Raw genomic sequence first — 56,034 nt, 5'->3', positions numbered from 1 at the left:
GGCACGAGCTGGGATGCCAGGCCAGGTCCTGCCTGGTCCTGAGCCCTAAGCTGGAGTGATGCTGAGCACAGCCTGCCTCGAGCTGCCTCTCCCTCACTCAGCCAGGCAGGGGAGGAGGACAGGCAGAGTCCATGGAGCAGCCCTGTCCCAACCTCAGGAGAAAAGGCTGGCAGGGGAAGCCAGAGGATGGCTCTGGGGTGATGGGTCAGCCCAGCAGCCCCAGCACAGCACCCAGCCCAGAAGTTTCTGCTGCTGCCCAGCACCTGTGGCACACAAGGAACGTTCTGCTGCTGCCAGCTCAGCCTGCCCTGCTCTGGGATGGACACCAAGATCTGCTATGGGGAAGGGGAAGTCACTGCAGGAATGCTCAGGGGATTATGACAGATCCTCACACTTGTGACAGGCACTGCTGGATTCAGCCCAGGTCAGTTCCAGATCCTCCGTGGGTTTTGCCCGGACTGGCCCGAGCCGTGCCAGGGCAGAGCACCGTGCTTAACCCAGACCCTGCAAGAAGCAACAGGCAAGGAGACCAGTTCAACCAGTTCTCCACCACAGCCTCCCACACAGCTGCACTTGGCACTGGGACCAGGGCCCAAAATGCAGGACCTGCCTGCCCCTGTGCAGCTGGAAACCCGAGCACAGGTCAGGGAGACCAGGAGACAACCCCAACAGCATCACCAAGGGTCCCCCAGCTCCAGACTGCTCCACCCCAGCTCCATCTCCAACAGGATCACTGCTGCAATGGGCACCAAGCTGCCTCCTGCCACAGCTGGCAGAGCCCACAGGACATGGCTCAGGGGTGGGCAGCCTTCTTCTCATCCCAGTTGTTCCAGCCTGGAAATGCTGCCCCTGATCCAGGGCACAGCCAATCCCAGGGCAGGTTGTGCCTTGCCCAGGCACATTCCCAGCTGGGCTCCAGCTCTGTTTGGGGGCTGAGACATCTCCTGGGGGGATAGGCCTGGGGCTGGCTGCTCCTGCAGGGCTCCAGACACAACAGGAGGTGTATGGGAAGTCACTCCACAATCACTTCATTCGTTTTCCAGAGCAGGATTTATCCCCGTGGCCGGGAGCCGTGCCAGGTGCAGATGCCTGGTTCTGCAGGGCAGTCACACAGCCAGCAGCTGCCTCTTGTGCTCACACAGCTGAGCAGTTGCCTGCAGGGACAGATAGCAGGCACAGCTGCCTGGAGGAGCTCAGTGAGCACAGAACATTTCAGGGCAGGAAGATTTCAGGAACCATCCCTGGCTAACCTTTCCTAAGAGATTGGCAGAGGCTGGAGGAGGCCGTGCTGTCCTTATCAGCTTGTTGGGTTTTATAGAGGGGATGGCAGGCAACACAGCCCATAAATGATTTACTGTTACCTCTGAAGACCATTTGCTTTCTTGGATAACAAGGAACTTGACACTCCTGTGCCTCTCCCCTCCTGAATACCCTCTGCACACCATTCCTTCTTTCCATTTCACCTTCTTGTTTTTGAACTTCTTCATTCTTGAACTCATCCCCTGGGATGTGATGCAACAAAATCAAAGCACTGCACAAACCTCCAATGTCATCACAGCACCCAGACACTGCAGGGGAAACTCCACTTTCAAGGTCCTAAATAACTCTATAAAGCAGTGGGTGCCACAGCAGAGCAAGGGAAGGACCTTTACATCAAATTTAACCATTGGGAAGTAGGAGGAAAAACACAGGAACAACCAGTGAGCACACATGCAGACAGTGGTTGGGTTTTGGTCTCCAATTGTTTGGCACCTGGAAAGAGCCTGGAGCTGTTTATGAAATAGTTGTGGAAAAGCAGTTTGTGCATCTCCTCACCCTGTAAGGTCCCTGCTCATGGTGACCCACATTTACACCAAATAAAACCGAGGGGCCAGCTCAGCAGCAGCACCCACCACCACATCCCAGGGAGCCTTCTGCATCCATGAGGAGATGCTGCTTGTTTAACAACAGGACCAGCAGGTACAGGCAGCCCAGGCCAAGACTTACCTGGTCTTTGCAGCTGGAGACTGAGCCTATAACACTTGAGCTGAGCTCAGACACAGAGAAACCCTTCTGAGTGTCTCCAGAACCAGGGAAACAGTGGAACATGGAATCAGGGCCCAGGACACCACCTTGGGAGGAATCAGAGCCTGGTTTCACACACTCATCAGCCTGTTTGCCTTGCAGACACCAAGGATGGCACCTTTTCATACCATTCCCATTCCAGCCCTTTTCCCTCCTTGTGGAGCAGTTTTCATACTCCACAAGCCAAAGTGAATTGTCAGAGCCTCAGAACAGCCTAGTTGAAAAAACTGCCTCACCACTGGGATAATAGGACACTTCATTTTCTGGAGTCTAAAATTACTGGGTCCTCAAACCTTGTTTTGCTTTGCCTTATCTTTGCCAACTGATAAGCAGAGGGGAAGTGCAAAGGCCCCAGGATTCCTCCCTGTAGGTGGAATTAAGACCCATTAAAAATCTCCCCAGGCTGGGGCAGGCTCAGCATCCTGCCAGGGTCTGCAGAGGTCAGGGGGCTCTGGATGCAGAACCACTCAGCTCCAAGAGAACTTTCCCCAGAAACCAGGGGTGGCCCAATCCAGCACAGACAAATGGGCAGCTCTTGTCCTGCTCCTTTGGATCTCCCTAAATACAGAGGACATCCCCACCACGCCATCTCCTTAACAGCCCAGTCCCAGGGCTGTTGTGAACTACTCATCCTCAGACCCTTCAGACATCAAAAGGCCCTGCCTGCTTCCCACCCCATGGCCTCTCCAGGCTCATTCCAGCATCCTGCAGCTCCCTCTGAGTTCAAGCCCCAGAGCTAAGGAGCAGGACATCAGGGCAATTCCCTGCAGCAGTTAATGTGTTAGCCTCATTTTCCTCTCCCCAGAGGATTAGCAAGGCTGTAATAGCACTGAATCAATTCACTAATGGCAGATTCTCAGGACACTTTGTCTGGAAAACTTGCTTATAACTTACAGGATGAAGCCTGCAAATTTGGCTTTATTATCTGGTGACAGGGCTGAAGGGAGCTGCTCCCAAACAGAGTGATTGGATCTGAACAAGATGTGTCCTAGATCATTAACGAGGCAATGAGGTAATTAAACACCTGCCTGGAGAGGCAGCCTTCACACACAGGGCACAGCTGGAGAAGGAACCCATGGAATCAGGGTGGGAGATCAGAGCTTTTGGAGTGTTTCTTTCCAAGCTGTTTGCCCAAACAGGAGTGCCCTGGAGAAGGGACCATCCCCTGTAAATGCTGGGATAAAGCACCAGGCAGCCAGCCCGTGTTGGGATGATGGAAAATTAAACACGAGGGCAGGTTTGCTCTCCACACTCATGTTCAAGGCAAAGGCCCTGCAATGTGCAGAACAGCTGCAGGATGGTGTATGGCAGGGGAAACGTGCTTGGAACAGCTCACAGATGTCCCTGCTTGGGAGACGTCTCAACACAAAGAGCTGACTGAAGCAGGCATTCAAAGCAGAGGGGCCCAGGCTGGAGCATCCCATCTGGCCCTTAGAAAGGAGTGTGCTCACACCAGCTAGGAAGGATCATGCATTCAGACACCCTCCAAACCAAACCAAGCTCCTGGAAAGGCTCTGCTTGCACCACAGGGCTGTCAGGGAGAGCAGACAAACCCTTCCAGGGTGACTAAGGCAGGGGACAGAACAGTGACAGCCCCTACAAAACACCTCCCAACCCATCTGTGAGAGCAGAGGGTGCAGCAGCCAAGAACATTTGAGCCAAGGGACTCATTCCCCAAACTGCAGCTTCCAGCCCCGAGCCCCAAATGATTTTCAATCACCATAAACCTCCTGCAAGGCTCCAATTGTGAGCTGCTGTTGCCTGACTCAGCAGCAAGTGCTTCTGTGTCACAGGCAGGGACCAGAGCAGGATGAATGTGTCTGCCACAGCTAATTCTGCTAATTCTTCCCCGACTTAATTTGATGCTCTGAGAAAATTAGATGTTCTCCTGCTTCTGTGGAAAAAGGCAAGCACTGAAGGTAATTCAGAGCTTTGATGGTGCTCTTTAGTCATTCGGGCACCACAGCCCAGCATTGCTCCCTAGACTGACCACGGGCAGGGATGGGAGTCACTAATCCTCATGAGCAGCGTGTGAGCCTGGGGCAAAGCCTGGCTCTGTGCTGTGCACGGCCAGCACCGTCCTGCAGCCCAGCCAGGCAGGCACAGATCATTTCCAGAGCAAGAATTCAGACTTTAATAACCACAGCACCTCGGGTGCTCAGCAGTGGAGGAGTGACTGAGATCCCAGTGTGGCAGTGCCTGGAAATGCCAAGTGCATGCCTGGACCTGGGTCTGGATTGGGATGGATGGCACTGGGGAACATGAAAGCTGCGCCCAGGGCCACCTGCACAACAGACACATAAATGACACCCTTTGAAAGTGGTGTTAAACCTCCCCCTCTGAGCCATGACTGCTTTTTAGGCCAGAGGTGGGAAGGTTTTCACCCAGGGAAGGGCTGGGGATGGACACAGCCTCCTCCCTCCCACACGGGCTTTGTGCTTGGGCTCAGCTCTAACTAGAACTCAGCACTGAGCAGGGTGCTGCTGGTCACAGAGTAAATCCCCAAAGCAAACAGAGTGAGCACACTCCAGGGTGGATGCTCCCAAACAAGGACTTTCCTGCTTTGCACCACCCAAATCCCACCGAGATCTGCTTCTCCAGGAGCTAAGTGACAGCAGCTGTCACACCTGGCTTTGCAGCACCGAGCCTCTGCTCAGGCACAAAGCAGCACAGCCAGGCCCAGGAAACCTCACCCAAAGGCAGAGGGGCAGAGAGGGGCTGCATTTCTCAAACCTGCTCACCCTCGGTGTGCTTTGGGTGAGCCCCAGACGCCAGAGCCCAGCACGAAGCTCGGCTGTGGGTGCCTGTCCCTGGAGCCCTGTGAGTGCCAGGGCTGAAGGGCAGGTCCAGGGAGGAGAGGGGCTCGGGCTCAGGCACAGAGCCCGGGCTCTCAGCTGCAGCCCCAGCACTTCCTCAGGGAGCAGGGAGGGAGGACAGGGCAGAGCAGGCAGGAGAGAGGTGCTGCTCCTGGGACAGCCCCAGCACAGCGGCTGCTCCCAGCCCTCCTCTGCCAGGATCCCACCCGGCTCACAAAGGGTTTTTCCTTGGCAGGAAAACCGACCTGCAGCTGCTCTTGTTTGTAAACAATTCCATCCTGAAGAAAGAGGAGCAGCCACAGAGTCAGTATCGCATCAAATCACTCCTTAAGCAAGCAAAAACCTCAATGTCACCCCGGCTGCAGCCCACAGGGTACCTGTGCTGACAGGGCAGCTCACAAGAGCTGTGAGGGACCACAGAAATCCCTCAGCAGATGCATCTTCTCTCAAGGATGAATTCTACTCCCACTCCTCAATTCAGCACCTGCCAGCCAAACCTGCTGCTCCAGAGACACAGCCACAAAGGCCCCAGAGAACTCCTGGCAGTGCCCACCTGGGATGTCCCACAGCTGGAGCAGTTTGGATTAGGAAACAATTTTCCAGTGACACAATTCCTTGTTTAAAATACCCCAAACCCTTTTTCCAAAGGAGGCAGACACTGTTATCTAGGAGCCCCCAGGCCATTCTGTTACAATCCCACATGCCACTTTTCAGTTCTTTCACTGCCCAGTTTGCCTCATGCTCCTCACTTCTGTCCCCCAGAGTCTCTCGAGACCCATCCACAGTCCCCAGACCTCTGAGGGTGCACAACCAGAAATAAACACTGCTCAGACACAGGTCTGGCACTGGTGGTGGAGTGAGGGCCATGATGAACATCTCATTCCTATTTTAATGGATGCAGTGGTACCAGGCACAGCTAGCTCAGCCTGTAATTAAAATTCCAGAGCTAATCCCAAAGATACTCCATAGGAAAAGTTGATTGAAAGCAATCCTCTTGACCATTCTGCTGGAGTTTCCTGTTTTGAGGGCAATCACATGGCCTCCTTGCCAATTAATTCATGGAAAGAGCACAAGCACTTTAAAGGAACAGCAATGAAAGGGCAGAGCAATAAGGAAGTTTCCAAGTCCCACAAGCCAGTGCTCTGCACCTGGCCCTGGCTGCTCCAGGCCCAGCACCCAGGCAGGCTCAGGGGAATTGGTTTGTTCTGCACTTCAGACACTTCACCTGCCTGCCCCGGCCCCACTGCAGGGCTAAAAGCCTCAGTTCTGTCAGTCTGGTCTGGTCTGCATCGTACAGGTGGCTTCAGTAACAAATTTTTTCCCTTCTTTACATTTTTAGGTTTCTTTTCCCAAGCCTCATCAGCACCTTCCATGATTTAAGCCACACCACTGCTCACAAACCCCACTCCATTCACCTTCCACTAACACTACACCAAAACAAACAAGCCAAGTCACCTCAGAGTGGCGTTATCTGAGCCTTGGGGCAGAAGATCCTCCTCCAGAGCTAAGTGGCCATTCCCCAGGGGTTCAGTAGCCCCAGGTGATGCTGTGACCTCAATCCTCTGAATGCTTGGGAGGCAAAGAGTGCTCAGTGTTCCTAATACAAACTACACGCCTCAGAGGTCAGGAATAAAACTTTATTGTTTTCAAACTTCTTATCTGCGTTCAACTCATCAGTTAGCTGTCAAAAGAGGGTTGGCAGAAAGAGGCCAATTGCTCTTAGGTTTTTCTAACTGTAACTAGAAAGTGGCCACAGTAGGAGTTTCCCTGGAATCAGTCCAGGCACAACACAGACCCGTGGAAGGAAAGCAGAGTTTGGTGCAAACCAAAGGAGAATATTCTGTGATTTGATCCAAAAGTTGAGAAGAGCAGCTCAGCTGGACACAGCACCAGATGAGCCTGGTCATTGTGGGCCTTCCCTTGCCTAAAAGGAAATGGGCATTATGGGGAAGAGAAAGCTGCCAGTCAAGACCAAGTTTTCTAGAAACTGCCATCTGATGAATGAAGTCTTTCACATTTCTGTACACCTCCCTTTCTTCTACAAAATGCCCCTGCAATCCAAAGGCAAAGGGGATTGGCCACGACACCAGAAATTCCCATTTTGTTTCCATGTTGCAAAAATTAAACACAAACAAGAAGTTCCTCCTCCCACCTCTTTCTTAACACACAATCCTTCTGTACTTAGAGAACTCACAAATCAGATCAACTTGGAACAAAGCAAACATTCATATTAAAATAATGGGAATTGTTCATTCCCCCCCACCATTCATCTGACATGCACCTTGCAAGGAAAATTCCCATTACAACAAAAACCCAATAATTCAAACCAGTCCTGTTACCAACCTTAATTCCAATGCCTAAAAAGGGAGAAAAAACATGAAGTCTAGACAACCAGAACAAACCTGCCAGCTACAGGCCGAGTGAAAACCCACACAGTGCTGGTGGAATCTTCCAAATGTTTTATTTAGGAACATTTCTGCCCATGTGCTGTGGGATTTTTTCCTGTTGAAGTGATCACAATTATGAAATTACCTGCACTTTCAAAGTGCCCATCCCCGTGGCACCTGGGTGCTTTATAAAAAATGCTGTCTGGCACGACAGAGATGAATTATCACTCACAAACCTACTGGTCTCCTGTTCCTCATCCCTTATTTCAGGAGTAGCTACTGACCAGGGACAAGAAACAAAGCAATAGATGAACTCCAGAAAAAGATCATCTTGTTTTCAGACAAGGTTTAGATCAGAGACAAAACGAACACCAAGAGACCCAACTTCCCAAGAAGAGCAAGTAGCTATTTCTAAAGCCACCCATGAAGCTGTTTTCCCAGGAAAATACTTTCAGGAATAGGTTCTATACTGTATTTAGGTATTTAACAAAGTGTGTGGATGAATAAAGAAGGGTGCTATTGGCCCAGAGTACAAATTCACCACCCACCACAGCAGAAATAACCATCAACATTTGACATTTGCCATCCTTACTGATAAGGAAAGAGGCTCTATTTTGTCATTTCTGAATGTTACATTCTTAAAAAATATAGAGACTTCTGGGTTGGAAGGGAAGGAGAAGTTGCCCCCTTGGCTACTGTTCCACAGCCATTGTGTGAGAGCCTCACCTTGCTGGTTTAGTTCTGCATCTACTTCTGCCTCTGTTTCCCAATTACACCCCAATTTCTTGATCAAAAAAAACCAAATTATAGTGCCAAATAATGGGGCAGAGGCAGGAATCAAATTATTTCTATGCCCTGATCCATGGTAAGTAGATGTGTTCCAGCACTGGACAGGCCACTGATCACAAACTTCTCCAAGCAGAAAGGAATTTCTCTGTGCTCCAGGTTATTTTCAGCTATTTATAGTGTATGTTTGTTTCTGAGTAATTGTTTGTCTTTAATACACTGGGAAAGAATGTGTGGGGCACAGACAAACACAGGACACAGGGGAGAAGATGGCAAAACTTCCCTCTGTTGGTTTCTGGTGCAGATATTTGTGTCCTAGAACCTCCTGGAGCTTTTCCTTCAATACAGAATAAAACCTCTGTTCCTCTGGGGTTCCTGGTTAACTTTTGAATCCAAAAATGCCCTTTATATATCCTGTGAGGCCACTCTTGGCCTTCTGCTCCACCTTGTCCTCCAGAGGTGGGAAAGCAACATGGTTAAGGGCCAGGTCAAAGAACAAGGGTTTGCATGGAATGGGCTGGAATCCTGGTGGGAAGTGCACGAGGTTGACTTGCTTGCTGACCAGGGAAGGATCCAGGCAGAAAGTCTCAAACCGTTCTGAGAGTGGCTGCAAGAGACCAAGGCAGGGACACAAATTAAACTCCAGCCACACCAAAAGGGTCAAACATCAAACAGGACTGAGCAGCAACTGAGACAAGAGAAGTTCAAGCTCCCTTGTGAGGCCTCTGGGGATTTGGAAAATGATTCAACTTCCTGTCAAACCATAGCTGCAGATCTCTGGAAAACCCTTCCCAGGTTCAGAGACAAAGCTAAATAAAGCAAGCTGCCACACTAGAAGCTGCAACCCCACTGTGTCAGGTACCTTCAGCACCAAGCCAAATAAAATCTCCTTAATTCACCAGTCACAACCAAATCCTGATCAATGTGACATTTCCTGTGTTCTGAGAGACACTCAGGTAACAGGAAAAAGGTGATGGTCATTAAGAGCACAGAATTTGGGATTTGCCTGAGCTCCTGGCTCTTACCTTGCCATCCTTGACCTGAGATGGAGACTCAGTCTCATGAGGATCATTTGCATCTGCAAAATTGAACAAAAGGGGGTAAGAATAACAGGCTTGGCCTTGGTGTAGAGTAAGATTGTCTCAGGAAGCAGCTGTGCTCCAAGCTTAGCCATGACCCTTAGTCTCTGGGATGCACAGCAGTATTTTCAGCAGAATCAATTTGATTTCTAGAGTAAGCACCACACACACTCATCTACAGCCAACACAGCCCTGCAGTGGTGGAGCTTCTCCTTCACACTGTCATGAGGTCTGGAAAGCAGCACAGACTCTGAGTGAAGCACACAGCAGAAAATGATGAGAACACCCTAAAGGGGATCTGCTAAAGCAACATTCAGGCAATAAAGGAGGCAACACACTCCTTGTCCTGGATCTCCAGCAGCAGGCACAACAAAAACAGCAGCCCAAGAAATCAAAATGAAAAGCACTTTTCCAGAGCCCACATGAATGGTGATGGAAAAACATTTAGAAAATTCAGAAATTAAATAAAAGGAATTAAATAGTTGCAGGGGCTTTAGTCAAGACACCTTACAGCAAAGTTCTAGTATAGCTGTGTTACTCACCTAAAATAGCTGCTGCTTGCAAGGAATACTTCTCTGCATTGACTTGAGTGATGAGATCCTGAACATCAGGCAGCTCCTAGAGGATTAAAGAAAATTATTTGAGAGCCTGAAATGTGCTAGTCTAAGAGTCAGAGCAAAGGTAAAATCAGACAGAGTAGGAACCAAGAAATTAATTCCTATTTTTGATAAACTTCCCCAGAAGGGGAAAAGCTACAGCATTGTGCTTCAGGCACTACAGAAGTTGTAGAAGAGAAAATGTTAAATTGTTCTGGAGTTGGTGCAAGTCTGTCCCTCCTCCAAGCAAGTGGCCAGGTGAAGTGTTCCCATGCCACCAGAAAGTCTCTGCTGTAATGAACATTATCCTTCTCCCTACCTAAAGATCAGTCTTGAATTCTAATGGCCTGGCACCTCATTAACAATAAACAGTGGGACAGAGCTGCTTCATAAAGCTTCAGCTTCAGGACTGGGTTCCTACCTTCAGGCTGTTCCTGTGAGCTCCAGCTCCCGACTGAACCTCACGGGCGTATTTCAGCACCCTCTCGTACAACACAAGGGCTTCACTCCATTTCTTTACCAGGACATAGGACTGGGCAATGAAGAAACACCTGCAACAGTCAAGAGAGCATTCCTGACATGTTTGTTATCCACACCTTTTGCCAACTGAAATATCCTTAAGTAGCAGTGGATAGTTTCCCTTTAGGAACCAGTGTCAAAGGACAGAGGAAGCTGCATCAAAGGCCTGCACAGCACACAGAGCTGTGGAGTTACAGCTTCCAAAGGTGTCATGTGTGCTAAAGAAAACCTGGCTGTTTCTCAGTCACCTGTAAGCTTTGTACACGAGTGTCTTCAATCCAATCTCCTTCTGGAAGTTCTTGTCCTCTTCCAGGCCAGGAAGTTGTGTCAGTTCCACAAGGTTCTGTGCAAAACAGAGCCAGAATAACAAACGCAGGCATTGCCTTCCTCTGGAATCTGCTGGTCTAAGAGAAAGCTGCCCCTTCTGACAAGTCAACAGAACACTCCCAGGGAAATAGTTTCCAGTTTTCTAATTATCAGTTTTCTACGCTTGTGAAGGACTCTCATTGAAACTTGGGCAAGTTGCCCTCAGGACAGACTTCCTGACACAAACAGGAATTGAGACAAAGACTCCTTAGATTTCACATGAACTGTTTTTTTCATAAGACATTTCTCTCTCTATTCACAACTCCCTCAGTTAACTGCAAAATTATGGGAGAAACTGAGAACCTGCTTATAAAGAACAAGTATTTTTAGCTGCTTTTTTCCCTGCCCAGCAGAATCTAAGGCAGCTTTAAGGGTGCTGCACAAGAGTCAGAAAGACTATTTTAAAACTGTATTAGAGTGCAGAACAAAGGACACCCACTCAAGCAGCAGGTCCTGCTCATAACTTAAAGAAGTTTTTTGTGTTTCATGCAGATGTTGAACATCTTTGAAGTACTTGAAGGTACTCAGCCACGCTTCAGACCTCATGGCAGCTCACTTGCAGTGCTGTATTTCTACAAGAACCTTTTGCAGCACAGTGCTCTGGTTTGCTGAAGAGTTGGATGTTTTCTCAGCACTACCTGCAGGATGATGTCGTAGAGGCGGATGAGGTCCTGCGGCCGCGGCGAGCGCTTGCCGTCCTCGTCCGAGCGCTGCTGCTGCAGCAGGGCCTTCTGCAGGGACTTGGCCATGCTCTCGTTGCGCTTGATGGCTGTGGACAGCTTGATGTAGGTCAAATAACTGCCAAAAAAACCAGAAATCCCATCAAACATTACTCTGTGCTCTGAGCTGGTGGTGGAAAAACATCTGGAAGGTCAACGTGAGAGTCTGGAGTAAAGCGTTTACAAAGCTCCCGAATCAGATCCTTATCTGTACAGTCATCCTTTGGGATCCCAGAGGCCCAGAACAAAAACCCCATAAAACAAAACCAAACAAAAATAAAATCTTGACATATGAACACAGCTTCTTTGCACCAGCACTGGCAGCAATGTTTGCCTATTACCTGTGTAAGTATTGGATGTTGGACACTTTCCCAGAATCATTTTCCAGAGAGTGTTCTCGCTGCTTCTGTGGGCAATGGAGACAAAACACTGCATGATTTACTTACAACTGGCAGCCAAGGGATGAAAAAACACAGAATAACTCAAGGTTTGGGTAAACCATGGAAGCTGTAACAAACTTCTAAGCAAAAGAGGGAGGGCTTCTTCATTGCTATTCCCACTCCAGTTCTGAAGAGAATAAATTCAAATTTTGCAGGTCTTTATAAAAGAAATCCCAGCAAGTTTAACAGTAAATCAGCCCCAAGGAAGCACATTGGAAGTAGAAACTGATGTTTGCTGCTTACCTGGTCTGGTTTCAATTCTTCCCGAACAGCCTGAATGGCATCTCTGCACTCACTGAGTAAAGACTCAAACAAACGTTCTTTTGTCTCCTCATTTTCTGCCTAAGAGCAAAGGAGATTCAAGACAGGTCAGAAATCAGAATTTTTTATATGATGCATGAATTAACTAAGGAGATTTAAAAAATTTTCTCCCAAATGATGTCTTTAAGATCCATGAGCAGTTAGAACTCCAAACTGTGCCTGTCTGCAACATATTCTTAGGGCAAATCTGCCAGAAATTGTGGGGAATGGGGTTGGTGCTGAGAACTGCACAGCAGTGAAGGCCTAGCAGACACAGCTCATGGCTCATTCCTTCCCTTCCTGGATGGCACCTGCACTGCTCCCTGAACTGAGGCTGGGCTTCACTGTGGGAAAGGCTCAGCAGCAGCAGAGCTGAGCAGCCTGAACTGGCAAACTCCCAATGCAGACAGCTCTTGTTATGCTGATTTAATTTTTCCCATGTGGTAAGAACATGCAGATGATTATCTTTCCTCCACTCCCACTCCAGCAATGCTCACAGTGGCAATAACTTGCTTGTTTGAAGCATTTTTCACAGCAACCATATATTTTAGCAGTAGGAGTGACTGAGTGCTTTTTTGCTGTCGCCAGAAGTTTTGTTAAAAATAAGTGAAGCAGCTTTTGGCCTTCTGCCCCAAAAGCAGAACTTGAAAACAACTTCTGAAAAACAAGTTGAAGCCTGATCTCTGCCTAATTTATTGGCCTATCGTGTACTAAATTAAGCAAGCTCCCAAACCCAAAGTCAGCCTTGATTCAGATGCTGAGAAGGAAACCAGGTGGAGATTGCAAGACTCACTGATTCAGTAAGAAAAAACTACTCTCAGTGATTGAAGGAGAATTCAAGAGCACCAGCACCATGCTCTGCCACTCCCATGTCATGTAACAATGTAAGACAAGCTTTGCTGCAATAAATTTGCAATAGTCAAAATGAATAAAAAACTGTCTAAAACATGCTCACTTTTTTATCTGTACAGCTGTACAGTCTCTGCCTCTCCACTTCCCACATTCACAAACCCAATCAGGAATGTTATTTTTACTCCCTCACAAAGCCTCAGGTATCCTGTGATGGAGGTGGTTTTTTGGGTTTGGTTTTTTTTTTTTGTTTTTAATTTAAGATTTGCTGTGAGAATTTTTAAGGTGGGACTGACTCCTGAGAGTAACCAGAGACGAGTCTGACTGCATTCTCAACCTCACCCAGAGCAGCACAGCAATTTCACTGCAAGCACAAAAATGAAAACAGACATAGCCAGATCATCACTCAGGCACAAAGAGGGCAAGGGTTGGGCCCTGCAACGAAACAAAGGTTTTCCTTTCCAAGCAAAAACTCCTTCAGCTGATTCTATGCATAAATACACCATTCTGATTTGGAAATAGGACTGAGACACAAGTGCTACAGCTGGTGATCCAACTGTCCTGACAGAACTGCACAGGTTCATCTCACAGGGTCCATGGAAACCAATCCCACAGAACCCAATTCCAAAAGTGGGGAGTGCTCAGCTGTCAGGTTTCCTTTGGTTTAAACTACTGTGAAACATCTCTGACAGTTATTGCCACCCATTTTTGCTGCAATCTAGAGATGAGCACAGAATCCTTGAGGCAATGCCAGGCAGGAGCACATCTGTGTCATGCTGCCCCTGCAGCCTTGTCACTTGTACCTGGTGAGAGCCAATGGGCCCCCAAAGTCATGCCTTCAAATCTACAAAAGGACTGACACAAGCAATTTTAAACCTGGATTCCTGTTTCAGCTTGGCTTATTTATTCTCTTCATCCCATTACCAATAAGGCACCAAAGCCAACAGTGTAATTGCATTGGGAAATTCCATTTTTACACAAAACAGACTGGTTTCACTTCTAATTAAACCCTGCAGAGCACTGCTGTTATGTCAGGGTTTCAGCTCAGTGAAGATGAGCAAAAAGGTGCCAAAGATCCCAGGAAGCACAATTCATTCACCTGAAGCTGGACTGCCCATCACAGCTGACACAATTCCAGAACTCCTGCCAAAATGGCAAGTTTTAGCCCTCTGGGAATGTAAATAGTGCTGCTGCATGCTCAGCTCTCACCAGTCCACTTAACTCCCCTGTTTAGTCAGACCTTCCCAGGAATGCAAAGCAAGATGAGAACAAATTCAGGCTGTTCTGCCACTACTTCAGAGAGCAACCAAACTGAAAAAGTCCAACTGTCAGCTGCCAGGATGGAAGTTCAATGAGGGAACTCTGAGCTGTACTTCCACCTGCTGGCCACACTGATGTGCTTCCTGAAACCAAATCCATTCAGCAATGTCCAATTCCTAACATTATTAAACACTCAGGTTTCCCACCCAGTCACATCCTGTCTATCCTACTCACACTCTTCTTACCACTATCTCCTGCTCTGCTCTTACCCCTCTGTAGGGTTTTTGTTTTATTATTGTTCTCCTGGTGATAAGAAGTTATTAATGCTGCAAAAATCCCATTTTTAGTGGCAAGAGTTGTTACTGAAGATCCTTTCATTGCCTTTTCAAACTCTTGAGTGTGTATGCAGCCACTGAAAAGCAGGATACCCCATCTGGTCACCACTTCCAAGGAAAACCTGAATGAGGTACATACTAAAGACATGCACAGTATGTACCACTGCAAATTCCAGCAAGCTGGACTTCAATGATCCTTCTGAGTACTTTCCAACTCAGGATATTATTCCATGACTGAATTAAGTGTTTCAGAACTATTACATGCGAAATTGATGTACATCCTGACATTTATTAATCCACTTCCTGAAGTTGAAAATTTCCATTAGTCAGTAAGAGAATTGAATAGATCTCATAGCACCTGCTACACCTGGCAAATGGCTATTTTTTGCTGAAAAAACCCCATGGCCAATATGCATCTTTTTTGTTTTGGCTACTCTGAAGTTGGAGCATTTGAACAAGATGCTTAAAGAAATTAGAAGAGCAATTCAAAACCAGTTATTCTTAAAAATGTAACCTTCATTTCCAAGTGATGTAATAATAATAATAATAATGGTTATCACCCTGCTGCTGGAAGGCAGCACAGAATGTTCCAAGGAGCAGAAATACTCAGAACAGATCTCCCAGAATACCTCACCCAGCTGACACTGCACCTTTGGGTTATAATCAGTATTCCTCCACTTACACCTTCAGCCTTCCAGCCCCAAGCTTGAAATAAAATGAGATTACTCAAGAGCTTTTAGTTCAGGTACCAGGCAGTGCACAGAAGGAAGGAGGATGGTGAGAAGGGCAGGATGGAGAGGGCTGCTGGGTTACCTGAGCAATTGCTGCCTCGTTGTCAGCCAGCCCCAGCAGGAAGATCCTCACTTTGTCAATCTTCACTGGGACAGTTCTCCCTCTCCACTCCACCTCACTCATCGTGGCTGCCTGCTTTGCCCGAGTCTGGGTGATCAGTGCCTGCAAAGAACACACCCAGCTTAGCAGCTTGAACTTACAGGGATGCAAAACTGAACCTCCTCAATTCATGTTAGACTTGACTATTTTGAAATCAAAGGGTTTTTGGGAAAGTGTTGTTTCCCACAGAGCCTAGGCTTGTTTGCTCACTTTTGTTCTATTCTGGCTCTTGAATGGTTTGCTGCATCAATATTCATGCTTAGCACAGTAATAATGAATACTTCAAGCTGAGGCATGCAAATAAATTACCTCCAGTTTTTCTGCAAGAAGACCTTCAGTGCCACCAGACCTCAGTCTCATCTGCATCAACTCATTCATGGCAGACTGGTCACCTGAAAGAATCAACAAATTGAGATCACACTTCCATTTGACTTCAAAATTACTTTCATATACAAAACCTAATCATTTATACAGATTTTATACTGGCAGTTTAGGGACAAGCCTGCAATTTCATTCTGACTTCATAGGCAAGCTACCACAAACTGTTATTCTGTCTTTCTACACACAACCACAGGTGCTGTTGCAAAATGACACCCTTTCTGCATTGCTAAATTGTCCCAGAACACGAGCAGAATTTGCCCAAAATATTATGGCCCCAATGTCACTTAGACCAGGGTTTAACTAAATCAATATTGCTTTCCTGTGCACAGATGAGGCCCCCCCATCCTTACCAATGTTGTAGGCACAGTAGCGGATGTTGGGCGAGATCTCCTCCACACGCTGGTTGTACAGCACAGCTTGTTCTTCTGTGAAAGCATTGGCCAGCTTTTCATAGATGGTCCTACAGCAAAAGGCAAATATTAACACTGCAGTGTGTGCCACTTGGGAGGTGCTATCCTAAGGGAACAGTTTGTGCCTGTGCTCTGGAGGATGCTATTTCAGTACCACCTGCCAGTTAACAGTAATTTCATGATTATAAGCCGCACATTACAATACAGAGTGTGATAAAAGGTATCTGTTCTATCACCATCTATTGAGGGTGGGGGCAGTGATCCTTATCTCCACAGGAGATATTCTGCTAATGGGCCATCCATTGAAACCAGGCAGGGCATTGTTCTTTATCTTTTCACAACCCATCCTTCCTCCAGCCAGTCATTTTCTGCTCATGGCCATTGAGTCCCACTGTGGCACTGATAAAATTACTGCATCCCATTGGAAGTTGCCCCAGCCAGGGGGAAGAGCCCAACATTTCTTACCAAGATAAAAACAGAGGTTTTGGGACACTAAGGGAGCCCCTTTCTCCACTGGACTCCAGAGGAAAACCGGATTTCTCCACATCACCACTGGAGCTCCGGAGGGAAACTGCACCTTGTACAGGAGCACTGCTCCAACTGAGCCACATCTGTCACTGCAGGAGGATGCAGCCACCATGGAATGGGACTGCTGCCAACACCCTGCCTGATGGGTGTCAGGTTGTACTCTGACTGTGTCAGGGTTTGGGGTTTGTTCTTTGTAGTGCTGTATTTCTATTTTAATTTCCCTAGTAAAGAACTGTTATTCCTAATTCCCATAATGTTGCCTGAAAACCCCTTGATTTCAAAATTATAATAATTTGGAGGGAGGGGGTTTACATTCTCCATTTCAAAGAGAAGCTCCTGCCTTTCTCAGCAGACATCTGTCCTCCAAACCAAAACAGCAACTTTTAGTTCTTTGTCCATATATAAGCCACACCTGATTATAAGCCGCACTTCGGGTTCAGACCAAAATTTTAGTCAAAATGGTGCGGCTTATAATCATGAAATTACGGTAACTAAACAACTCAGAGTTGTTGTACGTAACTGAAGTGATCCAACACTGTTGACTGAATGAAGTGAGGGACTCACTTGCACTTGTTGAAAGCCTCCATTGCTGCCTTCCACTCCTGGTGCTCGAAGCGAAGCATCCCGGTGAGATAAGCCATGTATGCCTGCACAGAGTGAGGGCAAGGTCACCTCCCACCTTTAGCACAAAGGCTGCTATGACTCCTATAGTCAGTGACTAAGCTTTGCCCTTTTTCTTGGAGCTTCCCACAGAAGATAAATTATTTGGATGACAGGTTACAGTTACCTACCTCTCCTCCTTTAACTGACTCTGCTACATTTCTAAGGAACCACTGAATCATAAAATGGAATCACAGAATGGAACAGGCTGGAAAGGAGCTTCAAGATCCTCTAGTTCCAACCCCCCTGCCATGGACAGGGACCTTCCATTATACAAGGCTGACCAGAAATTAAAGCAAAGATATTTCTTGTTTGTTATGCAATGGCCCACTGATGTCACAAAACTTTTTTCCCCAGAAATAAGCTATACAATGGCAGTTTAATTAATTGAGCACAGCACTGCAGCCCCTTGCTCAAAGAGCTCACAGTATTTGTTTCCTGTTTTCCAGAAAGTGAACCCCCAAATTTTGCATTCTAGGTGGTTAGTTCAGCACATTTAACAAAAAGGTAACTCAGTAGATAAGCAGTTTCTTAGGCTGTGTTGCAGCACCTTAGCTGCCCTCAATTCTTTGTATTTTTATTATCTATTGAGAGAAATTATTTCTTCACCCCAGATTCCAAAGGTTTCTCATTCAGCCTTTGGTGTACAAGAAGATGAAAGTATCAGTGGTTACCTGAGCTTCCAGTTTTGTCTTGGCATCCACCCTGTTGCTCTCACAGAGCCTCTCCAGCTCCTCAGCGTGTTTCACAGCCTTGCGCAGCCGCGAGAGCAAATGGAAGCGCTTGCGAGGCTCCGTGTTGGCCTCCTGCTTCAGCTGCATGGCGTAGCTCCAGGCCCTCTCTGCATCCATCAGGATCAGCAGCAAATACCTGCAGGGTACAGGAGGGTCCATGGGACAACAGTGACAATCAGACAAGAGTTGCATGTCCACCAGCTCTTTGCCATTTGGTCTGCCAAGTTCAATAGCAGAAGTTCAGCTTGGTTAGTAAGAGGCAGATGCTTTTACTTTTTAAAGAACTGAGCATACAAAGTCTTGTTATTCCTGACTGGTTTCTGCTGTGTTTCTCACTCAGAAGTGTAATTACCCCACTGAGGAAGAGAACTAGGTATCATTCTGTACAAATACAAGAGAATTCACATTTTAGGCCACTCTACAACCTGGTTTACTATGTTCTTAACAACAGAGGTGAATGCAGCAGCATCATGTGTTGTCTTCCCACAAGAAAAAATGGGAAATATTTCAAGTATTCCTAAAAGATGGGAAGTGAGCCCAAAATCCTGGCTTATACTCTCTGTCAGATGAGCATTCTGTCAAATTTAAAAGATTTAAGTAAAACTTGCAGTGCAATACTGCTGTTCAAATGGAAGGGACTGCATCTCCAACCACAACCTTGCTGGCTACACCATTTACATTGCCAGCATTTCCACAGCTACCTTGCAACAAACCTGAATAAGCATTTCCTCTTCAATGTCACAGAATTTACTGATTATGAAAAGAATCCATTTGCAACTATGAGTGAAGAGAAGGAACAGGCTGTTTCTATGCCTTTTTCTACTGGTTGAAGCTGGATCTGAGCAGTGTCTCTTGCACCTGCACTTTTATCAATATTACCAACACATCTCTGAAAAGAAATGTTTTGGATGATATTGCACTGAATAGTTTTCCACCTGAAACAGAAATTACTGAAAGGAAACTCTCCAGTAACACACTGAATTCTCAATTCCACCCAGTCCCTGTACCTGTTGTCTGAGAGAATCTCTTCAGTCACTTTCTTCCCAGTGAACTTGTGCCTGTTGCCCATCTTGAAGTTGAGAGTTTTGCGGAGCCGCCTCAGCCTGCGGGAGCAATAACCCCTAAAAAAAGACAACCACAGTCAGTTTGGCCAAAGAGGACAACTTTGTTTCTGTTTATTGCCCTATCCAAACAGAAAAAATAAAACAAAAGAAGAATAAAGGTTGTACCATGCAATGTTTTAACAATTAAAACTCCATGTGTGACATATGGTAGCTCAAAAACTACCTGTAAAGTAGTAATTAATAGAAAAAAAGGTGAGAAGACATGCAGTTATTAATAACCTTGACAAATCAGGGTGATGTGCTCATTACTAACTGCTTTATGTGTGTTTATTGAACACTGAGTTCTGGAGGAGCACAGTGCCTACCAGGGAGGTGTGAACACAAACTCCTATGGGCAGTGGAGATGCAAGAGCCAGCCTGGACAGACACAGCACAGTGTTCACCTGGTAGATGGGTTCTGCTGCCTGCTATGGGGGGTTACATTTGAAATGAAGTGAAGCCAAGCCCCAGGAGCAGCTCCCAACACTAACCTGTATCTCTGGAAGTCCCCATGCCTCAGGCCGTGCTGCTGCTGTGACTCCTTCACGATCTGCAGGACTGCAGCTCGCGTTAAGGCACACTCAAAATAACAGCAGGGAACCCCACAGATCCCATGGACAAATGCACTTCCAACAGTGGGGCACCCCAAAACCTCCTAAAAGCAGAGCTGAGGGAGTTGATGGTTCTAAGCCACGTCACGAGTCCATGGTTCCCTGCAGAGCTCCTGAGTGAGCGACAAATCTCAAGCACCAACTCCTCCAGACATCCACGGGAGTGCTGCTGTCACCACAGATCATTTTGGGATAAGCAGCTGTGCCAAAAGATGCATCCAGAATACACCTGACAGCCCCAGCCTGGCTATAGGACTTCCCCAGCCACACTTCTGACCCAGTTTTGGAGGAAAAACTGAGGTAGAGAAGCTTTCCTGCCCTGGAGTGTCCCCTTGCTCAGGAAAAGGATAAAAACACCCTGATCAGAATCACTGCTGCCTCCCCAGCACAGTTTCCACAAACAAAGTGCCTTCTGAGCACAGAACCTCATAAAAAGAGCTTTTGGAAATAACTCCAGGGCTGATTGTCTCCATTTTTCAGCATATTTCTTGCTGCACATTGCTGTAACAAGGGTCTGTGACACAAAGCACTGCCCTGTGACCTGGGACACCATCACTCCATCATTTCCATCCAGTCTCCACATCCTTCAGTGTATTTGCACAGTTCCTGCACTCCCTTTATTCCCTCAGTTATTCCTACCAAATAAAACCATGCCACATTCTAGTAAACCTGATGTTTCCCATTCAGTTTACAATGCAGGTTACTTTGTGAAAAAAAGTCTGCACCATACACAAGAAATGTCTATTCTATATGTATTCATATCCTAAAATTTCCCTTTCAAGCTTTATCAAGAACTCTCTAAAGAAAACCCACAACCAGACTGTACAACAGCCCCAACAAAAGAAACACTATTACTATATAACTAAAAAACCACCAAACATTTAAAGTTTAAAATGCCAGATGTCTATCAAAGTGTTTTCTTGGGACTACACCTAAAAGAAAGTCTCTGATGTACTAAAACCTGAACCAATAATTATTCTATATTTGCAGAACAACCAAGTCAAACTGCAATGTCTCAACACAGCCCTCCTCATCCTTGCCGTCTACCCAAGTTTTTTTTCAGACTATCTTTTATCCTGTACAGTTACTTGCTGAATTCATATTCCATTATTTTTTTTCATTGACTTAGACACTTCCAGCATTCACAGGGCAACTGCTATGCTTTCATCTTACTCAACACTTACTGACTACATAACACCTGCCATATGCCACGTGGAAAACTGCAACCTGATTTCCCTTGGGTCTCCCTCTGACCCAGCTCTATCACAGCTGTGCAGCTGGACTGGTTTCACATCGAAGTTTCACCTACAAAAACTCCACGAGCTTTACATGCTGAGATTTCAGAAGCACTAAATCTGCAGGAGCCAGTCTGCCACCTCAGCGCACCTATTACGATTTTTTTATATATTACTGCTCACTTCAAGCTGCAATATCCCCACGAGTAGCTCACGTGTAACCTGCTCTTATCCTAAAGCACAGGGCCCAGCACACAGCGCTGCTGTGGAGACTGACGCCAGCTATCACGCGGTTCGGAAGGAGACGTAGCACAGGTAGAGCGCAATTCCACAAATCAGGAAAGCCAGGTTTTAGCCAAACCAAACCCTCACGCAGGCCCAGGCCAGCACTGCCTGCATGCCCGGGGTGTCTCTGCACGGGGCCCGAGGCTGGACCAGGGGAGCCCCCGCCGTCCCTGCCCGCCCGAGCCCCGCGAGCCCCGCGCTGCCGCCACGTCCCCCCGCCGCCCACGGGGCCGGGCCTGCCACGTCCCCCCGCCGCCGCTGCGCAGGATGCTCTCCAGGCCCAGGCTGTCGCCGAGGCCGCCGGGCTGCGGCCCCGCCGGCCGCTCGTTTTCCTTGTTGTCCTTGCCGTCCTTGTGGTCCTTGTTCTCCTCCGCTCCGGCCCCGCGGCCGCCGCCGCCTCCCTGACGCTCCGCCGCCATCTTGCGCCGGGGCCGCGGTGCATCACGGGCCGGGGAGCGGCGCGAGCGGCCGCGCGGGGGCCGCCGGGAACGGGGAGGACCCGGGGGGAGCCCGGGATGGGGATCGGGGGAGGCCAGGCTGGCCCTCACGCAGCGCTCGGACACATCCCGCTGGCCCTTCTGCCCCTGTCCCGCTCATCCATCCCGGACTGAGCTCCCCCCCGCTCCGTCACAGTGCTCTGCCCAATGCTGACCCCAAAATCAGCCCCCAGGGTCACCCACCCAAGCCTGTCCCTCTCCCCCACCCCAGCACTGACCCTCAAATCAGCCCTTTGGGAGAGGGGATTTAAATTCCCCAGGACCAGCACTAAAAACAAAACCTCCCACCTCTAGCTACCTTAACCCCTCCGGGCTGTGCACCTGGTAAAAGAAGAGACTGCAGTTATCTCACTTAATCCTGGAGCTATTTCACGGTGTAAGCACTTAGGACCAGGCCCTTTTGCACACGGGGTTGAACACCTCATTTGGGACAAACACCAAACTTGAGCACCTAATGGTAATATTTACACAAACCCTTGTAAGTACAAACTGCTCGTGTCCCCAGACCCATCTCTGCCAGCCCTGGGCTCTGCCTGCCTGGCTGCACTTTGCTGTCGCCCTACAAGAAGCAATTTGGCTCCTCTCCCCTTCCAAGGGCTCAGCTATGTCCTGTTATTCCTGCTTTAAAACTTCTCCTTTCCTCTCACAGACAGCAAAGCTGAAAGGGAAAAAAAAAAAAAGAAATAAAAATCAACCCAAGTCCTCAAGTTGCAGCTTTCTGTGCAAATCTTTTGAACTGTCTGCTCCAGGCTCCAAATGCATCTCCCAGGAATTCATTCCCTATGTGAACCAAACCGTGCTCCAGGATGATGCTGAACTAAGCAGGCATAGTAATTAAAGCCTATTTTACAAACAACAGCTCCTCTCTTGCAGCTGTGGTAGTTCAGACAGACTTGGGTTAGGCTGGCACAGCAGCACCCACCCTCAGGTGCCCAAAAAACCACCCCAAAGGACCTATTCCAGTCAGGACAGCCACCAGCTGTGGCACAGGCACATTTCTACCACACCACCTTCCTTGTACGCTGGCACAAAGCTTTGCTGCTCCTCTGGATTCTGGAAATGGGAGGATAAAACGAGAATTCCTCCTGCAGAGCTGGCTCTGCTCTCCCCCAGGGCAGGGGGACAGGAGGGTCACACAGCAGCCCCTCATGGAGCAGAGCCTTGAGAGGAGCCTTGCAGCAAGGCTGAGCTGCCTTTGGTGTCACAGGAATTGCTGCAGAGAATAAATCCACAGAGTTACAGGCTCCAGGCACTCACATGCCTCTGCCAGCCCAGCCCTGCAGCCTGCAAGGGCTAAGAGGCCCACAACCTGCCTTTTCCTGTTGATTTTGGCCAGAGGATCTTGCTTTTGGGGATCTAGATCATTCTCCTGCACCCCTGCCCAAATAACCATCTGTGTCTCAGGACAAGAATCTACTTTTCTTCTATTTAGTTTTATACTGCTACTCGTGAGTTTTACTGATATTTGGGAAGAAACTGAGTGTTTTCCCGTGTTGGATTTTTTTTTTAAATATTCTGCAGCATAAGGGTACACCCGGCCTTTCTGCAGGCTGACCAAAGACACCACCAGTACCATCATCCACACACCTTGTGGTACCTGAGGACACAGGTGAGGACACAGGACAGGTCCCACAGGGTGAAACCTCCCTGGGACTGGGGCACCTGGGGCCAGGCTTTCCCCACGGTTTCCAGCAACGTCCATGGTCGTGGCTGGGGATGTGGACAGGAGCGGCTCCCTGAGGGCATGAGGACAGTCTGGGATCAGGAGAGGAAGGCAGAATTGTGCCCTGTGTCCCAGCAGCTCCTTGAACCCTGTGGTGTGGCCGATTTTCCGCTGTGCTGCTCCTAATTACCTGCTTTTCCCTGCGGGATGTCATCAGGAGCATCCTCACACCGAAGGGTCTGTTCACTTCCCCACGCACCTCCTCCAAACGGGAGCTGGTTTTTGGGAGCTCCCTGTGGGCAGCCGAGGGCTCTGTGTGCTGTGGTGGCAATGTCACAGGGCTGTGAGTGTCCCCAGAGCTCTCAGCACGGCAGGCTCAGCTCTGAACGCCCACTGAGAAGCTGCGGAGTGAGTTAGTTAGAGGAGTAATTGATGCATTAAATATTTCTCTCTCCACAGGAGCAAAACACGGCAGGCTGAGGTGGGGTCAGACCAAGAGTCCTTGGAGAGCTGATTGCACCGGCCGGTCCCCAGACTTCCATCAGTGCAGGACCAAAAAAGCAGTTTTGCAGGAAGAAGACACGGCATGAAAAAGATTTGTTCTCGCTGCAACGTATCACGCTGCTCTCCAGCCGTGGGGAGAAATACAGTTTCTCCTGAAAACCTGGGCTCACCTCGGCTGTTTTGGTGCGAGGATTTAGCTGGACAGTTCGGACACATTGGCAGTCAGAGGACCCCTATTCCTAAAAACCAGCCCTGCAGCCCCTGGGGTTGAACAAACCCTCCTCCAGCGACTGCTTAGAGGGGGGCGATAATAAATCCCCGCTGACGCCTCGCTTTGGGTGCCCAGCTCCCTTTGGGGTGCCCAGCTCGGCTGCTCCAGCCCCGCCTGACACTCCCCGAGGGGAGCGGGGCCGGGATCCCCTCCCCGGGGCCGGGCGGGAGCCGCGCCCCGGAGCCCCCCGGGCCCCCCCGCTCCGCCGGCGGAGCACCGAGAGCGCCGGAGCCGCCCCGAGCGCCCGCGGGCTCCCGCACACCCGGAGGAGGTGAAGGGCGCCCGGCTCCCCCGCACACCCGGAGGAGGTGAAGGGCGCCCGGCTCCCCCGCACACCCGGAGGAGGTGAAGGGCGCCCGGCTCCCCCGCACACCCGGAGGAGGTGAAGGGTGCCCGGCTCCCCCGCACCCCCGCCGGCTCCCCGTGCAGCCCGGCGGGACCCCCGCACGCTCCCCACGCTCCCCCTTTCCCGTGCATCTCCCGTGCGCTCTCCGTGCACGCCTTTTACCGTTCTCCCCCTTCCCGTGCATCCCTGTGTGCTCCCCGCTGTAGGTCTCCTTGCATCCCCTTTTTCCGTGCAATCCCTGCTGACCTCTCCGTGCACCCCCTTTTCCTTTTCATCCCTACTCCACTCCCCACTGCACGTCTCTTCCTGTCCACCCCTTTCCTGTGCATCCCTGGTGTGCTCCTCACTGACCTTCCCCTGCACCCCCTTTTCCCTTTTCCTCCCTTCTGTGCTCCCCAGCGTGCTCTCCCCGCACTCCCCTTCCCCTGGTACTCCCCACACTGATCTCTCTGTGCACCCCCTCACCCTGTGTGACCCTCGGTGCCTTCTCCACGCACACTCTCCGCTCCAGCCCTGTCCGTGCACTCCCGGCCATGAACGGCTCGCTGGCGGGCTCCGGGGCGGGCTGGCAGCCCGAGTCCGTGATCATCCCACTCGTGTACTTCGTCATCTTCCTCGTGGGCACGGTGGGCAACAGCCTGGTCCTGGCCGTGCTGCTGCGCAATGGGCAGGTGAAGAACACAACCAACCTCTTCATCCTCAACCTGGGGGTGGCTGACCTCTGCTTCATCCTCTTCTGCGTCCCTTTCCAAGCCACCATCTACACCCTGGAGGGATGGGTCTTCGGGCCCTTCATGTGCAAGGCCGTCCACTTCTTCATCTACCTCACCATGTATGCCAGCAGCTTCACCCTGGCCACCGTCTCCCTCGACAGGTAGGAAAAGGAACAGGGGGGTACGGGGCTCCCTGCACCCTGAGGCTCCCCTTTCTCTGGATACCAACAGGGCAGGGAGGGGACAAAATCCCCTGGAGCTAAATCCTGAGTGCTGTGATCTCCCCGGGCTCCTGGGGGAATCAAGGAGCGTGTCCCTTGCTGTGTTCAAGCAAGTGCAACCACCCAGTGTGAGGTCCTGCAGAAGGCTGGGTGGGGATCCCTGGCCCCAGTGCCCAGCTGGAGGAAGCTTTCCGACTCTGAGGCTCTAGGACTGGGATTTATCCACAGGCCCTGGCAGTGAAATGAGGATGAAAAATGAGAAGGAAGCAAAGCTCAGTCCCTGTGCGGTTCTGGCTCTTCCTGGGATGTAGGAGACAGTCCCTATGCTCCTAACAGCCCCAGCAAAGCAGGCAGACCTCAAGGAGAAAACAAAGACTGGGATGTTTGAGCTGATTTTCCCACTCTCCTCTTCTTTTAGCAAAAAGCCCCTTTCTGTCCCAGTGATTATCCCAGCCATTCCAGGGGGGGTTTGACTGGGAAGCCTGTTGCTCCTGCCTGTGCTTTACCTCAGTCCCTGCCTCTGCAAGGGCTGGTGACCCTGCACTAAGTGAGAGGCTGGGAGCTCCTGGTGCTGCTCCCCTCAGCCCAAAACCTGCGAGATGGGATGTGAAAGTCCATAGGCCAGTTCCCTGGGGGGCCCTGCAGCCCAGCTGGATGTGTCCTGCCATCCCAGCACAGCACAGCACTGGCTGCTGACAGCATCCCCAGGAGCTAAAACACATCCAGGGGCTGCCTCTCCCCCTGTATCCCACGGAGCAGAGGGAACAGATGTGTTGAGCAAGGGAGGGCTTGCAAAAGCCTCAGATCTGGGTGCTCTTAAGGGATCAGCTAATTACAGAATTGAGGAGGTGTGATATGCTCTCACATATGCCAGTGTAAGGAATTCTGTACCTGGGAATCCTGGGCACTTGCTCCTGCCTTTGTATCCTCACTGTTCCAAGCACTTGTGCCACACAGTGATGGGCAAGTGAGGGCTTGCTGGATTAGGGGAGGGACAGGATGGGACCATCCCTATTGCCCCACAACCACTGCTAAGAGCAGAGGGTGATGGGACAGGGTCAGGGAGAGGATCTTCCTCAATCCTTTGTGCTGCACAGGGAACTTAAGAAGCACCAGGGAATCAGTTTTGTGACTAACTGCCCTGGAAAGTTGAAATCCACAATTTCTGCCCTCTCCAATCTGCTCCTGGTGATGCTCTCTCTGTGCAGGACTGCAGCCACCTCCCTCTCCCTTTCCCCTGCAGGTACTTGGCCATACGATACCCTCTGCACTCCAGGGAGCTGAGGACACCCAGGAACGCCCTCCTGGCCATTTGTCTCATCTGGGGGCTCTCCTTTATCTTCTCGGGCCCTTACCTCACCTACTACCAGGAGTTCCAGCTGGCCAACCTGACCGTGTGCCACCCCATCTGGGAGATCTCCCAGCGCAAGATCATGGACATCTGCACCTTCATCTTCAGCTACATCATCCCGGTGCTCATCCTGAGCCTCACTTACGTGCGGACTATTCGCTACCTCTGGCGCTCTGTGGACCCTCTCCAAGACATGTCAGAATCCAAGAAGGCCAAGAGGAAGGTTACCATGATGATCATCATTGTTGCTGTCCTGTTCTGCCTCTGCTGGCTGCCCCATCACCTGGTCATCCTCTGCATGTGGTTTGGGTACTTCCCCCTGAACCACTCCACGTACGTGCTCCGCATCCTCTCGCACGTCATCTCCTACGCCAACTCCTGCGTGAACCCCATCGTCTACGCCCTGGTCTCCAAACACTTTCGCAAGGGTTTCAAGAAGATCTTCAGCTGCCTCCTGCACAAGAAGGCAGCACACAAGGTGCACGTGGCCCAGGCTGCCAACACGGTCAGCACGCTGGAGGCAGAGCTCAGTGAGGTGACCCAGCTGAGCGAAGCGCTGCCCGGCCACTCCGCTGTGCGCTGCAGGGTCTCCGCACAGCCCTGGGGGGAGGCAGAGCTGGTGGGACAGCAGCAGAGAGCAGATGGCTCCTCTGTCACCTTCAATATCAGCTAGCACAGCTTTCTGCCACCCCACGGCTTTGCAGTCTCCTGCAGCATCACTGGGGCCAAGCTACATTCTGGATTGAAATGGATCCAGTTGAACCCTTTTCATTCAAATGCATCCAGATACCATAACCGTGATGCTGCTGATACAAACTCAGCCAAGAACCAACCAAGGACAGAATTTGCTTCCACCAAGCACTTGCTGAGCAGAGAGATCAAACTCAAGAATCCACTGCCATGTGTAAACACCTGTTCCTCTGTCAGGGACAGACTTACTCCCTGTTGCATCTACACCGAGAGCCTGTGAAAAGCTCTGTCCCCTCCAACCAATACAGCATCTGGAGTTAGTGTCTGCACTTTTAGGGACATTTGGAAAGTCTTGGTTTGTGTCCTGGTTTAGGAGCTGCATCCCAGGGCAGCGCTGGGCACAAGCCCAGCTCAGGTAGGAAAATTCAGGAGCAAAGAACAGAAGGTCACCAAGGGGATGGAGGTTGTTTGCCAGGAATGCACAGCCATGGACCCATGGTGGGGGAAGGATTTTAATGCCTTTGGACAGCTTGGGGACTGCTCAGCATCTCAAGCAGGTGAGATGCTCATGGAGACAAGCAGGGCACTGATGCTGCTTCCCTGAGACAGAACAGCCAAGGCTGTGTGAGAGCTGGGGGTGCCCAGCAAGCCCAGGAAGCCTCAATAAAGCCCCTCCATCCCACCTGCCGTGTTCAGATCCTTTGAGAAGCACCACAGCTGCAGTGGAGGTGAGGCAGGGGGGTGGTGGGACCTGCTGGATGCAGGGGAGCTGAGGGAGGATGGAGGATGTGGGTGATGCCCCAGCACATCCCTGGAGGGGTGCACTGCAGCATAAGAATGTCACTGAGCCCGCTGAGTGCAGCTGCCCACAAGAGGCTGCTGTGATTCACACTCCCACCTCTTAACCCTGCAAAGGCTCCACGGGTGCCTGAGCTCTGTGACTGCCACCAACCAAGGGCTTTAAGTGAAGCCCTTCCTCTTCTTTACCAAAAGAGCAACACTGGGCTAGGATCAAGTCATCCTTTTGAAAACCCCATGGCAGAGCACAGCCAGAGGTGGTGGCTAAAGTACAGGGGAGCTGGGATGAGCTGTGCATCCCTACAATTCCCAGGTGTATACCCCAACAACCCCCGTGAAGATCATGTCTCTATAAACTGCCATTACAAGGGCTCTGTCTGCACAGATTTCACTGTTGTGAATCCTCACAGCAGAGCTCCCCAGGACTGGGATGGGTATTTCTGTCCAGGACTCTGGCTCTCCCTGGGGTTCTGGTCCTGACACAGCCCTCTTCCACCCAGCCCCAGTGCTTGGCCTTCCTTTCTTGAGCAGCTTTTGACTGTAAAATATTTCTTTTCCCCTGCTGAGTGTTATTATAACCAGATCTTCCTCTCCCCACAGAGAGGGCCATAAATTGGCCAACCTCCTCCTATCAGCAATGGTGATATTTAGTCTAGTCCTGTTCTCAGCATAAGTCACAGAGAGCAGTGTATAAGCAGCTCCATTAATTACATCTGCATTTATCTCCCTGCTCAGCCCTTCACAGCCAGGGAAAACATTGAAGCAGCTGCACAAACACAGTTAAAAGCCTTACTTTTCTCGTGCCCTCATCTACCTCTGCTCAGAGAGCCTCAGGATCTGACTCTAATGATCCCACACACACTGAGGGGTTCAGTCCACTCTCCTGGACAGTTATCAGCTCACCTTGGGGATGGAGATGTTGGCCCATCACCTCTGCACTGCCCAGGGGCACAGGTTGCTGTGCTGGCATGACAGGGGTGCAATACACCCCATGTCCCCTGTCAGAGACACAATTCTGCTCCCCCATCCATCCCACCCCAAGAGTCTCCCAAGCCCATGGCTGAGCCTGCCAACTGCTCTAGGGCTGCCCAGCCATGCCATGACCACTTTGAAGACACATCCCAGGACACCCCTAACTCAGCTCCCAGCCCAAAGCATCACTGTGGCTCCTCTCCCAGTCTGTGGGCACCACTGGCACCTGCTTATTTCTGGTCACTGTTCAGCAACGAAGTCCCAAAGGGTGACAGTGGGCTGGGGGGCTGCACCTCACTGCTCCAGCACCCCCAAATCCCCTCTGACATGCACCATGGCTCACTTGGCAGCTCTCACCCTCTCCAGGAGCAGGGAGAGCCCGGGTGATGGTCAGACAGCAAGAGCAAGGATTTCACAAGGTCGGGGCTTTGTGTTGTGACACATGCAACACCCCTCCTCATTTTATGGATCCTCACTCATCAGTTGGCTCTCACTTATCTGCAGGCTGTAAGAGTGAAGCCAGATCATTACACTGTTTAGAGCAAACACAGAATTAGAGAAAAAAGCCCCCTCCAGCTTATCTGACACTGCCCCTGCTCATCTGAGGAGGAAATCATTGCACTCACACCCAGCCTGTGCCTCTACGAGCCCTCCAAGGGCAAACACAAGGTTTTGCTGCCAACAAAACCACATTGGGAAGCTACTTTCTCCCTCAGATAACAGAGCACATCAGGCCCAGATGGAAAAGACAAGAGCATCAGGATCTGCTGACACTCAACATGCTCTCAGCTGAGAGAAATGGGCTCCTGGTCCATTCCCTTGGGAGGTCTTATGTTAAGAGCACTGCAAGTCCCTATGTTCCAGTTAAAATTTAATAAAAGCATATTTAACTGGAAGTGAAAAATGAATAGGCTAAACTGAGCTCCCATCAAGCCCAGGAATGGGCAGGGAGATGAGGGACACTTGGCTGAAACCTCAGTTAGTGTGAACTTTCCAGTGAGCTTTCCACACAGATTTATCATTAGGGTTAGATAAGTCATTTTGGTTTGTGGGGTTGTTTTCAAATACTTACTCTGCCAAATTTGCTCCCCAATCTGAGGCAGCAGGCAGCACCCCCAGACCCTGGCACAGCCCCCAGCATGAGCTACTGGGCAGCTAAAAAAACAAACAATGCAGAAATAGGGCTCTGGCCCCAAAACCTTGGAAATTAGAGACACCTTCCCTGTGTCAGGGCAGAATGGGAGGCGAGGGAAGGGTATCAAACCTTGAGCCTTGGGGGAGGCAGAGGGGGTTCAGCCCCATCTGTGGCCCCTTGCCATGGTCTCAGCACAACTCCAGGCTCCACTCTCAGCTCTTAGGGGGGCATGAAGGGCTCAGTTGTGAGAGGGTCAGACTGTGCTGGCTGCCATGGTCGCTCTTAATTAACGTGTTGCAAACACATTCCTTACCATAAAAAGCCAAGGAGCACACGGAGCCCTCCCCTGGTGCTGCACAGTGCTGGGCATAGCTCAGCCTGGAGGCTCCCCTGCTCCCACCCTGAGGAAGGGTTGGCTCAGAAAGAAGGTGCTGCTGCTCCCAAAGCAGGTCTGGCTCCCCACATTCATCCCCTGTGCAAGGGAGAGGCAGACAGTGAGGGAATGCTTAGAGCCAGGCTGAGTGGGAGGCTGGATTTAGGGACCAGGTGGCTCAGCTTTCCCTTTAACTCAGGGAAATGAGGGTCTTGATTTCCACCTGGGAGCAACAGAAGTTACCTGTTCTCCCAGGGAATCACCTCCTCACTGCACAGATATCACCAAGCCCAGCTCTCAGCCCCCAGCAGCCTCTTACCCCCATTCCTTCTTCCAGATGCAGATGGGGCATCCCTGGGGTAGAAACAGTGCAGTCAGCTACCGGTGCTGGTAATGGAGTGACCAGGAGGGAGCAGGATATTTTGCATCCCATATCTGGCTGCATCTACCCCCCACAGCCCTGGTCTGGTACAGCTTTTCTGGGGCAACAGGCTGACAGCAAAGCAAAGCCCAGAAAGGCCTCTTTTGGTGGGGGCATGCAGAGACATTCCCAGAGCCTCTGGAGAACGGGATGTGGCCCCATCCCAGACCCTTGAATGATCTCATGCATTTTCTTTGGGCTCTAGTTGGCACAAAAGCATCAGCTCAGGCAGGATTTCAGCACGTTGGAGCTGCAGGCAAAGCTCCCCCTCCCCTCTCCCTGCATTCCCTGTGACTGTTCCAGGTGAATTGCCTTGCCCTGAGATCAGATGCAATAAAACATGTTTTACGGCTCAGCATGAATTCCACACACTCTCCTCGAGAAAGAAATTCATATCAGATTGCTGCAGTGTCAGAAACAGATCCAGAAAGATGGAATCCAGCTCCTTCTGGTGAATGTCAGGGTGTGTATCCAGCAGACTCAACACTGCATGAAACACAAGTCAGCAGAGCTTTGCTTATGTATAAAAACATTGTCCGGCGCCTGCCGGCCTCCGGAGGCTCTTGGATCTGGCAGAAGTTAAAAAACACCAAGCACAAGATCTCAGATTTCCACAGACATTTGGGATTTGACAGCAGGGGGAAGGTTTCTGCAGGGAAGGCTCTTGTGTTGGCAGTGTGAGCCTGCATGGTCACACACATAAAAGCAGGTGCAGTGGTCAAGGCTTGAACTCACACCATGGTCCAGCTCTGGGCTGGACAAGCCTAACAAAACTGCTGTTCTTCAGGCATTTGCTACACCAGGCTGAGGAAGAGAAGGCCAGGGGTTCAGAAAGGGCAGGAGCTACCTGAATAATATCTGTCTGAGGAGGCACAGCCTAGGCAGGCTGGGTCTGCCACAGCACAACCTGTGCTCTCATCCACCCATCTTCAAACATCAAACAGCTCTTCCACTGCTGGGCTAATCAGACACCAGCAAACACTGCTGTAAACACTGCTCAGGTGAATAATGGATCTGCTCCAAACTGCAAAGCAGCAGCTATTGAATGCTCCTCGCTCTATGGAAACCCAATTGTATTTCAATTGTTACAGGCAAACAATGGAGCAGGCAGCAGGAGAGAGGGAGAGGAGAGCAGGAAGTGCCTGGCCAGAGACCACAGGTACAACACAGGTGCTCTAACACTCTGAAAAGCCTTGGTGCAAAGTGTCAGAGTCCAGCTCCCATATCAAAGCCTGCCAGGATTGCTCCAAGGCACGTGGGAGAGCAGCACCTGCTCTCCATGTCATGCCCATGGGTTAAACAAAGAGAATGGCCTTGGCTGCTTGCAGGGAAGAGATGCATCAGATTTAGGAAGGCAGGAGACAAAGAAGAACAGGGATGGGAGGAAGGTGCTGAGTGGAAATCACAGCAGGAACACTTGCTCTGCCTCAGGTCAATAAAGAGCAGCTCCCAGCCAGGCACCATGGAGTTCCCTCTGCTTCAAACACTCTGTCACAGCTCCAGGCCCTGCCATCACCCCACTGCCACTGCCCCACCTGGAACAGAGCACTGATGCAGGTCCAGTTTTGGGGTAAAACATCCCTGTACATGACTGGACTGCAGCCCAGCCAGGCACCCCTAAACCCCAGAACCAGCATCAACCCCATCACTAAATAACAGTTGAGATGAACAATGTGAAAATAATTTCACAGAACTCAGATTCCTAAAACCCATCAGGGAAGCAGGTGGCACCATTTAGAGCTCACAGTCTCCTGCCCTTAACAGAAGGGCTGTAGCCATACAGGATTTTTTTTTTTTTTAAATGTATTTTTCTTTTTGTTTTTAAGCACACTCCCCCTGTCTGCTGCACATCAAGACAATAACACAAACCCAGGTGAGGTGGATGTGCCAACCTAGGAGCCCACAGGGCAGACTTTGCCTTATCCCATGGATCCAGAGCAAAGACAGCCAGGAGTGTTAGTGTTTCCACAGGTTTATAAATCTGATAAATACAAGTATAACACCCTGCCCACCACAATGGGGCAGGGGAGAAGGGAAGGGAGTCCCAAGGGTTGCTGAGAGAGCACTGGCTTGTACTTGGCATCTGAAGAGTTCAAGACAGCTGGAAATTTATGCTGATGTGTCAAACAGCTTCTCAATCATCTCCCCCACCTGGTCCACCTGGTATTTGATGTATTTCTCAGGGTTCTTGGTGAAGGGCACATTGCCATATCTGCAGAAGAAAGCAGGTGACAAACAACTGGATCACAGCAAAGAGACCTGACCTGCCCATACTCTGTCAAAAATCAGCTCCAGTCCAGCACACCCCACTCAAATGTGACAGAGTATCCTGTGTAGAGCAAGTGACCTGGTTACAACTGGCCTCACAAGTTTTACATGAACAGCCCAGGGTGGCTCAGGACTTTGTGAGCTGACCAAGGAATCAGGGTCACAGCAGATGTCCACAAATACTCAAGGCCAGCTTGGGGATGTCTGAGTGTGCAAAGTAGAGAAGCTGAGACAGGACAATAGAAAAGTGGCTTGCTCAGGCTATACAAGGCCCTAAAGACCTCAGTAACCCCAAAGAGGAGAGGACAGTGCTACAGGAGGTCTCACCTGTTCAAGAAGGCACCATAGGTCTCTTTGACAATAGTTTTCTGTGCCCGGCGGATTTTGTCCCGTTGCTCCATGTCTGGGATTGCCCAGGCCTTCTGGATCTTACACAGCTCCTCCAGCCCATCATTGAAACCCTGTTCACAGAGAAACTCGGTGAGCATCCTATCTGCAATCACATCTCCACACTGATACTCCTTCCCTGCCCTGCTGATGACCAAGAGGTCAGATCTGTGTGTCCCAATCACCATCCAATACCTCCTTACCTTAAAGCGCTCCTTTATCATCTGCCTCTCCTTGTCCTTGAGCTGCAACAAGGAGGGAAAGGATTTTATTTCATCTCCAGAAATAAATACCCAACACCAGTGTTTGCCCACAACTCCCCATCCAACCTAAGCAATATCCAGTACTTGGTCTGGATTCTCTCTCCTGCAGTGAGGAAAGGGATGCAGACAGCAGCACACCCTACACTCAGCTGAAGTAAGCTTAACAAGGATAATTTTCAGCCAGAACAGACATAAAATAAAACTTCATGCTTCCAGTCCTTTCCAAGGGAAGGTCTCAGGGTTTTGAAAATCCAAAATAAAGGCATCTGCTCAGGTGAAGATGTAAGAATGGAGGCAGAGATTAAAAGACTTGGATGAATCTGGGGCAGGGGGGATCAGAAAGCACTGCTGCTGTCTGCTTGTGCCAGCCACAGTGTTCACTCTGCAGAGTGATACTGGCATGAGATAGAAAGAAGGTTGCTGAGAATTTTTATGACAAAGGAGATGATGTTTCTGGCAATTTCTGTCATGTCAAGCCCATCCTTGCCCATGCTCTCACCTTCACTCCTGGCTGAAAGACAGGCAGGTTTCTCTCTGAGATGTAATCTGTCACCTTCAACCAGCTGCACATGCAATGAGATGGGAGAGAAGCAGAGTTACTCACACCTCTACCAGAGCACCTCTGTCTTCACCCATGACCCCAGGGCCAACTCAGACAATACAAGCACCAGAAGTCCCCACAGTGAACCTTTCCTGAGTAGGATTAATCACTTGGAAACCAAAAATACTCTGTTTTGGTTTAGGTGAATCTCTCACTGCTGCAGCAGCACTGGCTCCCAAAGTGACAAAAGCAAGGGAGAGGCAGAGGATGGCACTGACCTGCGCTGGTAGGTCTGGATCTGCTGCTCAATGAGCTCCCTGTAGGACCTCTCAGCTGTTTTCTGTGTCACAGCCACCAGCTGGATCAGCTCAGACCTGGAAGAGCAGGAAAGCTGAGGAAGCACCTGAGCCAGCTGCTCTCCTGGTTGCTCTCAGGATGGCAGCATTTCAACCCCCCATCAACAAGTTCCTTTCAGCCCTTCACAATTAAATGTTCCTTGAAATGTGCAAACTGGGAGACAGAAGCAACTCTGAGTTATTTTCCAAAGCCACATTCATAATCTTTCCAAGATCAAAGGATTCTCTAAAACCCAAGGCATTTCCTAATGCTTTTATCTTCCATTCTCAGGTAATGTGATGTTTATAATACTGCAAAACCTTCAAAGAGACCGTTTCAAGGACAGAAGAAAAAGCAGATATGAGACAGGCTGGCAAGTAAATGCTCTCCATGCAGAGCTCTGCTCCAAAACCATCCAATCAGCCTTGGACTTGAGGGAAATTCACTCAAGACACACTTACTTCTCCAGAGATTTCAGAATGTAGTTGTAGTTGTTATGCAGAAAAATGGCACTCAAAGCTGGGTCTTCATAAACCTTGGATTTGCTAAGCAGATTAAGCTGCAAGTTGCCCAGAACTTTGCCTTAAAGATGGAAAAACACAGAACAAAAAGTTTTGCACTGAAACTTATTATTAACAAAGCAAGCTGTGGGCCCACAGCAAAGTGAACAGCACAGGCCTGACTGCCTGTACAAAGGCTACAGTCACATGTACTTAACAGTCCTTACACAGATTTTTATTCAGCAAGTCACCAAAGCCTCTCTGCAAACTACTGCCTTCCATGGCTTGGAAATGGAGCTGCACTTTGGGTTCAGAGGAACTCCCAGAACCAGCCACAATGCAAACTCAGCTCTCAGAAGCTGAAGGACCTGATCACTGACTTCACTTTCTTAAACTTCCCTTTGGCAGCTGGGAGCCTTCATGGGGCTGAAGGTGACAATGATTTAAGGGAACAGCTCTGCAGCACAGAGAGCTGCTGTACTGTGCTTTGTCCTGTTCTACTCTAAAAGTCAAACTCCCAGTCTGACCCTTTTTTCATCCCTCCCATCAGACTCCAGCTCAAATGTGGAAAGATCACATGGAGAAGAGACACAGCCTGTGCTCTTCACCCAGGAATGAACCCAGTGAAGGCGTGTCCATGGACCAGAAGCAGGAAGGTGATGCCTTCTAGGGGCTACCTAAAAACAGAGGCTAGGCAAAATTAAAAGAATAAAAAGCAGTTATATTTATTGAAGGGGCTTCAGGTGCATTTTGGGCAGACAAAGCCCCACATCAGGGGCGATACCCAAAAATGGATGAAAGGTTGTGGGTTTTCATACTTTTTAAAGTTTGGTCCATTTACAAACTGGGGGTTAATCTTCTAATCACAGCTTCAGGTAATGAAGTAATTTACCCTAAGTTTGTTCCCCCCAGCTTACTTTTATTTACATTTCTCAGGGCCTGAGACAGTGAAATGTCCTTGATTCCCAGGCCTGGAAAGGGATTGTTGTGTCTGACCAAAATGGGAAAGCAGTAGCTAACACTTTATGTGGAGTTTAGAGTTATACACTACAGAACTGCAGGATTACAAATATGTGAAAAATAAAAAAGCTGAAATCCTAAGGCATCAAAGGTGTGCAGGGTACTTACAGATGTAGGTGCTCAGCAGCCGCCTGCTGAACTCTGAGCTGTAGCTGCTGGCAGAGGAGCTGGTCTCTGAAAAGGAAGTCTTAGGCCAGTTAACATGTCCTGGGAAGAGGGGGGTTGTGTGGTCAGCCTGCCTCTACTCCAACAAGCCTCATCCCTGTTGCTATGGAATTAGCTCCCATGAACAGTGAAATCAGCTCCTGTTTCAGAGCCCACTGTCAGCAGCTCACCCAGGGTGAGGGGACAAGAGCTCTGCACCCTCAGTCCCTGTGTCAGCATCAAGTGCAGAGCACCCTGCAGAAATCTCTCCTTTCCTTCCAGGTGCTCAGGGAACATCCTTTCAGCAAGAGTCATTAAACTCCTCCTCCCCATCCTTTCCCCCAGCCAGAAAAGGGTTGGTAAGCACTAGAAATTGGCAATCAGAGAACAATGAGCTGGAGCTGTTAACAGCAAGCACACAACAGTAATTGAAACAAGCAGAAGGGCTCTGGAAAGCTTCAGCCATCGCCATGGTTGCTGACAGGGCCTGCCTGGCTCTAGGAAGGACTGCCAGCATGGGAGGCTGCCCCTACAGGCAGCAGTGACTCCAGGCTGGCACATCCTCCTCTGCCTGGAGATGCATTTCTGCCCTTGAGAGCTTGTGCGCACGGGGCCCACAAGACACGTGGGGTGGTCACCTCCTCCTGCCCCCTCCAGAGAGTTTGGCAGCCAGAGCTAGCTCGGGTGGTCCCAGCACCCCATGGGAAAGGCCTCGAGGCTCCTGTTGCTGGGAGCTGGACAATGAGGAGCTGAGTGCACATGGGATAAAGCATGACAGCAGCTGGGCCAAGCTGCTACCTGTGCCAAAGAGATTCAGTGCCATCAGAGTGTCTTGAGCCTGTTTCAGCTCTAGTGGCATCCCTCATTGTTTGCTGTTGACAAGACCTCCTTATCCTCTCCAGCCCACTGGCAAGGATTATTTACCCTCCCCTTTTCCCCCTTTTCAATTATGCGTTAATTTATTTACAACTGCTGGGGGATAAAGAATCAACATACATCACCAGAGTCCGAGGCAATGTGAACAGGTAGGTGGGGGTAAGTTTGCTTACCTCTGGGATCTAAAGGAATATTGTATGTGTCCCCAAGAACTACAGAGATTAGGCAGAGCAGAGAGAAAAGGGGAGGGATGAGAGAGAAAAAGAAATGCAAAAGTGCAAAAAGACAGGTTAGAGACCACCATTCCTTTGAGAACAAAGCAGATATTAACACAGAGCAGCCACAGGCAGGTGCACAGGAGACCAGGCAGGAATCCCTCCAAGGCCACAAATGGAATGGAGATCACAGAGGAAAGGCAGAGTCCAACCTCCTTCCCCTGCTGGAGACATTGTTTGCATTGTCATTGGTTGTATTTAGCACAATACCTCATTCCAAATCAGTCCAAACCCACTTTCAAGACAAAGCTACCTCAAATCTCTGCTGACTTTTCAATCAGCTAAGACAGGTCTTACTGCAACACAACATGTCAAGACTTCCAATCAGTGCTGACATCACCAATCAGGGGACAGCATGGGAAACAGTTGATTGTCCCAGGAAAAATTTCAGACCACTTCTTTGGCCAAGGAAAGAGAGAGCCAAGGCCCAGAAGAGCACACTGGGCTTGTAAGTGGAAAAGGCACAAGGCAGGGGCTAGAGCAGATGGGGAAAAGTAGAGACATTTTAATTTGAGTTGATTTCGAATTAGCAAAAATTTCCAAACGGGACTTTGCACTTAACAGCCTGGAGGCAGCTCTAAGTTTCCTCCTATCTCTGCTTCTAATGGGCTCTTTAGCCCTCTCCAGCCTGTGCCTCCTTAGGGCCCTATGCCCCCTGAATCTCCAGTCTGCTCTATTCCAACCTCCTTGAAAGCACAAGCTCTGCCAAGGCCAAGAGCTCACTGCAGTGCCTGGAGCTGCTGCTCTGCACAGAACCAAGAATCCCACTCCAGCTGGCAAGCAGCACCACCCTGCTACACCAGCAGCTCTCAGCTGCATGTATTTCTGCAGTGAGTCTCTTCAGCAGCCTGGAGAGCAGAACTAAAACTTTTCTCTCTGACAGGATGCACAAATGGGTCAGAGTCCAGCTTGCCCATGTCTTGAGGCTGAGGAGATTCTTGCTGCTGCTGGTGTACTCTGAGCAGGGGATGGTGCTGATCACCACACAGAGCCCAGGTGGAGCAGCCACCCTCACTCCAGTACAGTCACACAGCACCAGGCCAGGGCCACACTTGGAGCTAAATGACCCAGGCATCCTCTCAGAGCACACCAGCAGTAAACACCATCCTCATTGTACCTGCCAGGAGCAAGTGTGGAAGGCCAGCAGGGAACTCTGCATCCCTTGGAGTTCTCCAGACAATCAACTATGTGGTCAAGGCAGATGGGAGGACAAGACAAACCACAGGGTGAAGGACAGGAGGAGAACAAGCTCATAGTGCATGTTGAGGTTTGATCACTTCAGGGAAGATGTCCAGGGAATCTGAGAAAGGAACTGCATGCCCAAGCAAGGCCCATGCATGTACATACCTTGTGATGCCAGCATGGCACCTGCTGTCTCCTGGAAATCCAGTAATTGCTGCAGGAAAAGGATGGCCTGGAAGCAAGGGAGGGAGTTTAGGAGCAATCAAAATTACATCTCCTGCACTCTGCTATTAAGGATCATGAAGAACCACTTGTCCCCCCACACTTACAGGCATTCAAGAAACAAATCACTACTCTGAACTGCTGGGTCCTCCCCACACAGTCCCACACCATGGCTGAGCAAGGGTCACCACCCATCCTGCCATGGAAACCAGGCACTTGTGTAATTGTTAATGCCAAGACACCTTAATTTAGGAAGTTTCCCTATTGCTCTTTTTAAAACTCCTTCAGAAGCTGTTTTCCACAAAGCATGGTTCAACTCATCATCACGTACATTGCTGGTGAGTTCATGAACTGTCCCATCTTTTGGCATGTTGTATTCCTTGTCTGGATCATTCTGAAAAGGGAACAGAGAGACAAAAGGTGAGCATGCAAGGGGAGACACCTACAGTACAACTACTGCTACAAGTCAGCTGAAGGCTTCTTCATCCAGCCACTCCCAACACCCCCAGGCCCAGCTGTTGCAGTGCCATCTCCTGGTGCTCAGAGACCAGAGCTGCCAGACACCAGCAGCTCAGAACCCAGGGCTCTGTTCAGCATGTGACCATCACACCTCCAGCTCACCTACCAGTCACCAAGCCCACCTTGCACAGGAACACCTTAACATGAGTCCTCCAAAAGTTTAAGACAGCAAATTTCCTTTCTTTTAAAATAGGATTAATTCCAAGATAGACTTGGTATCTGTAGAGGCCTGGATGCTCATGTCAATTTATTTGTAGTATGCCTGTTAAGGATTTGACTGTCTCAAGCAATCCAGCAAGTTCCTGCCTCAGTCAGAAACTACATGGTCTCATGGGAAGCTGAAAGCTAAACTAGGGGTTTTGCTCCAAAAAACTCTCTTCCAAGCCTGATCAGAGACTACTGAGGAGGATCCTACCTTAATGTTGTCTGCAAACTCTTCCAGTGCCTTTGCACCAGTGGTCTCCATAGAAGTGATCAGCCCTGGCAGTTTGTTCTTAGTGCCTGCTGCAGTTCCCTGGAATAGTTCCACAATAGATTAGAAAAGGAAAACAAATAGCATCTGAACTTCTACCCAGTACTTACCCTCCCTCATGCCCCACCCCAGCATCTCATTCTCAGTTCCCCATATGCCAGAATATTTACAGCACCATCAACACCACATGAAATCCCATATTCTCCAGGCAGAAAGGGAAGATGTTGTGGTGTCCATCGAGATCAGGACTTGAACTGAAAAGAGCTGCTGCTGAGAGATGCTGTGCTGCTGGTTCACCAGCTCAGAAAGGAGCAAGGTGCATTTGTGTAACTGCAGTCCATGCTGGGGGACAGAAGCAGCATGGTTTTGATCAAAGCCACTGTTCTCCAGATAATACAAGCCACAGGACCCTCTCCAATCCCATCACATTTACCTGCAAGACCTGGTCAAATTCTGGCTTCATCTGCTTGAGGTGCTTCAGGATGGGGAAGATTGTGAGCACAGCTGAATAGTCATGTCGGATGATGGCTTTCCTGGCAGCTGAGACAATGTTATCACCCTCCATGATCAAGTTATCCAATGACTCCTGCAACAGAGCCAGAGACTCATGAGGAAGGAACAGGACTTGTGCCTAGGCAGCACAAATGGCTCAATGCAGGACACCCATTCCAGATGATCATTTGGCTGATGGTTCATTTGTGGTACCACTGAGAGACTGAGCAGATGTTCTTCAAGTTCCATCAACAGGTCCTGGAGGACAAGCCAGCATCCTTTACAAGCAGAGGCTCAACTGACCTGGATGAGAGAATCAAAGGTCTTCTTCTGGTGGTGCTCTGGGACAATTTCTGTCAGGAGCTGGTATTCACTCTGGGCCAGTTTGACAAAGGCACTGACGCAGTGGATGTACGCGTCGATCTCGATGTCGAAGACGTCGTCCCTCCCTGCAAGGACAAGATGCCTTTGGTTTACACAAGGAGCATGAGGTTCCTCTGGGAAATTTGGTTCTGGCTTTGCACCCATCCATGTGTGGGAACAAGTAATCTTCTCACCACTCTTGCCCTGGGTTTGTGTGTGGGAATCTCTGAGTACCCTGCAGGAGGCAGGAAAAGTCACCTGCAGTTCAGGAAATGCACATCAGGGCACCACTTCTTTCCAGCCTCGTGACAGAAGGGAAGTTTGGAGCTCTCCTGGGATACAGACTAAATTTAATCAAGGGCTTGAACATGAAGTACTAAACTCAGGAAGGTCTGAGGTGAATTATTCACTATCTCTGCTTGTATTTTTAGAATTCCTTATCTCCATCCATCATGCAGATGAAGAACTGCCATTTGGCATCAACATTTCTGGGAAATGAAGGCTGTCCTGGAAGGCAGCTCCTTCCCACTTGCAGGAACAAGATAAAAACCAGGCTGATGAACATTTACATCCTATGAAGCAGGAATATCAGCACAGCTAGGTGAGTTATCTGCCACACAGTGCTGCATACAAATATCTGAATAGATTAGAATATGAATGTCTCAGTCAAAGATCCATCAAAGATCCTAATGGTAGGCATGAGAAGTGATACAAGGGCCAGCACCAACTCATGCCAACCACTGCTGGATGTGTCTGCAGGACAGACACAGCCAGACCCCATCCTGCAAGACAGTAAGATGACACAGAGAGGCCTTCTCTAAGCTATAGGCTGCTGCTTCTCTCTTCCCAGAGACTTTTGATGGAAAAAGAACCAATTCTTCCCTATGCTGACAGGTCCCTCAGGTTGGCATTTCAAAAATTTTGGTCAGCAGAGGACACACACACTGCCTGCAATGCAGTGCAGTGGTGCACTGTAGTGTGTGCTGCACTGATGCCTTTTCTGCTTGCTTTGCTTCAGCACCCAGCAGTCACCTACAGGAAAATGTTCCTCAGCATGGTGACCTTTGGTTGGACAAAGCTGGGCTCCTTGTCTGAGGGCTTGGAGTGGGGGTGTGATTAGTAAGAGGGAATTCTACAGAGAAGAGCCACAGCTTCTTAGTCAGAGGAGGCTCATGCTTCAGGATTGCCCATGGACAAGAACAGCCCTGGCTACAACACAACATGGAACAGGCTGGGAAGCAGGAGGGACCAGCTGGTTCCCAGTGCCAACCAGTACTTACCCACAGCCGGCCCGTGCTTGTCGCTCAGGGCATCGGAAAGGTGCTTAACGCGTAAGTCATGCTCATGACCTAGTGAGATGGCAGCCGGCACAAACAGAAGGTGCAATTTATCCAGGGTGGTCACAGCAAGGATGCTCACTCTGGCTGGAAGTTGCTTCAAGCCTAGCTTATTTGATCTGGTGGAAATCTTTTTCCCTACAGTCCCAGGAATGCTTCCTGACCAAATCCTTTTGTTGGGCTATGCAGCAGTAGCAACCCTTTGAAACCTGATGAGAAGTGTGAGTGAAGTTGTTTCTTGGACCACAGGAGTCCCTTGAACCTCCTGCGACATCTTCTGAATGGGATTGCAGGTATCAGAGTCCAATTTTTACCCACAACCATTAAAAATCCAAACTCAAAGTCCCTCTCCTGCTCAGCATGAGGATTTTCCCCCATCTGGGGTTTAGCAGGTTACAGCAGAGGTGCTGAAGACCTGCTTAGGATGGATTCATAGCAGGAGGCAGGAATGTCTTAGGGATGCTTTCAAGCATCTCTCCCTTGTCTGGCACAACCTCCAGGAGCAGAGGAGGTCAGAAAACAGGAGACAACTATTCAGGCAGGTATGCATAGAGAAGATGCACAGGTACAATGCACTGAGCTACCTGTGGTCCAACACTTCAGCACCAGGTTTGGAAAGGTCACTAGGAAATAAATGTCTCAAGTCCAGGCAAAAAGAAAGGAGAACAGGAACACCACAAACAGATGTCAGCAGAGCTTCCATTACCCAGGTGGCTGTGGTGGGTCAGTGTTAAGGTAACATTCCTCTCCACCTCTACTCATGCTTATTGAAACTTTGAAATTCAGACAGTAAATTCTAAATAAATAGAATAAATAAAACAAAAATAATTTGGCCCTCCAGCATCTCCTTGGTTCCCCAATCCAATGCTGTCCACCAAGCACTGAACTAATGGAAGCCCCAGCTGGGAAAGCAAGGCTGATACACAGAGAAAGTCGAGGGTGAAGTAGCTGGAGCTGTGATTACCTTCCATAGGAATGAGGTTAGAGGCCCCCTTTTTCCCATCTAGACCATGCTGAGAGTACTGTTTCAGAAGGTTCTGAGCCTTACGGATCGTGCCTGTCACCAGGACCAGAAAGAAGAGACAAGAAGACCTAGAAAATGAGTGAAAGAAAACAAACCCAGAACACCAGCCCTCCACCAGCAAGTCACCTGGCCCAGCAAGAGGATGCTGGGCAGCAATGAGGATGCTCAGCACGGCAGTGTGAACCCCAAACTCATGTCCAAGTGTGCAGATACAGTGGCATTTCCAGAATGCTTCCCTGCTTTGAGGCTGGGGGCATAGATTCCAGCCAGGGATACAGAATCAGTTTGGAGACACAGCATGGTATGGCTGGCTGATATACAAAACCAGAGAAGGGAAGGCATGAAGCTCCCTTCTCTGTAATGAGTTTACTGAAGTTAGTGCTCTGCATCCAAGCACAGAAGTTTTGCTGCTTTTCCTTTTCAGGGCTTTGCATATGGACAATTCCTGTCTGGCAACATGTTGCCTGCTCCTTAGAGCCACAACTGCAGTCACTTAGTAATAAGTGCCTTTCTGAGGGGTATTTTCTGAGCATAATCAATAAAGAGCCATCAGGAGCCCCAGAGCCAAGACAAGGAATGGTACAGGAAGCAGTAAAAGGGTGATAACCTCTGGGCTTTTTTTTTTGCAGCAGTAATTCCCATCACAGGAATCCCAGAATAATGGATGCTGCCCACCCATGTGTAACTTGCACTAAGCCACCCTAATCCCCAAGACACTTCTCTTCTAAAGAACTGCAAATCAATTAAAACCATGAAAAAAAAAATAACACTGGGTTAAAAGATTTATACTTTAAACATTCAAAAACCAGACAGAACTGAACAAAAGGCAGTGCTGGATATACAGCTGGAAAGCACAAAACAAAGCATTAATGTGACAACTGAAGCCTAGGCATTGTTTCCACATTAAAAGGTTAGTTGTCATGCAACAAGCTACAATTATCACAAGCACACCGACAACCCTCTCATAGCAGAGCTTTGCTGTTGCCTGCACAACAGGGAACTGGAAGTTTTGGGAAGGTGGAAGGGGTTTCTATAGGAGACCCAAATGAAACAGAACTGGGCTGAGTAAATGAAGAAGCCAAAACCATGAAAATGCTGCTGCCAAAATTAGAATTGTTCTTCTGCTATGAAGTAATAAATGCTTCAAACATGCAGAAGATCACAGCTTCAACCACTAACTGTGAGCCACAGTGCAGCCTGGAAATGAGTGCTGGCTGCTCAAATGCTGAGGGGAGCCCAAGTACACACTGCTGCAGAACAACAATCCAGGGTGCAGGACAGCTTCATCCCATAAAGGGATTTATGGCAAGGGAAAGGAAGCTTCAGGTCCCCAAGACAGTGGGGAACAATACGAGAGAGAAGTTCCCCCTGAATTACCAAACTGCCTTAACCTGGTGTACTTAATAAATGACAGAACATGGTTCCCAAAATGTAGTATTTCACTGGAAATATTGTCCTTCTACCACTTCAGAGTGTTCTCAACTATTTTGTAAAGAAACAAAAAAAAAAATCATATCCATGAAACACTTTCTCCTTGCAGAAAATTTCTCCCCTGTCGACCCACACTAGGGAAATGGGAAGTCTGACACCCTTGCTGGCTGATGCATTGCTCCCATATGATCAAATGAGGGCTATGCCTCTTCCAAGCTTCCTGATGCTCTTCACACCCCAGATCTCCACTTTATTCCTAGCTACTTCCAGAAACCTCAAGAGTTTGGGCACACCAGCAAGCTCTTCTGATCAAGGAGGGCTCTTCCTTTTTGCTGCTCCCATGGCCCAGCAGCTGCAGAGCAGCTCAACTCAGGTACTGTTCTTCCACCTGTTCTTTCATCTTTCCCATTTTCAAGCATTTAGGGGGAGGAGGAAATACAAGGGAATAAAAATAGAGTGTGAATTGATGTGAAAACCAAGCAGACAGTACAACTGCTGCTGCTGTCAGCAGGCTCTCACTCCATAGCTACGTAGCAGATGTTTCCACAGCCCACCCTTGATGGTTTCTTCTCTTTTTCAATTTTTTTCCTCTGTTTCTCAACTTCAAGAGCTGATTATGCTGCATTTTATTTGCATAAGCACAATTACCTGTGTTTATTGACACACACTGAGTGCTCAGTGTCCAGGGGCATCACTTCAGTGCAGCTGGATCCCTCTGACTTGGCTTCACAATTAGGCTTTAATGGATTCTGGTGGAAGCCAAATGATTTTGTTCCAGGATTGTTTTCTCCTATTAAGCAGTTCCCTAACCAAATGGGACTGAGTTTCAGCTACTAATGAAAACATCACATTCAAGCCAGGTAGTGATCAGTCTGGGAAACAGGAACAGGCTCTTTATTCTGCCCCTCAACCTGCCTTTAGGTACCACCTCTGGAGCACTAAGGAAACTGGAAAAGAGCTCCCCTGTAGTCTGAAAAGAGCCTCCAAAGGTCAAAAAACAGCTGAAACATTTGGTTCTGCAGCCCAGTTGTTCTACAGAGTGGGGTTTGGGCATGCATGAGATGTTTTTCCAAATGCAACTCATTCTCTTGTTTCTCTCTTCCATCAGGCAGTTTCCCATCCAAGCAGGAAGGCAACATATCCTCTTTCCTCAAGCACCAGCTGCAGGAATCCACATGAAACCAGACAATTCCCTCTAGCTTTTCTAGGCAGCCAGGTCAGGTGGCTTCAATCCTTCCCCAAAAGTGCAGAGCTGCTGAGCTGCCTGCAGCTCTTGAGCTAAAAGACAGCACAGGGTCCACAGGCATCACAAAGAAACTCTATTTTATGCACATATGTTTGCAGCAGGATGATTTGGGAACATGAATACACCTGCTCTCCAAGAAGGAGTGCTGACATTCCAAAGAGCAAATTAAAACCAGAAAAAGCCCACAAATCATCAATTCAACTTGACCAGTCAACTGTCGCTTGAGAGGAGACAACTCTGATTTAGAAGCATCTCCAGCATGATGTAACAACAGGAGACAGCACAGGGTACATCAACAGACAAACCAGGAACACAGAGATGAAGACCCTCTGAAAAAACACATGGATATGGAGCATGTTCTCTAGAATTCAATACAGTCCCTGGGGCTAGCTCTGCCTTGTTACCCTGCCCCTAATACCTCACCTTCCCTTTAGTCTCTCTTGTGCTTTGTTTTGTGGTTAAAAAAAGCTACAGCACATCAGATTTAGTTTGTTATTTACCCCTTGCAACAGGTTAAAGTGTGCATTGGGGTGTGCACTGGGATACTCTTCCTCAAGGACCAAGGAAATCAAGTCACTTTTTGGAACTGTCAGAAAAACCCCTTGTCTGAAACCCAGACTGGCAGAACTTGGCTTTACTTACTGAAATAAAGAAGCAGAACAGAATAAAAACCTTTGTCCAAACTGAACAAAGGCTAAACCCAGTGGATTCAAACACCACCAGATAATGCTGCTCTGCAGAGAGCCACTGTGCCAGTGTGAAGATGGTGTGAGACCTCCATCTCAAAAGCTGTACTTGGAAGCTAATGCAACTGCAGAAAAACCAATGCATCTCTGCCCAAAGACCAGTTTTCTCCATTTGTAATTTCACTTAAGTACAATTCAGCAGCCATAAGAGATGGCTGGTGCATGAGGTTCAACATCCACTGTCCTTCAAGAGCTACAGTCTGGTTCTCTGTCTGCTTCATGGAAGATTGGAAACAAATGAGCCACTATTTTCTCTTGACATTACAATAACCCAGTGGATCACTTGAGACACTCTTTCCTTCATGCACCATCTGCTCCACAGTGCATTCAGACCATGCTCTACCTGCTCCATCTCACAAAATCCAATTGAACTGGGTATAAAGACATGAAAATCTTCTGGCACATCTACAGCTAAGACTTTCCTCAAGTCATTTTGGATGCCCAAATGCATCCACTTTGGAGGAGTGCTGTTTTGTAGGAACTTGTGCTCTTCAACATGTGGGCTCCCCTCAATGGGAACATTCAAGATCTGAGACTCAAAAAATCCCCAGGATTTTTCAATAATCTGCCCATGAAAACAAAGTATCTCCCCCATCCCTGACTCTTTACCTAAGAGCACAGGAGAGATACTATCACTTGTCAGGCTGCTCAGAAATGTTTGCTGACCATGCTGAATTCACAGCAGTAAATAAATACACAGGAACCTTTTGCAGAATCAGGTGATAACTGAGAAACTTTGACCAAATCTGAAGCATCTGCAACCTGAGCTTCCCATAGCTCAACTACAGATCCCCACTGGCACCTTTAGAGCCTCTGAGCCTCATCAGGTGATTCTCTGCTGCCAGAGGAAAATTGACTGAAATTCACAGACCAATTCCATCAGCTTTCAGGCACAGCTCCAGGGCACAGTGGCAATAACACAGATTGATTTTAAAAGATCACAGGGGTGATGTCTGGATGCCACAGCCTTCCCCAGGCAGCCCTCCCTCTCCAAATATCCCAGGCACACCCTCTGCTGTAGCAAGAAGAGGCCCAGCAAAGCCTCTCCACACACAGAAGTGAAGAGAGTGAGCACCAGGGCCAGCACACACAAACATAGACAAACATTACCTGGGATGAGGACTGCATTCACATCAGGATTATAAAAATAAACACAACACAATTAAAATGGGTACTACTTCTTCCTCCCTTTCCCCATCCCATCCCATCCATTCCCAGTTTCTTACTATTACCCACATTTCTTACTATTTTCCTGAACCCACAAAGAGTATTCGGACAACACCAGACAAAATAGGGAAGGGGACTACTGGCCAAGTAAACCCACAGAAATATGAACTTTTCTGATGTAATCACTGTTACAGAGGAGACAACAGAATACTGGGACACAGAGAATCAATATCCCTGTGCTGGCTTTTGCTGTCCCTCCTGGCTGTGCTCCCACCAGATGGAACATTCCAGAGATGGGGAACTCCAGCCCTACACTCCCAAACTCCAGAGTGACCAACCTCACCAGCTGCACCAAATACAGCAAAACTGCATTGTGAGGAGAGAAGGAATAACCCACCAGCCACATTCATAGCCCTTCCTGAGACAGGCTGAGGCAAGAGCTTTAAGAGCCCTTCTAAACTTCTGACAATGTTGTATCTCATTTTTATAGGCATCCCCATCTCAACTCCTGGGGGCTTTTTGCTTTCTAGCACAACAGTAATTTATTAATGAGGTGTTTTATCAGATATGAGCTTTCTGTTTGCTGTGGCACAGGTTATATTCCGTATACCAAGGCTGAGGATTTGACCTGAGGTGTTCTCAGATCAAATCCTTTTACAGCCCCCTCAGGTCTCTTTACTCATCTCCTTTAAGGCCTTTCCTCTCCCTGTACACAGGGCCTCTCTCCTCCCTTTACAGCACCCAGAGAACAGACCTGATGGTTTGACAGACAGTCTGTAATCCCAATGCTGAATCCAGAGCAGAGAAGTGCTTACCTCCAAAATCTCACCTAAATGTCCTACAAACACATTTTAGACACAGAGATACCTCAGCAATGAGAAGGCCTGAAGATGTGTTAACACCCAGTGCAGTGACACCTCCCCAGGGACTCACCTGGTCTCTTGATTGGCTTTTTGGTGGGGGTGTCCTTCCTTTTGTTCTGAATGGCAGGGGAATATGGCACCCCAGAGGAAGAGCTGTTCTTACGGAAATGATCCTTCAGCCCCTTGATGGAGCGGTCGAGCTGCACAGAGCGGATTTGGAAGTAAACTGTCATGAAATCTGAGGAGATAAGGTAAAAATGAGATTACAAACAACAGGGAGCATGATATGGTAAAGCAGACACTTTGTGCCCCTGCAGGGAGTTCCAAGCATTGGTGTGGGACCCCAAGTCAGCACCTTTCCCTCCCAGAGCCTCTCCTATTTTCTTCAAAAACTTCTTCACACTTCCCCTGCAATCTTCATTCCAGCCCTTCCACCACACACAACATTAATCCACCACTACTAATTGGTGGAACTGACAGGAGATATTTGTGCAAGACATTGTCAATTCAAGTGCTCCGTTTCCAGCATTTTTCAGGATTCAGGGCACTTGGGAATTTAATGAGGTGCTCATCATTTGAGAGTAGAATGCAAACTGACTAGTAAAATATGCTCTATATGCATGAGTTGCCTTTGATCATGGAAAAATTCTTAAGCAGCTTTTAAGGACATTCATCATCCTAGGCACAGTAATCCCCCCCTCAGGAGTAAATCATTGAGGTAGGGGGTGATTCTTGGAACTGCATGAATATGAAAGTTCACATTTCCTCTACAAGTCTATAAAGACACTCAATCCTGAAGGAAAAGTTAATAAAGGATTATAAAGCTCTAGGCAGGTCTTGATGCTGCAGAACAGGAAAGCAGAGACATATACAGAGAGAAGAATGTCTGTGTTGCTTTCCCCTACCCTTGGTCACATTTCATACAAAGAGTTCTGGTCATAAGTATTTCCCAAATGGGAATAAGTGCCCAGTGTCTTGCACATTTATAAAACATTACAGGCATTACAGATGCAAGTGCAGTGGATTTTTGCTACAGGACAGACTTTGCATTAACACAATTTGTGCTTTGTTTACCTAGTGTATTCTGTTCAACTGACAAACCATTGCTTCAGTCTCACTAGAAAAAAAAAGTAGGACCTTCAGGTGCTGGAAAGACTGAACTACTCAGCTAAAAAGTGTCACTAAGGCATCACTCATCCTGCCAGATGCCCACAGGGAACAACAGGCAGCAGCACCCACCTTGATTCCTGCCATTCTCCACCAGCCAACCCGAAATTCGGATGATGTCGTGCAGGACACTCTCTGGGAGGTGCTCCAGGGACATCTCCTCCTGTGTGTCCATCTCCTCATCCCCACTGATCAGGTCCAGGATGAGGATGGGTGGCACTGGCTTGGTGTGTCGTGTCATCAAGCTGCGGAACTCCGATTCCAGGGATTCCTTGCCCCGCTCAAAGAGGGATTTCTGGCACAGAACAGCAGGACAGAAAGAGAACAGGACTTCTGTAATCAGTCACTCATGAGTTATTTTTGCATAAGAACATCCTTCCTAACCACTGTCAAGTACTGCAGGCTTCAAACTCCAATCATGCCTGTATATGAAAGACTTTTAAAGTGAATTAAATTTTAAAAATGCTTGGGAGTTGTTCAAGTGGGATTTAAACAGATCACCCATTCTGCTCAAGCAGTTGAAGGATTGACAAGAGCTGCTCAGGAGGAGGTTCAATCAATTCCTCTACAGGTGCAACAGCTGCTTTCAGAATCCTTCTGAAAGAAGAGAGAGCAAAATGCCAGGAGCAGAAATGCTGCCCAGTACAGGCTTAAAAAGAAGCCAAAGCAATCATTCCTTCAGCTGTGCCCAAACACCACCTTCCCCAGGCAGCCAACCCACAGTCTGTCCCAGCAGGGGACAAGCAGCAGGGCTGTGTGTGTCCCCCTCTCATCCATAGGTGCATCACCCACCACACGGTTCAGCTCTGGGCTATCCGGGTTGTTGTCCTGGAAGTATTCCACTGCCTTCTGGATTTTGTCCATGCAATTCAAGTATTCCTCCAACCTCCCCGTGGGGCTAAAAATAAAACCAGAAATAAAAAGTAGTGTCCCAAGAAGAAAAAAAAACCCAAGAAAGCACCAAACCAGACTTAGGATAAAAATAACAAGGAAAATCTCAATCCCCTTTTCTTCAGCTAGGAGGAGATAATGGAATTCCCTTCTGCCTGCACTCAGTGCCACAGCAGGATAACCAACCCACACAGCAAGTGCAGAAATACTGATGATGGAGCAGCACACAATTCTCAGCCTTGCTTTCCTCTCCAGACAGGCCCTGATGGGAAAGCATAAGGAACTGCACATCCCAACCCAGACAAGAGCCATCCAACACCCTCCCAGACAGTGAGGCACCAGAACAGCTCTGGTACACTCTGGATGCAGTGACAACCTCAATGGGCAGGGAAAACCTTTGGGAAAAGGGCAGAGGAAAACAGGGAAGCCACCAGTGCTCATGGAGATTGCTATGGCAGCACCTCTGCAAGATCTGAAAGAGATCTCAATGCAGTCTGAGCTGTCTTTGCCCTGTGGAAATGGCTGAAGGTCAAGCCAGTGTGGACTGGGGATAAGGAAAGAGAGTGGGAAGGGCACCAAGCACACCATGGGTGTGTGGAGCCTGCTCCCCCACCCTTATCTCAAAAATCCAACAGGATGAAGCTCCCAGCAGGATCTATCTGCTCAACTCACCCTTCCTTGATGATCTTCTCCGTGTCCTTGGCCACATGGTAGTAACTGATGACGTGATCCAAGCAGGACAGGGTCTTCTCCACATTCTCCTGCAGGCGCTGCAGGTTCTCTGTCTGTTTATGGACAGGGATGATGGAGTTCTCCAGCTTCATCAAACGGCTCTCAAAGGAGGAGAGGATTGAAACCTGCACACCAAGAGAGAAACCAACAGCTGAGCACTTCCTATGGAGTGGGGTAGGAGTTAGAGCAGGGAAGTCAGGGATCTTCAGGGCATAGCTTTTCTCTTTGGGCTCTGCTGTTAATTTGCCATGACTCCTCAGCAGCTGTTTCCATCCCTCTGTGGATTTTTATTAACAATCACAAAACAGATCACCTGCTATATATGGATGGGCCAATCCCAAATTAAATGCTTGCAAAGAGTGAAGATAATGTTCCAAGACAGTATAAAGGACAAGCAAAATTTTATTTGCCAACATAAAATAAATCCATAGGAACTGCCTGGAGGTGCCCCATGTAAAAAGAGAAACAAAAGCACAAACCAGCAGCCCCTTTGTTTCACACCACTGAGACCCAAATAGGAGCTGCACAAGGACCAGTCTAGTGAGAACCTTCTTTTCCACCACAGATATCTGGATTTTAAAGAGGACTGTGATAGTGTTTCTGACAGGTGAAAAACCACAGCAAGCTCATAAATCAGTGCCTCAGCGTCATCCTTCCTAGGCCAAAAGGTAATTCCTGTGAGATTCACTCCTATGTCATGTTTTCTACACTCCTCTGGGGGTGCCTCTATGACTTCTTTACAGCACTGAAACCAAAACTGGACATAGTATATAAACTAAGGGCTTATAAGCAATTACAACACAATAATTAGTTTTTACTTTTACACAGAACATTCACAAAATAAAACGTCAAACAAAACCTTAAATTATGAAGCAATAACATGATACTGATGCACAAACTAGTCTGAGGCTTCTTAATACCTTTTTCCCAAGAGAGAGGGCTGACTGTAGCAGAGATGAGGCCAACAGCTCATCTGAGCCCTCAGCAGAGAAGCTCAGTATTGAAGCATTTCTCAGGTTTCCCTTTTGCCCAGTCACTGAAGCCCCAAGTGGTTTATTGCTCCACATCCCTCACATAGGCACAACAACAGCATTGAAAACTAATAAACCTAAAAACCTAAGAAAAAGTAAAGCCAGGCCCAGCATTAGGACCTCCCTACCATGTTCTTGGTGAGCTGGTCACTCTTCTCGAGGCTCTCCTTGATGAAGGACAGAGTTTCTTCTTCCTGTAAGATGAAAAAATACTCTTAAATTCTGAATACTAAGTTTTAAGTCACTAAATATTACACAAAGGTTTTTACCAATTTTGTAAACTCTGCTGAAAGTCACGTTCTGATTCTGCAGCCACATTTTAATATTACCACCTCTTAACAGAAATCAGGAAAGGAATCCAAGGTGGGGACACATCATGTAATGAGTGAGAGGTTTATGAACTCACTGTTTCCCTTCAATGCCATGAGTGTCAACATAATACAAAATTAAAATTTTATTACTTTCCCACTGAGGCCCAACGAGTCAGAACACACATTTCCCTGCCCCAGCACAACACAGGTGTTGCACTGGCACCTTCCAAATCCGCCAGGAGCTCAAGTGTCCAACGCAAAGCAGCCACCAAGGGCTGGTTTTAAGTCATTAAAGCCCAGGAAGGGGGATAACTGCAGCCCATAAGGGCTGCCTTTAAGTCCCCAAAGCCCACAGGTAGAGGGGGAATTGCAGCCTGTCAGGGCTGGTCTCACAGGCTGCACCCGAGAACCTGACAGCAGAGCCCACAGATCCTCCCAAGAACCAAGAGGGGAAACCCAGGCCCAAAGTGGGGAGCAGAGATGCCCCGACCCCGCAAACAAGGCCTTGAAGGGGACCTGGGCATGCTCCCAAGGCAGGAGGGGGGTGACGAGGGCCTTGAGGTGTCCCGGGACGTCCCCAGGCCCGGCGAGGACCTCCAGATCCAGCTTCGTCTCCCCGGCAACGCCAGGGGGCTCCGGGCCCAGGCCCAGCCCCGGCCCCAGCAGCGCCCCAGCCCGTCCCAAGGCAAACCCCACCTGCTTGAGCTTGTCCTCGATCTCCCTCCTGCGGGCCGACACCTCCTCGCTGGGAATCATCGCGCCGGGGCCGCTCCGCCGCTCGCTCCCACCGCGCCCGGGCCGTCACTGCCGCGCCGCCATGATGGGCGCGGCGGGGCGCACCGGGCATGCGCAGAGAGCGCTGCTGCCATCTTGAGAGTGGCGCCGTTCACGAAGGGCCAGTGGGGCGGTGAGGGTGACGGCGCATGCGCACTTCCCCACGAGCGGCCATGTTGGGAGTGGCCATGTTGGGTGCGGCCATGTTGGGAGTGGCGCAATGGGTCACAGACCCACAGGATCAATTATTTTGGATTCCGAGATCATCGAGTCCAACCCGTGCCCCAACACCACCTTACCAAGCAGACCACGGCTGCGAGTGCCACGTCCGGTCTTAAACATCTCCAGGGACAGTCACTCCACCACCTCCCTGGGCAGCCCGTTCCACTGTCTAATCACAATTTTTGTGAAGAAATTCCTCTTCATCTCCAACCTGAACCTCCCCTGGCACAGCTTGAAATTATGTCCTTTCGTCCTGAGCGTGGCAGTGTTGCGTAAAATTTTCTTAAGAGACGATGTTCCTTGATGTTTGATCTTTGTGTACTTTATGCCTAATCAACAAAAAAGGAGATTTAATCCGTGGAAGACATAACAGCCAACAAGTTCTAAGTGATGTCCAAGTATTAGAAAAACAAATTATTATTGGTAGAATTGCCTTGTTAATGTTTAGGTTTTGAATTTTTACAATTATCTCAGACTTAAAGGTAGGTTAACAAAGCTTGGGAAGAAGGATGTACTACTGATAGTGGGCACAAAGAATGCAGAATTTATGGGCCATGAGGACATTTGGCAGAACCCCCAAGATAAGGAATAAACTTACAAAACCAGCTCAGAAACTGGGCTGAATCAGCTCTGACTGAGTAACTGCAATTCCAGCAGGGGCAGATCCAAGAAACCCACTAACCCAAAAGAAGAAAAAGACTGAGCACTTGGACTAATAAGCATGGTAAGCAAGAGAATAATTTCCTAACAGAAGATAGAACAATAATTAATAAGAGAACAATGTAACTTGTAGCCAATTAACACAAATTCCTTTGTTTGCTGAAATGTATAAATAGTAAAAGGTTTTGTTGTCATGGCTTGATTTGTGGAATCTCAATGAGCACCCAGGCTTGTGCAGCTCTGAAATAAATAATCAATGTCTCTCCTGAGTGTGTCATAATTGGCTTATTGCACTGGGGTAACAAATCCAAATTTGTGCACAACAGATGTGGAGGGCGAGTCCACGGGTTTGAGCTCAGGGAAGTGAAATTACAGAAATGTGAGTGTGAATTATGTCAGCCCACCCCTGTCCTGCATCCACTTTCTGGGGAGAAAGGTTTTCCCTCAGAGGAGCTGCTCCTGGTCCCTCTCACAGCACAGGGGGGTTTCACACACCTGCATCCCCCTGCATCCCCCTGACCCACACCAAGCCCAGAGCAGGGAGCTGCTTCTCCAGCACCTGCAGGTTCTCCAGCCCCAGCTCCCACTGCCCTGTTCTGCTCCAAGGGTCCTGCCACGTGCAGGAACTGGTGTGTGCCCATCTGTCTTCCCCTTGTCAAACTGCCCCAAGCTCCAGAGAGAAGCTCTTTTTAAATTCAACAATGGATTTCACAACCCTCCCTGTCCTGCTGCCCATGGATGTGCCCCAGCTCTGCCTCTGTTTTCCCTGTGTGACTACAACCACCCCCTGTGTTTTGTGGGGATACCTGATAAAGAGAATCTTGAGAGAGAAGACCCCAGACCAGGCTCAGCACCCAGCACTGTTTGTGCTTCCCCACACTGTGCTGGTGGGAATGGGAAATGTTTTTCTCCCTGAACACCAGGTCCATCCTTTCTTTACAGCATTCCATGCTCTTTCTGCCAGCACTCACCCCTTCGTTCAAAGGGCACTCAGAGCCAAAATGAACCTCTCTTGGGGAGCAGTTGTGTGTGTTTCACCCAATAATGCTGTTTATTTGTTGAAAACCTGCCAGAAAGGCTCCCTCACCCTTTACGGAGCGACAGTCCCTTAGAGCAAAGTGGGACAGATACACCCACCCCACATGCCAGCTGTGTGGGGTGATAAGGAGTGAACAAATGTACAGAAATAAATGCACTGCATTGTGCAAAAACTGCTGGCGAGCTGCAGCACCACATCCAAGAGGAAGTAGCAGGAAAAAAAAA

The 56,034-nt window shown here is 49.0% G+C and overlaps 3 protein-coding genes across 7 annotated transcripts; 1 reads left to right on the top strand and 2 right to left on the bottom strand.

Annotated features, from left to right (window-relative positions):
• Positions 1–7,319: 7,319 nt before the first annotated feature.
• SRP68 (signal recognition particle 68) lies at positions 7,320–21,789 on the bottom strand. Its single transcript, XM_033076897.2, has 16 exons — positions 21,626–21,789; positions 19,715–19,781; positions 19,128–19,241; positions 18,061–18,256; positions 17,291–17,373; positions 16,139–16,248; positions 15,717–15,799; positions 15,330–15,470; positions 12,016–12,114; positions 11,674–11,738; positions 11,252–11,411; positions 10,496–10,590; positions 10,150–10,279; positions 9,675–9,750; positions 9,079–9,131; positions 7,320–8,660 (listed from the first exon to the last, which is right to left on the bottom strand). Exons 1-16 carry the CDS (start codon positions 21,771–21,773, stop codon positions 8,433–8,435), a joined length of 1,848 nt encoding a protein of 615 aa, XP_032932788.1. The 5' UTR covers positions 21,774–21,789; the 3' UTR covers positions 7,320–8,432.
• A 3,257-nt stretch (positions 21,790–25,046) lies between these two features.
• GALR2 (galanin receptor 2) lies at positions 25,047–27,717 on the top strand. Its single transcript, XM_033076860.1, has 2 exons — positions 25,047–25,509; positions 26,813–27,717. The coding sequence occupies exons 1-2, from the start codon at positions 25,169–25,171 to the stop codon at positions 27,591–27,593; spliced, it is 1,122 nt and encodes a 373-aa protein (XP_032932751.1). The 5' UTR covers positions 25,047–25,168; the 3' UTR covers positions 27,594–27,717.
• A 5,548-nt stretch (positions 27,718–33,265) lies between these two features.
• Positions 33,266–53,993, bottom strand: EXOC7 (exocyst complex component 7). Of its 5 annotated transcripts, XM_033076653.2 has the most exons (22): positions 53,812–53,942; positions 52,933–52,998; positions 51,714–51,898; positions 50,943–51,048; positions 50,223–50,445; positions 49,054–49,221; positions 48,064–48,075; positions 43,473–43,563; positions 42,450–42,535; positions 41,110–41,255; positions 40,748–40,900; positions 40,258–40,356; positions 39,655–39,717; positions 39,267–39,333; positions 37,818–37,856; positions 36,733–36,798; positions 35,566–35,686; positions 35,047–35,142; positions 34,727–34,790; positions 34,168–34,209; positions 33,905–34,038; positions 33,266–33,521 (listed from the first exon to the last, which is right to left on the bottom strand). In XM_033076653.2, exons 1-22 carry the CDS (start codon positions 53,869–53,871, stop codon positions 33,419–33,421), a joined length of 2,190 nt encoding a protein of 729 aa, XP_032932544.1. In that variant the 5' UTR covers positions 53,872–53,942; the 3' UTR covers positions 33,266–33,418. The 5 variants fall into 5 exon arrangements, with proteins under 5 accessions (XP_032932544.1, XP_032932539.1, XP_032932542.1 ...); XM_033076648.2 differs by lacking the exon at positions 42,450–42,535 and having other exon boundaries at positions 43,471–43,563; positions 53,812–53,993; XM_033076651.2 differs by lacking the exons at positions 37,818–37,856; positions 42,450–42,535 and having other exon boundaries at positions 43,471–43,563.
• Positions 53,994–56,034: the final 2,041 nt, after the last annotated feature.

The sequence above is a fragment of the Catharus ustulatus genome, chromosome 20 (assembly GCF_009819885.2).
Source record: "Catharus ustulatus isolate bCatUst1 chromosome 20, bCatUst1.pri.v2, whole genome shotgun sequence".
Classification (NCBI taxonomy): domain Eukaryota; kingdom Metazoa; phylum Chordata; class Aves; order Passeriformes; family Turdidae; genus Catharus; species Catharus ustulatus.
The sequence above is the reverse complement of the archived record's forward strand: the minus strand, read 5'-3'. Positions and strand labels throughout refer to the sequence as shown.

Coding starts and splice junctions, on each gene's coding strand:
- GALR2 (XM_033076860.1), top strand. CDS start 25,169: ATGAACGGCTCGCTGGCGGGCTCCGGGGCGGGCTGGCAGCCCGAGTCC. Junction 25,510..26,812: donor GCCACCGTCTCCCTCGACAG/GTAGGAAAAGGA, acceptor TTTCCCCTGCAG/GTACTTGGCCATACGATACC.
- SRP68 (XM_033076897.2), bottom strand. CDS start 21,773: ATGGCGGCGGAGCGTCAGGGAGGCGGCGGCGGCCGCGGGGCCGGAGCG. Junction 16,249..17,290: donor GAGGCTTTCAACAAGTGCAA/GTGAGTCCCTCA, acceptor CTTTTGCTGTAG/GACCATCTATGAAAAGCTGG. Junction 15,800..16,138: donor CTACTGTGCCTACAACATTG/GTAAGGATGGGG, acceptor TGATTCTTTCAG/GTGACCAGTCTGCCATGAAT.
- EXOC7 (XM_033076653.2), bottom strand. CDS start 53,871: ATGATTCCCAGCGAGGAGGTGTCGGCCCGCAGGAGGGAGATCGAGGAC. Junction 51,049..51,713: donor GAGAAGATCATCAAGGAAGG/GTGAGTTGAGCA, acceptor TTTTATTTTTAG/CCCCACGGGGAGGTTGGAGG. Junction 39,334..39,654: donor TTCATGAACTCACCAGCAAT/GTACGTGATGAT, acceptor CCTTGCTTCCAG/GCCATCCTTTTCCTGCAGCA.